Source organism: Rhineura floridana, chromosome 3 (assembly GCF_030035675.1).
Source record: "Rhineura floridana isolate rRhiFlo1 chromosome 3, rRhiFlo1.hap2, whole genome shotgun sequence".
Taxonomy (NCBI): Eukaryota; Metazoa; Chordata; class Lepidosauria; order Squamata; family Rhineuridae; genus Rhineura; species Rhineura floridana.
Genome location: NC_084482.1, coordinates 197,972,354 through 198,044,442, shown reverse-complemented (window position 1 = coordinate 198,044,442; position 72,089 = coordinate 197,972,354). Strand labels below are relative to the sequence as shown.

At 43.3% G+C, this 72,089-nt stretch overlaps 1 protein-coding gene across 1 annotated transcript; it reads left to right on the top strand.

Annotated features, from left to right (window-relative positions):
- The first annotated feature begins 22,479 nt into the window (after nt 1-22,479).
- On the top strand, nt 22,480-59,496 carry NCR3 (natural cytotoxicity triggering receptor 3). Its single transcript, XM_061622122.1, has 4 exons — nt 22,480-22,589; nt 55,412-55,765; nt 58,290-58,412; nt 59,310-59,496. The coding sequence occupies exons 1-4, from the start codon at nt 22,490-22,492 to the stop codon at nt 59,369-59,371; spliced, it is 639 nt and encodes a 212-aa protein (XP_061478106.1). The 5' UTR covers nt 22,480-22,489; the 3' UTR covers nt 59,372-59,496.
- Nucleotides 59,497-72,089: the final 12,593 nt, after the last annotated feature.

The window sequence follows — 72,089 nt, the reverse complement described above, 5'->3', positions numbered from 1 at the left end:
AGCTTTTTGCGACAGAAACAGAGATAAGCTGTTAATTTCGTGAATAACAGAGAAGAGCTATATCTCACCCAGAAGTTGTCCAAAGCCGATCAATCTGACAAATCTCCTTTTGCTGCAACAATTTAAACCAAGTAAAAAAAATAATAGAAAGAAGGGTGCTTGCCTGTTAGTCCGTTCTCTCTTTCAAGAAAAGATAAACGTATCGCTTAAGCAGATAGAGCTTGTTAGGAAGTCCGTCCGGCATTGTTGGCTGGACCTTATCTCATAAATTAATGAAATCCAGTCCTCCCAACAAAAACAGGCTTTGAGGTTGATCTCTACGTTTCTCCCTGCCCGGGAGAAATTTCATCAGTCAAAAAAAAAATGTTCTGACTGATTTATATCTGAATAAGCTTCTTTTGAGGCGGGAGCCCGTCCCAAAAGCAGGCACAAGCGAAGTCACCCTTCCCGGAAGTCCGGTAGCTGTAGTTTGTTAATGGCTCTGAGAGTTCTTAGGAGATCCCCTCCTATTCCCTTCACAGAATTACAATTCCCAGACTTCCCTAGGAAGGACTGAGTTGCAATCAGCTGACTCCTACTGAGAGTAGACCCATTGAAATTGATTAATCTATTATTTATTATTTATTTATTTATTTATTTATTTATTACATTTGTATCCCACCTTTCCTCCAAGGAGCTCAAGGTGGTGTACAAATATGGTTCTTCTCCCAATTTTATCCTCACAACAGCCCTGAGAGGTAGGTTAGGCTGAGAGTCAGTGACTGGCCCAAGGTCACCCAGTAAGCTTCATGGCCAAGCAGGGATTTGAATCCTGGTCTCCTAGGTCCCAGTCCAACCACTACACCACACAGGCTCTCATGACTAAGTTAGTCATGTCTATAAATTTCAATGGCTCTACTCCAAGTAGAGTGATCATTGAATACCATAGATTTTTAAACCACTCTGGGAATTGTAGCTCTTTTGGCTCCACCTGTCACTGGAGCCAAACCCAATGATAGGTCACAGGCAAAGCCAACTAATTCTAGTTTTGTTCCCATCCTCCTGCTGACTTCTATAAGGACAACACCAAGACTAAGGAGGAGGAAACTGACAGACAGGGCCATCCCCCTGGGTTGGTGTCAAGTTATGAAGACAGGCAGGGGGGTGAGTGCTGGCTGAGGGCACCTGAGGTTGGTGGGTTCTCCCAAAGGGGCCAGATTCCACTGCTCTTTGGGTCATGTTCCTGCAGAATCCAATCCAATGACATTAGCATGTTATTCTTCTTTACCTTTGGGACCATCCATACCTCCTTTTAATATGTGATCTAACCCCCTCGTGTGTCCATTAATTCACCTGCATGCATACGACGTTCCCTACCATTTCGGACTTTCTCCTAGTTAAATCCACACTTTCCCTACCCTGCTATAAACCAATTATTTTTTCTGTCTGCCTCTTGCTTCCCTAAAGGGAGGATAGAGAGGGGTGTGTTGAGTGTAGAAATAGGCCTACTGTAAATGAAAATGTAAATACTGTAAATAGCACAATGGGGAGGGGAGCCTGGCTGGGAGTCCAGAGCGTGTGAGTTCAAATCCCCGCTCGTGTCTCCTGGGTGTCAAGGGCCAGCTAAAGATAACCCCTACAAGGAGTGGCTCAGGGGTTACGTGCCCTGCCACCTGTGCAGCCGTGGGCAAGCTGCATAGTCCCAAGGAGCCCAGTTGCCCCCCCAGCTGGCAGTTGCAGACAAGGAAGGGGCTGGCTTGTGCAGCTGTGGCAAGCTGAGCAGGCCCTAGCCAGCTGGGGAGGACTAGCTTCAGAGGGAGGCAATGGTAAGCCCCCTCTGAATACCTCTTACCATGAAAACCCTATAGTAGCCTTAGGTTTTCCCACCCCAACAGTAGGATACAGGGACTAGGGCATGTGCAAAGATAACTAACAAATGTGCAATTGTTGCAGAAAGCTAATTGTGCCAAAAGGCCATAGATTTTATCTTATGCCTCTTCTCTTGTCATTCTTGCAGCTTCTTGGGCTCAAGAACCCCTCATAGTCTCCCAGCCCAGCTCTGCTAAAGGCATTGAAGGTGGTTCTGTCACTTTGCATTGCTCCTACCTCTCCAGCTTAGAGCCCAAGGTTGGCAGCTACTGGTGGGTGAAGGATCCAGGGCTAGAGGTTATACACACCACCCAGAAATTCAAGGGGAGGGTGAATTGTACCTCAGAGCAGGGCTTCCTCTTGGAAAGAAGAGCGGATATAGAGATACAGGATCTGAGGCCTTCTGACTCGGGAGTGTATCGGTGTGTGGTGAACATTCCTGGTCTCCAGGAGTCATCAGGGAAAGGAACCAAGCTTCAAGTGTTCAAAACAGGTGAGTTGATGAGAATTGTGGATACTTGGTTTGCAGGGATGGTATAGAGCAGCCTTTCCCAACCAGTGTGCCTCCAGATGTTGTTGGACCACAATTCCCATCTTTCCTGACCATTGGCAATGCTGGCTGAGGCTGATGGGAGTTGTGGTCCAACAACATCTGGAGGCACGCTGGTTGGGAAAGGCTGGTATAGAGAGTATATTAATGGAGATTATCTTGGCATCCCCAAGAGAAAAGTTACCTCCCTTTCCATAGGACAGAGGAGGGAAGCCTATGGCTTTCTATCCAGATCTTGTTGGACTCCATCAGCCCCAGCTAGTGTGGCCAGTGGTTAAGTATGATAGGAGCTGCAGCCCAACAACATCTGGAGGGCCACAGGTTCACCATCCCCTGCCCTAGGACACAACCCACATTCCTGTTGAACATCCTGCCCATTAGCTTCCGGGCCAAGTTCAAGGTTCTGGTTTTCATGTACAAAACTCTACACAGCTTGGGACCAGGACATCTGAAAGATCATCTGACCCCTTATATACCCAGTCGATCACTGCACTCTGCAGGTGAGGGCCTCCTGTAGATACCATCTTATCAGGAGATCCCCTCTGTACAACATAAGAAGCAGACCTTAAGTGTTGTGGCACCTACCCTTTGGAATTCCCCTCTCCTTGAATATTAGACAGGCGACATCTCTGTTATTTTTTCAGTGCCTATTGAGGACCTTCCTCTTTCAACAAGCCTTTTAAGTAAAGGCCTTATCCCAGTATGAGTCTGTGCTAGAATTGCTTTTTAAGATGTTTGTTAAAGTTTTTTTAAAAAATATATTTTAAGTTGTTTTGTTTTAATATGTTTTTAAAGATGTTTTGTTTTAAAGATATTTTAAAGTGCATTTAGATTTTTGTTGGGACTCTGGGAGGAAGGGCAGGATATAAATTTTATAAATAATATGAAATAATAATAAATGTTCCAATTCCTGCACTGCTCACACAGGGTTTTTTATGTATTTCTGGGGCAGGTGGCCAGTGAATGGAAAGACACATTCAGTAGATGGGGATGCTGGTGTTAAGAATGGACCTTGGACTTCCTCATGCGCTTAATTCACTAGAAATTCAAGTTTCCCTATTGTGAGGGTACCAAGACGTTTTGCTGGAGTGAACCCTCACATCACTCCCAAATGTGTATAGCTCTTCCCTTAACCCAATGACACACAGAGGAAGTAAAATAAAGAGTGGTTTTATTAAAAGAGGAAACAGGAAAAAGATTGCAGTTTACAATTACAATTAATAGCGAGCAGCGTTCTAACTATCATTCATTCATTCATCTTTCTGTGGTGCTAGATAAAGCAGTGGTTCTCAAACATTTTTCATTTGCGGCGCACTGTAAAATAAAAATTTTTTCTGGCGCACTTCGTGTACAAAATTAAAAATATATTAATATATTTTAAACTATGAATAAACTATTACTTACCCTATACAAATGGGTTTCTTCTCATTTTTAAAATATACTTTCATAATATTTGAGGCACACCTAGCCACCTCTTAGGGCACACCAGTGTGCCTGGGCGCACTGTTTGAGAATCACTGCCCTAAAGAAAGAGACTAACCTCTATACACACTTTCACGTCAAGCTCACCCACACAGAGAGCAAAGGAAAGAAAGGAGCCCAAAAGTGGTGTATACCATTCTTGGACAGTTGCTGCAAGTCTAAGGCAGAGAGAGACACTTTTGTATCTAGCCCAATGAGCCAAAAGCTCTGCCCTCGTGTAACCAGTGCTAGATTTGAACGATCTCACCCAAATCCTTAGCTCTGAAGCTCCACATTTGTCCCAATGATGCTGGGGTCTGTTGGTGTTAAGGCAGCTGTTGGAGCCCTCCAGAAAGAGGAACTGACGACCCCTTCAACCCCCTCATGTGTTATACCTTTTCTAACTGAACTGCCCTAATGTGAACCTGACCAGAAAGATGTGGATGTGACAGGTGCAGACAACAAAAGAATTTAGGATTACCAGTCAAGGAATCTGTTTTTTTCCAGAAACCATTCCCTGATAAATTCCCAGATAATATCTGCAATCTCCCTACTGTAAATTCTTGATGTTTCAGATAATCGCTATCCTGTCTCCTCCTAGAGGTTAAGATTATCATAAATGCTATGCAGACTATTTCTTTGTTCGAAATGAGCACCTGCGTCTTATTGGGCGTCATTCCCAAATCTCCATGAGAGTCAGGAAGTGTATATCCTCATTCTTTCAAGATATGTAGCTACTCAGAGTTCACAGAGAGGCTGTTTCCCAGGAGTCTTTGCTTATTGCAGGCTTTCCAAACTCTGGTTCACTGAGATGAATCAAAGATTTAAAATCCCCAATATTTTATTCCTCATTACACTGGACTGAGAAGTACATGTGATCAGGAACATGAATGAGGATTGGTTGTAATGTCTTTTCTCCTAAACCAAGGGTGGGGAACCTCAGACTAGGGGCCAAATGTGGCCCTCCAAGCCTCTTTGCCTGGCCCTCAGGACTCTTCCCTACACAACAGCCCCTCCCCAGCCTCACCCCCTTTTCCTAGCCCATGCAACTCACTAGCCCTGCTTCACCCTTGAGTGCTTTTCCCTGGCTGGAACTGATAATGCCTTTTGCTTCCTAGATGGAGGACAAAGAGGGCTGTATGAGTGTACGTACAAACCAGCCTACTGTACCTAGATAAAGTTCACATTTGTTGCTTTGCCCACTATTGGCTATGGCCCCGCCCATCAATGGCAAGTTGCCTCCAGACAAGTGTCCAGAAAAGAATGCAGCCCTCACATTGAAATAGGTTCCCCATCCCTGCTCTAAATCTTACCTCCTTTCTCTTCCATCCTTCCTCTCTTAGCTTTCCATCCCCAACGTCTTGTTGTCTACCAGCCCAGCTCTGCTGAAGGCATTGAAGGCAGTTCCGTCACCTTGCACTGTTCCTACAACTTCATTTACAAGACCAGGGTTGGGAGCTACCGGTGGGTGAAAGATCCAGGGGTGGTGGTCAAAAACTCCACCCAGGAATTCATGGGGCGAGTGGGTCTTACCTCGGATCAAGGCTTCCTCTTGGAGAGAAGAGCTGACATACAGATATGGGGTCTGAGCCGCAATGACTCAGGGATGTATCGATGTTTAGTGAACATTCCTGGACTGCAGGAGGCATCGGGAAATGGGACTGAGCTTCAGGTGTTGGAAGAAGCATTGGAAGAACGTAAGTGGTTATGCCTGGGGTGTCCTGAAGGGGATGATTTGGCCAGAGTAAATGGATGAGTTGAGTGGAAGGGGCTTAGCATTAGGTCAGCCTTTTCCAATCTTTGGGTCCCCAGATATTGTCAGACTACAACTCCCATCAGCCCCAGCCAGAATGGCCAGTAGTCAGGCATTATGGGAATTGTAGTCCAGCGACATCTGGGGACCCAAAAGTTGGAAAAGGCTGCATTAGGTCGTTGGGGTTTTCTGATAGCAAGTTGGATGATAATAAATTTATCATGGCATTTATACATTTTGAATAGGGACATATTTCTGTTAGTGCTGGAGCAAAAGAATAGTGAACAGACACTTTTGCAAATGATGGTGTTGATAGTCACGAACTCTGATGACTTAGACAGATAAATGGAGGAGAAGCCTATCAGTGGCTGCTAGTCATGATGGCGGTGCATTATCAGGACCAGAGGCGCTATGCCTCTGAATACCAGCTGAGGAACAATTGCAGGAAAGTGATATTGCCCTCATGTTCTGCTTGTAGGCTTCCCGCAGTCATCAGTTTGGCTACTGTGGGATGCTGGACTACATACACCTTTGGCCAGAAACAAGCGAGGGTCTTCTTATGCTCTTATCTATATGTATAACAACCTAAGTAGTGGCCATTGCCTGCATGTTCCCTCCTAGCTGTTGGCTAAGCACCTGTTATGCCAGACTGTTCATGGACGTTCTGATGACTGAGGAGGATAGGCCAGTTACAGAATGTTGAAATTAAGTGGTGCTAGTGTGAGGGAAAGGGAAGGCTGAGAGAAAAATCTCACAGAACAAGAAGGACTTTGTGGGCAGAAGGATGGACAGTGAAGAAAGGGAACCATGTTACATAGGAACACAGGACGTTGCCTTCTACTGAGTCAGACCATTGGTCTATCCAACTCAATATTGTTGTAAAAGGGTGGCAATGGCTCCCCAGGATTTCAGATATTCCCTCTTAGTCCCATCCGGAGATGCCGGGGATTAAACCTGCGGCCTCCTATGTGCAAAGCAGATGCTCTTCCACTGAGTTGTGGGCCTTCCCTTCTTGGGAAGCCCAGAAAGATGGGATGAAGACTGCAAAGGGAGGGAGGGAACCACAAGGCTTAACGTACTAAATATTTAGTTTTATTAATTTCTAAGTGTTATGTGGTATGGAAATTTTGTGTACAAGTTTGAAGGGAAATAAAAAAAGTCTTGAGAAACAAAAATAGCCAGCCAGATCTTGGGGCTACAGCTCTGAAGCATCACTGGGATTTTATACTGGGAGGAGCATTTGTTTTGAAGCTAGATACTAAAGGAAGAAAAATAGTTAGGTAAGCAGGAGAGATGAGAACAGTGGAGGCGGGCTCATCTGGGTGAATGGGGCAGTGCCCCACCAACCTCAGTCTGCTGCCAGCCAGTCTCCACCTTGCCTGCCCGTTTACTTACAACCAGTCCAGGAAATGGGCACTGCCTGTCAACTTCCTCCTCCTTAGTCTCAGTGTTGCCCTTGTAAGGCTTAGCAGGGAGGAGGATGGGGACAAAACTACAATGAGTTGGGTTTGCCTTAGAGTTACCAGGTCTCCGGTTTTCATCCAGAGTCTCCAGTTTTTGGGGGGCCCTCCGGCTCTCCGGCTAGCACCCCTTAATCTCCGGACTCTCAGCTTCAATTTTAAAAAAAATTAAGTTTCTAGGTGGTCTGGTTCCTGAGATATACACCAAAATGTCAGCCCCCCCGCAACTGTTTAATCTATTTAACTGATACGACGCTGAAGTTGTTCCTAGTTCCCAGTTCCTTATTTGCTTGAAAGTTCAAAACACTAAAAAAGAAGAAGAGTTGACAACTACAGCAACTTCAAACCAAACTTAACATGTCTCTGAACCCCAAAATATATGTTGGGGTACCCTGTATGATATATCACTGTGATCGGGGGACTCTCCCCGTCAAGAATAACATTTGTGCAATCAAAACCATCAGGCTTCTGATATTATCATAAATACATAATGATGTCATAAAATCATAAAAAATAAGTAACTGGGGGTGCCCACCGAAAATCTGCTCTGGGACAGGACAAATCATATACCCCAGGAAAGGGAAGGGTGTCCTCTATAAGACGCCAGTGCATCCCATCCGGCCCAGAGCTTCTGCTGGGCACCGGGCACACACAGGTGCATCAATGCAAAATCAAAATGGACAAAAACACATAGAAAAAAATAAGTAACTGGGGGTACCCACCCCGAAATCTGCTCTGCAACAGCACAAATCATATACCTCAGGAAAGGGGAGGGTGTCCTCTACGAGATGCCACTGCGTCCCGCCTGGCCCAGAGCTTCTGCTGGGTGCAGGGCACAGAAGAGGTCATCTATACAAAATCAAAGCAGAAAAAGACATACAGGAAAAATAAGTAATTGGAGGTGCCCACCCCAAACTCTGCTCTGGGACAGGACAAATCATACACCCCATGAAAGGGGAGGGTGTCCTCTACGAGATGCCACTGCGTCCCGCCTGGCCCAGAGCTTCTGCTGGGCGCAGGGGATGGATGAGGGCATCTATGCAGACAGAAAGGGTAGAGAATCTTCTTACTCTTACTCCTTTCTCAGACCTCTTTCTGAAGTGAAGAGTCAAATCTGTAAAGTTTGAAGCAGCCACATTAAAAGATAAGGGCAGGGCATTCCAGGCAGGGGGTTGCCAACCCTGCTTGGATATGGATGTCTTTGCAGAGGATCCCTAGTCAAGCTTTACCAACAGCACAATCCAAACTATATCTACTCAGAAGTAAGTCCTGTTGAGTTCTATGGGGGCTTAGTCCCTTAGTACGTGTGTTGAGAATTGCAGCCTTCAGGGGCATCCATCTTTACTCCCAAATGCTCCCATCTAACATCTCCACAACACTAGGCTCCTTTCTTCCTACAGTGGCCTTCTGGTGACTGGCCTGGCCTGAAGGCACTTAAACCCTTCTTGCCGAAAGCAAGTAGGCTAGATTAAATGTTCCCTACCCAGGCTCCATCTTTTAGCTAAGATGTCTAGCTTAATTTCCAGTCAGATTTTTTTTTATTGTACGCTCCAAGCAACTGTGATTGATGCTTAATGTATCATGCTTAATGACATCACTTGGGCCAGCCCCGTGACATCACTCGGGCCCGCCCCTAAAATCTCAAGTTTTGGGATGCTTCTTACCTGGCAACCCTAGTTTGCCTATCATTGGATCCAGCTCCACCCACTATTTGGGCACCCTGCCTTCTGCTCCACCAGTCCAACAGGTACCAGCCACTGCTGGATGCGAAAGCTCTCTGGTTTGGACTGTTGTTTTGTTCTAATTCAGCCCTGTGATAACACAGCCCATTCATTCTTTCTCTTATCTTAGCAGCTCCCAAGTCAGCTGGAAATGGGACACATACCCAACTGGGCTTATTGATACCATTTGCTGCAGGGCTAGGATCTGCCACAGCAGCTACCTGTCTGATATTTCTCTATTGTACAAAGAGGAAAGGTAAGAAGGGAGGTCAAAGCTCCAATGAGCAGATTTCACTTACATGGAAAAGAAAAGAGATATTTTCTGTATGTGTGTGAGAGTGGGATGGGTGGGCAGGGCTGGCACCAGGGGGCGGCCAGATCAGGCCCTGCCTGAGGGCCCCTGCTGCCCAGAGGGGCCTCTCTAGTGCTCCTGCAATCTGCAGCAGCATCAGTTTCCGATCCAGATACCTCCCCAATACAGTCAGTGTGGGCTCAATAAGCCCACACGGACGTCTCACTTACCTCTCCCATCCCTGTGAATTATGTGCGCACTGTGTGCGCATGCCTGCTATCAACCAAGATGGCGGCAGAGACTTTCTTAAAGGGCTGATGCCCCCGCCGCCATCTTGGTTGATGGCAGGCATGCACGCACAATGCACACATCGTTTACAGAGACAGGAGAGGTAGGTGGGATGCACAGGCAAGTTTATTAGCCCTGCGCCACCAGTATGGAGGGGTTGGGCTATGGCGCTGGGGGCCCAGGCAGGCTGGTGCCAGCCCTGGGGCGGGGAACAAAAGACAGAGAATGAAACTACAAGAATCAGTTTTAGCATAGTTATATATTAATTTATAGACTGCTTAATGCCACAAGAGGGTTCTAAGAAGTTTACAAGTATAAAAACCAAATTATACAAGCTTTTAAATATAAAACATTCAGAATTAAAATACACAATCAAAATCCACAATAAAACAATCTTGTTAAAGCAACACTAATTAAAACAGGAGACTCAGGTCAAGCAATCAGGGGAATGCCTGTGTAAACAGCAGCATTTTCAAAAGTCAGTGGAATGCCACTTAAAACTTATGGGTGGTATTGAGTGCTAGTCCTACTCAGATTAGACCCACTGACGTTAATAGACATGGCTAGTTTAGGTCTATTGATTTCAATGGATCTACTATGAGCAGGACTTACTTGAATACAACCCTGGATCTCTCATTTGAATTTTATATGTAGGGACAGTCTGAGGACCCCTCAGCAAATTGCCCCTCTGGTTTATCCAGTGGTGTTTCCCCAGAGGACCTATGTGCTTCTACCAATGGGCAGCAGTGTTGTGATCTACACCAAGTGACGGCTAGCCACTCACCATTTAAAATTTCCCACAATGCCCTACAGCTAACTATGTCTGTTTGTTTGTTAAATTTCTATTCTCCCTTCCTCCCAGAAGGTGCCCATGTTGGCACCACTGTGGGTAATTAAAACAGCAGACAGTTTGCAGACCCAACTGCTTGCCTGGAGGATCCAAGCCCAGCATCAGCAATGGGTCCTAACAGGACTAAGGGGCCCTGGCAGCTGCCCAAGGATACAAGGTGCAGACGCTGACTCTGTTTGTATTCAGTGCCCCAGGGCAGCCTTCTTCAGCCTTCGCTTCCCAGATATTGTTGGACTACAACTCCCATCATCGCTGACCATTGGCTAAGCTGGTTGGGGATGATGGGGCTTATAGTCCAACAACATCTGGGGACCCAAAGTTGGAGAAGGCTGCCCTAGGGATACCAACATGCCTGGTCTTCATGATGGTGAAGCTAGAGATGGAGGTGGCATCTGTTAAACTGAGATTCCAAACTGGACTCACCTCATCCAGTCCAGATGAATCATGACCCAGATTGGATCAGTGGTCCGCTTCAAATCTGTAGCCCATTATGAGGCACTCCAAGGGTTGCACGCTGCCTCTCCTCTTTTTCTCCTTTAAAACTTTTGCAGTAGCATATCCAGCTAGCACATGGGGGCTTCACGCTGCCAGACACTTTGATGCACATAATGCACTTCCCCCTAGGAATGACAGATCTTTATGACAATCTATTGCTCCCTGGGGGAATTGTTTGGGGGGCAGGGAAACTTCGCTGCCTTTAGTGTTTACATGTATGTTGCAAATGTGGGATTTGGGGTGCATTTTGACAGATTTTCCATTAAAATCCATCTGGAAATGGGATGGGATGGACTTAGTCTCATCCCTTCTGAGAACTGGGGAAGGACCGCACTTTAAAGGCTCCACCCACCCCTACGTGAAACCCTTGTGGCGGGGGGTGTCAGTTCATGTGCATTTGCGTGGCAATATGCCGGTGTTTTGTGCAGCCCACTTCCCTGAGTGTTGGAATGTTCCAGGAGGGGCATTGTGCCAGCGCTGCCTGAGTTTGGTTTCCTTTGCAGGAGAGAGACGTATGGCATTTTTGTAACATTTGCTTTATTTGACAGGCATCCAAGGAGGGCATCCCGGAAGGCAAACAGAAGGCCCTTCGATGAGGCAGCATATCCACTATCCGGCATCAGATCCCCAGAGGCAGGCCCCGATGCCCCAAAGAGGTGCCTTCAGCAGCTCTCCAGTTCCCTTCCGGTGCCTCTGTTTCTCTTATGACCTGCTCAGTCCCACACAGCAGAACCCTGGTCACTGGCTATTCGGGATGGGGGAGAAATTCAATTCCGTTTGCACTGAAAGCAAACTTACCTAATTTGCTCTTTCCAAAACAATACGCGAACAAAACCCCAGCCATCCCCCAAAATTCATACTTATCCAGATTTTGCAATGCAGTTCTCCAGCCACATAATGTGTACAGAAATGCATACACTAGGGTAAAATATGCATATGTTATTGAAACTAACATACAAAAAATGCAGTACATTAGGGACAATGGCTTTGCAAAAATATGTATATGAGGAGGAATCCGCACTGAAACTGCTGAAGAATTTTAATGAGGACTTTAAAAAGAAAATTGCAAATTGATGTGTTAATGTGGGGAGCTGATGATTGGAAAAATGAGAGAGTGAGAGAAACCAGAAATGGGCAGATTTGCCTTTCCCTGCTGGCTGTTGAAGGGCTAATCATGCAAAACCTGGGGAGTGGTGATGTGGTGCTGGCCCTGCCCCTGGACCGTGGTCTGCTTCTAGTCCCACCCTTTAGACCTGTGGTTCTCAAACTTTTTTGGTTTGCGGCGCACTGTAAAACATATAAAAACTTTCTGGCGCACTTCATGTACAAAATTAAAAATATATTAATATATTTTAAACTATGAATAAAAATAAACTATAGAAAACTATTGCTTACCCTATACAAATGGGTTTCTTCTCATTTTTAAAATATACTTTCATAATATTTGAGGCACACCTCACCACCTCTTAGGGCGCACCAGTGTGCCTGGGCGCACCGTTTGAGAATCACTGCTTTAGGCACCCATGATTGCGCTGAAGCCAAAGCAGGAGCAGCTGCTGCTCACATATACAGCCTCTGATAATGGAGGTAGTAGTACCAGAGCTTGGAAGAGTTGTTTTTTTGAACTACAACTCCCATCAGCCCAATCCAGTGGCCATGCTGGCTGGGGCTGATGGGAGTTGCAGTTTAAAAAAAGTAATGTTTCCAAGCTCTGAGTAGTACACCACGGTCATGTTTAGTTAGCCATTAATAGCCTGATACTCTATGCGGAGCAAGGGGGGAACATCAGGCCCAAATGCAGCCCTCAAGGCCTCAAGCCATGTGCTTTAAATGGATGCTGTTTTTTTTTCTTTTCAATAATTTTTATTCAGATTTTCATAAAACATACAAGACAAAATCATAAAACATTCAAAGACAAAAAACAAAATCAAAAATAGTTAAACAAAAAGAAAAAAAGAAAAGAAGAAAAAAAAAAACAAAAATAAAAAATAAAGAGTAAAATATTGACTTCCCATTTGTCAAAGATCAAATCAGTTATAAGTCTATAATATATAGCAATCCTGTCTCTTAAGTCATATTATAAAATCACTTTCCTCCAGTAGTTATCTTACTTAATCATCAAATCTCATAAACATTACTTTATTCTTTCCACAAAAAGTCAAAGAGAGGTTTCAATTCTTTAAGAAATATATCTATCAATTTTTTTTTTCCAGATAAGCATATCGATTAATCCATCTCATTACTAATTATGATAATCTTATTGTCATAACCATAGTCAAAATAAACATTTCAATTAATCCATCACATCAGAATCTGTTAGGTTCAGTAATTTCAGTAGCCATTGTTCTATTATCTCTATTAGTTCCATTTTCCATCTTCCATCTTCAGTAGTCTTGTTAAGTCCAGTAATTTCAATATCCAATCTTCCATTATCAGTATTCCATAATAATCTTGCTGTCAAAGCCATAGTCATATAATAAGAGTCTGATGGGAATTACCTCTATCCCAAATATTTTCTTGCCATCCATTCTGAATAAGTTGCTGAAATACTGCTGTAAAATCATATCTCTGTTCTTTTTTTCAAAATACACTGGGTCATCTCTTAAAAGTTTTTCCATTGTCACATGGCTGCAGTTAATTCCATAGATTTTCTCTATATTGGGCTCCATCACATCATTCCAGTCCAGAAGATAATCCATGCCATTGATAACTTTATCTCTAGAATCTTCATTAATTTCTTCAGAGATAACATTGAGTTCCAAACAATAGATTTTATTTCTAAAGTCCATAGACTCCAAATCTTGTTCCTGTTCCACGTTTGTTCCAATCTCCGGGATCTCCTCTCTCACAGGGACCCCTATTCCAGTCTCCAGGGTCTCCTCTCTCACAGGGACCCCTATTCCAATCTCCGGGGTCTCCTCTCTCACAGGGACCCCTTCCAGGGTCACCTCTCTCACAGGGACCCTTATATCTTTAATCTCCTGCTTCATTTTACTCAATTCAATTTTCGTTATCTCAATCTCATTCATTATTCTCTGAAACATAGTTATTTCCAGATTCTCAGCCACTTTCTTAATTGCCATTTTAAAAGAAAAATATAGGAAAACCACTTCTTATTTCAGCAACAATTGGGTTAATACTCCAAACTTGGTGACATCACAGTATAAACAGAGCAGACAGCCTTATCTCTCCAATAGTTAAGTAAACAAAATGCAGTTCCCAGGATCGAAGCAATTAATGGCAATCGTCAAGAAACAGATTCGTCAAAATAAAATAGACCAAAAAGAGAGTAGTCTCAAAACAGTATAATATTTTTCAAAATAAAAATCTGGAATAGAAATCCCTCTTCTGTGTGTATCTTTAGAATGCAAATCCAGGACAGCTTTTTGCAACAAAAACAGAGATAAGCTATTAATTAGTGCGTAGCAGAGAGAAGTTACGGCTCCCCAGTGAGATGTCAAAAACCGATCAATCTGGCAAATCTCTTTTAAACAGCAACAATTTAAGTCAAGTAAAAGAAAAATATAGAAAGAAGGGTGCTTGCCTGTTAGTGCGTTCTCTCTTAGAAGATAAGATGAACGTTCGCTTTAACAGATAGAGCTTGCTGTTGAAAATCCGTCCCACCTTCGTCGGCTGGACCTCGTCCCATAAATTAATGAGATCTGGTCGTCCCAACAAAAATAGGCTTTGAGGTTAATCTCTTCGTTTCTCCCTACCCGGGAGAAGTTTAATCAGTCAAAAAAAAAGAAAAAACTGACTGATATATCTGAATAAGCTTCTTTTGAGGCAGGAGCCCGTCTCAAAAGCAGGCACAGGCTAAGTCACCCTTCCCGGAAGTGCTTTAAATGGATGCTGTTTGTAAACGTGGCCTAAGAGGAGAGGGAAGCGACCAGTCAGGGGCTGTGTCTGCTGCTGTGAGTGGAGAGAGTGGCTTAGATCATTCTCCCCGTCTTTAGAAATAAACAGCTTGAGATTTTTCCTGCCCTTTGAAAACCCTTTTAGAAAGAACATGCTCTTAATACAGGGGTGAGGAATCTGTGGCCCTACCTGCGAGGCTGATTTGGGCAAGCAGCAGCCACCCATTCTATGCCTGATGTCACACAGGTAACGGTGGGGCTTGGCCAAAGCCCCCTTGAGCAGCTTGCATAGCACTTGACAAGCAGCAGGAAACTCCTGCATACCCAAACCCAGTGGGATTGCCCTCACTCACCCCCATCGGCTGATGCGGAGGGAGAGTGATTGTTTGGGTGCGGGGGCGAGCTTCTTGCAGGATACTCACGCATATACCTGAACCTACTCAGTTTGGCTGTGCTTTCAAAGTACGTAGCAGACACTGCTAAAAGCAAGTTTTTTTCCTTTGTTTCAGTACCTGTTTCAGTACCTGTTTCATGCAGTGAAACAGCTGCTAAAGCGAAGGGGGGGAAACTCTTGATTTTAGGAGCACCTTGCTGCCTGCTACGTGCTTTGTAGTCCCTCCCGACTTAAGGACTTCAAAGGCAAAATTCCCAGACATCATTTGTGACATCAGGTGATTGACAGGTAGGTGGCCTTGCCCACCTGTCAAATGTGGCCCATGAGGCAGATCATGATTGCACCCTGGGCTTCTTTCGGGAGGAAGGGTAAACTACAAAGGTAGTAAATAAATAAATAAAACATCAAAATGTTCCCCACCCCTGATTTAATATGTTCCTCCTTCTCTCCTCTACCCTTTGTTCCCTTTGCCCCATTGATCTGATAGGGTGAAAGTGGAGAAAGAAAGTGGTGCAGGCTTCCTCTGTGTGCGTGTATGTGTTTTAGGACCTGAATTACAGTTTCATTTCCCCTTCCCTCTCTTGGTGGTATATATTTCTCTCTCCTTTTAGAGGCCAGCTTCCAGTGTACAGGTCTGTAGAGCTTTTGTATATTCATTCCCCCTCTTCTCCCCTCCCCTCTCCCCACAGCACCATTGTCGCTGGGAAGTTCCTCTGTGTAGCTTTAATTTGGAAAGTTGCAGCGGCAGCTGATGGCTCCGTGTCGGTGGGGCAGCGAAATCCACTCTGGGTTTTAGTTCGAACTTTCAAGAAGCTACCCAAGGTGCTTTGGACTGAAACCTGAAGAGGATTCCAGAGCCCCACTGACATGGAGCCACCAGCCGCCACTGGAACGTTGTATATTGGTAATGCTAGGACTGGGGAGGGCAGCTGTGAGAGAACTAGAAAAGGTCCCCAAATGCAAAGGTATATCACTGAACACCAAAGTCAGGATCATTCAGACCATGGTATTCCCAATCTCTATGTATGGATGTGAGAGTTGGACAGTGAAAAAAGCAGATAAGAGAAAAATCAACTCATTTGAAATGTGGTGTTGGAGGAGAGCTTTGGACTGCGAAAAAGACAAATAATTGGGTGTTAGAACAAATTAAACCAGAACTGTCACTAGAAAGCTAAAATGATGAAACTGAGGTTATCATACTTTGGACACATCATGAGAAGACATGATTCACTAGAAAAGACAATAATGTTGGGAAAAACAGAAGGGAGTAGAAAAAGAGGAAGACCAAACAAGAGATGGATTGATTCCATAAAGGAAGCCACAGACCCGAACAAATGCTATTGGAGGTTGGCATTTCATAGGGTCACCATAAGTCGTAATCAACTTGAAGGCACATAACACACACACACACAAACAGCAAAGGTGATTCCTCTTTTTTTGAATTTTTTATGAGGGTTTTGAATGGGTGAAGGCATGTGGGAATGTTGTGCTACATCTGTGTTTATGGATCCTACAGTTTTATTTCCTCTGCATGTTTCTTGGTCACACTAGAATGTGACATAAAAGTATGACAGAGGGTCATAACCCTGTAAACTGATATATAATGGATTACTGTAGATTCGGATTGTGTTTTACTGGCCATCTGATTTATTATACCTAACCCACAGGTCACCGAGCAAAAGTGTCCAAGACAGAATGCCATGGTCAGGTAAGGCCTGAATGTAAGCTGTAGAAATCTAGTTACTAGTACTTTGTTTAGTGCTAAGAGCCTGGGAAAGCTGGTCATTAATTAATCTGCTGTTGGGGGCTTGGTTCTGAAAGTGCAAATGAGTTTTGGATTGTGCATTACATAAGTGCACTTTCAATTCTTTCCTTTCTTCCTTTGCAGGTGCGGCGTCAAACCACACTTGCAACGGAAGGTCACTTCCAAAAGCAGGGCTTGCTGTCGGTGCTGACTTTTCAGCGCTGACTCCAAGCCCTGCTTCTGGGAGGGACTAGCTGCCCTTGGGAGCTCCCAAGCACTTGGCTTTCCTGGGAAGTTTATAAGAAAGAAAACTTTCCTATAGTGGCTGTAATTTGGGGACATTGTTTACAACTGTGCAGATGACAATAAAGTAGAAGGACTACATTGTAGGCCTACTTCTGTGTAAACGGTGCAATGAAAAGTACACTCAGGGTGGATTTCAATGTTATTTTTTCATATGAAGGCAAACTAACCTAATTCATACTTCTCAGTCTAACACATGGATCTCTTGCCGGGAGGAAGGGTGGGATATAAATCTAATAAATAAATAAATAAATAATTAAATAATCTTTTGGATTGTGCACCTCTCTAGATTTTGTGATACAGTTCTCAGCTCAAAAAATGTATCAAAATGCATGTTTCCAGATAAAATACATTTAGAAATGCATACATTGAGATAAAATATATATTTAACTATGATTTTTGGTGATAAAATGCTTATTTCTATATGTGTGTTTTTCAAAATCACAGATTAGGAGCAGAGACTACCTCAGTGGTAGAGTAATTGCTAGGCATGCAGAAGGTTCCAGGTTCCATCCTTGGTATCTCCAAGTAGGGGGGAGACTCCCGTCTGAAACCCTGGAGAGCTGCTGCCAGCCAGTGTAGACAATGCTGAGATAGATGGACCAATGGTCTGACTCGGTATAAGGCAACTCCTTGTGTTCCTGTTAATGCAGGAACCGGATTGAACATATGGAGGCCCATCTGCACTATTCATTTTAAAGCAGTATCATATCACTTTCACTGTCATGGCTTCCCCCAAAGAATCTTGGGAACTGTAGTTTGTGAAGGGTGCCAATAGTTGTTAGGAGACCCAGCTACAGTTGCAAGAGTGGTTTAACAATCAATCTCTCTTGCCACGGAACTCTGGGAATTGTAGCTCTGTAAGGGGAATAGGGGTGTTCAACTCTCGGCACCCTTAACAAACTACAGTTCCCAAGTTTCTTTGGGGGAAGCCACGTCTATTTAAAGTAGTATGATACTGTTCTAAATGTGTAGTGCAGATGTGGCCCTATGAATGAACACATGTAAAATTGACCTCAGGCTGGAAATAGTCTGATACCTCTAACCTACTGTGGTATATCTCTTCCACAGGATTGTCAGGCAGAGGAAATTCTGAATTATGCCCAGCTCACCTCAAAGAAGAGACAAACTGCCAAGTCCCAGAAGGAAATTGTTATATATGCCATGATGAATCTGCATGATGAATAATCCTGAAGAAAAAATCCTGGATACATTTATACCACAAAGTCCTCCATATTTGTTTTATCTAGCCACATCTTGAGGAATATCAACCTGGGTCAGGCATAGGATTAAAGAATAGCCATGATGTGTTTCTAGGGCTTTAAAAATGCATGTTAAAAATGGAAATGGGGTGGGAGCATTTTTTAAAAAATGGTTGCTCAGCATGACTGGTGGAAAATTATAATATTTTAACCATATTGGATTATTTTCAGTGCTTTAAATCTTGAAGAGCCACATTAATATTCTTTAAATTGTTGGATTAATAAAATAAAACATCTATATTTCAGTTCAAATCAGCAGAGGGGGGGCTCTCTTCATTGTTCCACCACCCACAGAAATGCAGGGAATGGCAGCCCAGGAAAGGGCTTTCTCTGTGGCCGCCCCTCAGTTGTGGAACTTTGCATTTTAGTAGTAAAATACATTTAAATTAATTGAATTTTAATTGTATCTTTGTTGCTTCCACCATATGCGGAAGAAGCACCTCTTTGCCCTGGCTATACTGTTTGGTTTTGGTAGGAACGGCTTTACTTGTTTTTATAATTGCTTCTTATATTGTTGTAACCTGCTATTAACGTGTGTGTGTACGAGCGCGCATGTGTGTGTCCAGAGTAGGAATGAAAAGATCTGTTAATTTCAGTTCTCTCAGTTTCTCAATTTTCCAGGCTTAAATTTCGTTCTCTAGTGTTCTGCAGCAATTTTTTCTTTAAAAATCCTCATAAAAATTCTCTAGTGTTTTAGTGTAAATGTCTCCTAATAAACACATTTTTAGGCTGTTTTGACTAATATGCATATTTTTGCAAGCAATTTCTCATCGTATAATGAATTTTTATGTGTTTTTTCACTCATATATTCAGTTTTATGCACACTTTCCCCTAACATATGCATTCCTGTAAGCATTGGTTGGTTGGCTAACAGCAATGCAAAATTCAAATATGTGCGAATTTCAAAGGATGGCTGTGTTTTGGTTCTCATATTGTTTCAGAAAGTGCAAATTTGATACATTCAGCTTGAAATGCAAACTGAATAGAATTTTCCAACCATCCCTAATCCAGATTATAAATAAAATATAATCCGCTAGCACGTGTAGATTTCTGGATTCACTTGTATAAAAAGATCTGCCCTCATTACCCTGACAGGCAGAAAATTATCGCATGGACTACCAAGACTATCAGCAATTTTCAAGTGGTCTGTGTGTGTGTGTGTGTGGGAAAGGTTGGGGACCCATTAGTCTACACTGACTGGCAGCAGCTCTCCAAGCTTTCTGATGGGATGTTCCCAGTCCTACCTGGATATGCTGAGGATTGAACGTGGAACCTTCTGCATACAAAGCAGGTGTTCTATCATCTGGAGGGCACCAGGTTGGCAAAGGGCTGTAACAATGGGCGGCAATTCACCATCACCCCCTGCCTGTGAGCATCCTTGGCAGCATCATTACTGGGATGGACAGGCTGTCAGTCTTCCCCAGAGTGGAAACACTTATGCGCTTCTTGACATTGATGTGTTTTTCAGCAAATGTTTAGATACTTCTGTTTCATGAGCAACCTGTGAAAAACTGTTGACATTTCCTTCCCCTGCCTTTTGGGGCTTTTTTTGCTCAGGGCTCCAGACCTTGCACGCCATTTTCTTTCTCCCTCCCACACACATGAAGATTCACAGCCTGAGGGTCTTCTCCCTTCCCCTTGGCTGCTAAACAGTGCGGTCTCAGAAATGCACGGTGGCCTCGCATGCTGCAGAGTCATTCAAGATCAGAGATCAGATCAAGATAAGCCTTTTCGATGAAGAGTGCTGGGGTGGGATTTCTAATTTACTTTTTAAAAAAGTGACACCTGCCTCTCCTAGAAAAATTAGGTCAGGTCTGTTGACTTTACGAGACATAAAATGGACACAGCAACTGGAAGGGAATATTTCACTCTTATGCCAAGGGAGAAAATTAATGTACAAAGTGGCAATTTGCCATATTCAATTACTTGAAGGTTACATAGATGAGGAACAAAATTCAGGTATGAAGTTTGGGTGATGACAATCACTTGGCCACCCCATGTTTAGGAACATAAAAAGCTGCCTTACACAGAGCTAGACTACTGGTTAAACTGGCCCTATTTTCTACATTGACTGGAAGTGGTTCTCCAAAATTTCAGACAGGCCTCTTTTCCAGTCCGGCCTGGAGATGCCAGGGATTGAATGTGGGACCTTTTGCATACAAAGCTTGTGCTCTACCGCTGAGCTACAGACTTTCCAACAGGAGGATTTCCTTCAATTTATAGGACTAATTTATGCATTTGTTTTTAGTTAGCTGTGGTTCACATTTATTAATAGTTCCCAAGAATTCAAATTCCAAAAACAAATATTTGATTCCGTAGAATGAGAAGAAAAGAAACTTAAAATGCAAGAAAGCCCACTAGCAATGCTTTTGACATTATTAAAAAACCGAACAAGACTGGAACAAAATGAAAACAACCAGTATGCCTCACCAATTCTGTAGAAGATGCTTATCAATGTTGTAACAATTTAGTAAATTTTACGTTGCCTTCCAGCTTTTAAAAATGCCCCAAAGGTGGCTTTTAAAAATGCATCACCATAGCATAATAAAATCAAAAAGGGTTTTGCTACCCTCTTAAAATGCTGATAAGGAGAGGAACTGGTGGTTTTAAAAAGGGCTGCTTCAGGCAAGCTTTAATTTCCTTCCCTCCCTCCATTGCGCAGCTCTAAATGAATGCTGGGGGGAAAGCTGGAATTTGGTAACAGTTCAAACTTCAATGTTTAATCATTTTGATAAAATTTAGCTGCAGTTCTAGCCACTCTTCTAAGTTGAGATGGGCAAATCTGTTGATTTTGGTTACTCTCACTTTCTCATTTTTACCATCTTGAGTTCAGTTCGCCACATTTATCTGAATTTTGCAACGCAGTTCTCCAGCCATGTAATACGTACAAAAATGCATATGCTAGGGTAAAGTGTGCATAAAAATGCCGGCATCACTGAAAAAATGCATTGCATTAGAAGAAACTGCTTGAAAGATGTGTAATTAGTTAAAATTGCATACAAAATGTGTTTATTAGGAGAAATTCACACTAAAATGCTGGAGAATTTTCAAGAGATTTTTTAAAACAAATTCTGCAGAAATGTGCAGAACCCAATTTAAGACTGGAAAACTGAGAAAATGAGAGAAATGATATGGATAGTCCTTCCATCCCTAGCTCAATAAATAGCCAATGTTATCTAACATTAGACAGGCACCATCTCTGTTATCTTTTCAGCACCTATTGAAGACCTTCCTCTTTCAACAAGCCTTTTCAGTAGATACCTTATCCCAGTCTGTGTCTGTGTTGGAATTGCTTTTTACAGGAATACCCCACTATACAGACTTTCACTTTACAGACACTTGCGAGTATGGACATATTTACAGTAGCACCATTCCCCTGTTTACATACGCTTGCTTCGCAAGAACAGACACTTAACGGCATGACGCCACCGCCCCATCAGTTTCCAGCTACAAACTTGGAAGGCCTACTGTGTTTATTTTAGTTATAAATGCGTTATTTACATCAGTTATGCCCGTATATGACGATTGCAGTGCAGTATATGCATCGATAAGTGAAAAAAGGTAGTGCTTCACTTTAAGTACATTTTCGATTTACGTACTCGCTCTGGACCCATTGCATACGTTAATGTGGGGTATTCCTGTAATGTGTTTAAAGCCTTTTAAAAAAAATGTTTTTAAAGCTTTTAAAAAAATGTTTTTAAAGATGTTTTGTTTAAATATATTTTAAACTCTGTTTTTATGATGTTTTAAAGTGTTTTTTAGTACTTTTGTTTGCCGCCCTGGGCTGCTACTGGGAGAAAGGGCGGGATATAAATCTAATAAATAATAATATAAAATAAAATAATCTCCCTGCAAACAAATCATGATGAATGCTCCATAAACAGGTCATATGGAAGTACCCAGAAGCTCTTGGAGTATAGCCTCCAATCCAGAACTTAATGATTGCACACTTTCACCACACTTACTGAGAGTATGACAGGACAGTTGAAGACTGTGGAAAGATAACTAATGCGTGTGCCACTTTTTTCTGTCTCTGCTCTAACCCACCAGACTCCATCCCTGCTATCTTCGCCCCATCACAACAGCCTACACAAGCTACCCCACAAACAGGAAGCCTCATTTTCACCCGGGGCTGGGTGACTAGTAGTAAGCATCATTCAGAGACAAGAGAAAGGCTGCTGTACTTCCCATCTCTGATCACCTTCCCAAAAATGTATTTCATTTTTATCCACTACCATTATCCTACTGGTTCTGCTCAGACAGGCCTCATGGATCTGAAAACTCTTCACTTGATGTTCATTCTGATCTCAGGTAACTAAGGGGGGGATCCAGTATGCTTCACCTTCACAAGGGAAGGTTTCTAGGGGAGGGGCTGGAGAGCTGAAGAAGGGCAGTTCTGATTCTCCACTTGGGTGATGTATCATTATCCCAGATTTCTAGGGTTGCCCACTTTTCTTTCTTTTTTAACTGACTCCATTCCTGCATCTTAGCAGGCCTGACAAATGGAAATTAGGGAAGTAAAATGTTTCCTAACAATGGGCATACAATGATAAGGAAAGCTTCACCCATATGCCTTCCGTATGTCCTGCAACTCTTAAAGACACAAGAGCAAAGGGTTCATTATAAAAATAAGGGGAAGAAGCTTGCAGCTCATTCTTGGATAGATCTGGTGGATGGAATTTACTTGTGTTCCTGATCACTGCTTATTTGGCAGTAGGAATGGAATTTATGCTCAGTTCACTGGGAAGTAACTGCTTTTATTTTATTTTGCTTTTATCTTATGGTTTGGCTTGACTGCTTGAGCTTTTTTGTTCTGCTGCTGGTGCCTGCTCTCTAGCTGTGGCCGGCTGCAGTCTGGATTGTGTGGTGCGGTGTGGGTTGATCTGTGGGGGGGGGGGCTGGTAAGTGGACACTGGTGTATTGCCAGGAGGGGTCAGAAGTGAAAGGCTTTGGAATCAAAAGAATGTTAGGGGGAAGGTCGCCTGTTCAGGTGGCTCAGGGTGTTTCAGGCTCTTGCTATTTGTGGGTGGAATTCAATCACATACTGGCAAATTCAGGTTGCACGGTTATAGTTGATTTGGAGCTTTTGTACTTCCCCCCCAAATCAGATTTTTTTGCAGTAGGGAAAGTGATAGGAAAATGCACTGGACAGTGCATGATATTTATTATTTTATTATTTTATTTATATCCCGCCCTTCCTCCCAGCAGGAGCCCAGGGCGGCAAACAGAAACGCTAAAAACACTTTAAAACATCATAAAAGACCTTAAAATACATTAAAACAAGTTAAAAACATTAAAAAAATACATGTTGCTTGATGTAGCATCGTCTAACCTCCCTTCAAGCAAATCAGGATGAATGCTCAATATACAGGACATCTGGAAGTGCCCTTGTGTAGACACACTGGATTACAAGGAGCGGAGTTCAGGATAGGGATGGAAAGATCCGTCCACTTTTGTGCTTTCAGTTTCCCATTTTTCCAATCTTAAATTCAGTTCTCCAGGTTCTGCAGCAATTCACTTTTTTTAAAAAAAATCCTCATGAAAATATGTCAGCATTTTAGTGCGAATTTCTCCTAGTAATCACTCTTTTGTATGCAGTTTTGACTAAAGGACACATGTTTGCAAGCAATTGTTTTCCAAATATAACATATTTTTGTATGTTAGTTTCACTAATACATTCATTTATATACACATTTCCCCAATATATGCATTTTTAAAACATTATTTGGCTGAAGAACTACTTTTGAAGGATGGGTTTGTTTCAGTTCTCATATTGTTTTGGGAAATGCACATTTGATAAATTCAGCTTTAAATGCAAACTGTATCAAATTTCTCTCCCATCCCTAGCTCAGGCGTAGAGCATGTGCTTTACATGCAGAAGAACCCACACTAAATCCCTGGTGAAGACTGGGAGGAGACCTGTGGCCCTCCAGATGTTGCAGGACTACAGTTCCCATCAGCCCTGAACATTGGTCATACTGGCTAGGGATGGTGGAAGTTGTAGTCCGACATCTGGAGGGCTAGAGGTTTCCTATCTCAAGCAATGTTTCCCAGGATAAAATGTTTTTATCTGGCCCAGGAAGATAGCTGTACTACATGCAGACTTCTCCATGACTATATTTGTAAACAGTGGGGTGGGAGAGTGGGGGAAAGTATCAATACCCCATCATACACTAGCACTGCTGTCTCCCCCTACCAGAGCAAGCCCACACATATTTCATCCTGTGGATCCTGTGGGAATCAGTGGATCAGTGAATACTGTGGATCAGGAACTGCTTAAGGAACAGAGAATAAGGATAAACGGACAGTTCTCTCAATGGAGGAAAGTAGAAAGTGGAGCCCTCCAAAGATTGATAGTAGAAAATGGAGACCCTCCAAAGATGGGTATTGGACCTGTACTTTTTAGCTTGTTCATAAATGATCTAGAACAGTGGATCCCAAACTTTTTCCTCATGGGCCACTTGAAAATTGCTGAGGGTCTTGGCAGACTACAATGATTTTTCTGCCTGTTGTAGCAGCTGTAATGTGCTATATGATTTTTAATTGTATTTGTATGGGTTCTTTTATTTCTTATATTGCTTTTGATGGCATTACAATTTGCATTCTATGCAATTCAAATTGTAATACCACAAAATACAAAAGAAATAAAAGAAGCAATAAAAATACAATTAAAAATCAATTATGAACATGCCGCAGATCACCAGAATGAAGGTTGTGGACCACAGGTGGTCCATGGAGCACAGTTTGGCAACCATTGATCTTGAATTAGGGCTGAGCAGTAGCCAAGGTTTCTGATGATACCAAATTGTTCAGGGAGATTTAAACGAAGAGGGATTGTGAAGAGTTTCAGAAGGATCTCCCCAAACTGGGTGAATGTAAGCAAGGGTCAACTGAAGTGATGCACACTGGGGCAAAACATGTAAATTTCACATATATACTCATGGGATTTGAATTGGAGGTGACTGACCAGGAAAGAGACCTTGGGGTCATAGTGGATAGCTTGATGATGGTGTTGACCGGCAGCTGTGAAAAAGTGAATTCCATGCTAGTAGGGTCATTAGAAAGAGAACTGCCAATATCATGATGCCATTATACAAATCTATGGTGCAACCTATTTGAAATATTGCGTACAGTTCTGGTCACCTCATTGCAAAAAGGAAGATCCATAAAAGGCAACCGAAATGATCAAGGGGAGGTAGCAACTCCCCTGTGGGGAAAGGTTACATTATTTGGGGCTTTTTAGTTTAGAGAAAAGATGTGTAAGAGGTGACATGATAGCGGTATATAAAATTATACATGTTGTGGAGAAAGCGGATAGAGAAAAATTTTTCTCCCTCTCTCATAATACTAGAACTTGGGACCATCCAGTGAAGCTGGATGTCGGACAATTCAGTACAGATGTAAGAAAGTACTTCTTCAGATAGCACTTTCCAAAATGCAGCCATACTTCAAATTTTACACTTGTTCAAATTTTGCAGTGCTGTTTGCCAACCAAACAATGTCTACAAAAATGATCTATTAGGGGAAAGTGTGCATTAGAGTTATATGAGTGAAAATAACATGCAAAAATGCATTATATGATGAGAATTTCAGTGCTCTTTGTTTGACATTTTTCCAATCTTAAATTCAGTTTTCCACATTTCTATAGATATTTGTGATTTTTTTAAAAAAATCCTCATGAAAATTCTCCAACATTTTAGTGTGAATTTCTTGTAATAAACACATTTTTTTGTATGCAGTTTTGACTAAGATACACATTTTTACAAGCAGTTTCCGGCAGCATCTAGAATAATGGCTGGGGTTGCTTTTAGAACTCAGTTAACCCCTGTTCTAAAACAGTTGCATTGGTTGCCAATTTATTTCTGGGCCTAGCTGAAGGTGCTCACATTAGTGTTTAAAGCCTTAAACAACTCAGGCACCAAATATCTGAGATATTGTCTGCTTTCCTACACCTCTCAGGACCAGAAGGGTCCTTCTTGGTAGCTCTGCCACCCTCAGAAATTTGGGGATGGTGGCCCGGGACAGGGCTTTCTCTGTGGCAGCCCCTAAGTTGTGGAATTCCCTCCCTACAGAGGTGCATCTGGCATGTTTGCTGGGCAGCTTCTGGCGAATGCTAAAGATGCACCTCGTTCCCCTGGCCTTCAGCACCTGAGATGCTTTCTGGACCCATCCCACTCCAGTGAATGTAATGTGTTCTAATGGTACTCAATACTGTATTTTAAATTTCTGTAACCCACCCTGGGATCAAATAGTGAAGGATGGGCAATAAATGTTTCTGCTGCTGTTGTTGTTGCTGTATGTTATCTTCACTCATCTATTCATTTTTATGCACACTTTCCGCTAACATTCATTTTTGTAAACATTGTTTGATTGGGGAGCAGCATATCGAAGTTCGAATTTATTTATTTTAGAAATATATTTGTATACTGCTATTTCATTTTTTAAAAACATCCGAGTGGTTTACAAGAAATAAAATACCCCACAGTATAACTGCGAATTTCAAAGGGTGGCTGGGTTTTGGTTCTCATATTGTTTCGGAAAGTGAGCATTTGATAGATTTGGCTTGAAGTGCAAACTGAAGATTGAACTCAAGATTCTCACCCATCCCTGCTCCAGATGTAGTTGGACTCCACCTCCCATCAGCCCCAGCCAGCATAACAATTTACTATTGTCTCCATTTTGGTTAATGACTGTGCCGAGGTATTGATAATCCTTGACAAGTTCAATGTCCTCATTGTCAACTTTAAAGTTACATAAATCTTCTGTTGTCATTACTTTAGTCTTCTTGACGTTCAGCTATAGTCCTGCTTTTGTGCTTTCCTCTTTAACTTTCATCAGCATTCGTTTCAGATCATTACTGGTTTCTGCTAGTAGTATGGTATTGTCTGCATATCTTAAATTATTGATACTTCTCCCTCCAGTTTTCACACCTCCTTCATCTTGGTTCAATCCCACTTTCCATATGATATGTTCTGCTTATACATTAAAAAAATTGGGTGATAAAATACACCCCTGTCTCACACCCTTTCTAATTGGGAACCAATCAGTTTCTCCATATTCTGTCCTTACAGCAGTCTCTTGTCCAGAGTATAGGTTGTGCATCAGGACAATCAGATACTGTGGCACCCCCATTTCTTTTAAAACATTCCATAGTTTTTCATGATCTACACAGTCAAAGGCTTTGCTGTAATCTATAAAGCACAGGGTGATTTTCTTCTGAAATTCCTTGGTCCATTCCATTATCCAACGTACGTTTGCTATATGATTTCTGGTACCGCTTCCCATTCTAAATCCAGCTTCGATATCTGGCATTTCTTGCTCCATATGTTGTAAGAGCCTTTGTTTTAGAATCTTGAGCATTACTTTACTTGCATGGAATATTAAGGCAATAGTTTGATAATTATTGCATTCCCTGGGATCCCCTTTCTTTGGAATTGGGATGTATATTGCACGCTTCCAGTGTGTGTGCCATTGTTTGGTTTTCCATATTTCTTGACAAATTCTTGTCAAAATGTGGACAGATTCAGTCTCAGTAACTTGTAGCAACTCTATTGGTATGCCATCTGTTCCTGGTGATTTGTTTCTTCCAAGTATTTTAAGAGCAGCTTTCACCTCACATTCTTAAATTTCTGGTTCTTCATCATACGGTTCCTCAGTGAATGAATCTGTCATCCTTGCATCTCTTTTATATAGTTCTTCAAGTATTGCTTCCATCTTCCTTTTATTTTATCTTGGTCAGTCAGTGTGTTCACCTGTTGATTATTCAACATCGCTACTTGTGGTTTAAATTTTCCTTTAATTTCTCTAATCTTTTGGAATAGGGCTCTTCTACCTTTTTTTGGTGTCCTCTTCTGTTTCTCTAGAATAACTATTGTAACAGTTATCTTTGTCCCTACATACTAGTTGCTGTATTATTGCATTTAGGGTTTTGACCGTGTTCCTGTCTTCTTTTGCTTTTGCTTTCCTTCAATCTTTAACCATTTTAAGCATTTCGTCAGTCATCCATTGAGGTCTTTCTCTCTTTTTAACTCTAGGTATTGTCTTTTTGCATTCTTCCCTGATAATGTCTCTGGGTTCAAGCCATAGTTCTTCTGGTTCTCTATCAACTAAGTTTAAAGCCTCAGATCTGTTCCTTATTTCATCTTTATATTCTTCTGGGATGTTATATAAATTGTATTTTGGCATTATGATTGCTTTGTTCTTCTTTAGCTTTACTCTGATTTTTGAAATTACCAGTTAATGATCTGTAGTGCAGTCTGCTCTTCTCCATCTTCTGCTACCAATTATATAATCAATTTGATTCCTGTATTGACCATTTGGTGATGTCCATGTGTACAGTCATCTTTTCGGTTGCTCAAAAAATGTGTTTGCAAGAAACAAATCATTGGCTTCACAGAATTCAATACTTTTTTCTCCTGCTTCATTTCTATCTCCTAACCCCCATTTCCCCACAATTTGTAGTTCTTCTCTGTTCCCTGCTTTTGCATTCTAGTCCCCCATGATTATCAGCACATCTTGTTTTTGTGTGTGATCTATTTCTTCCTGTACTTCTGCAATAATCTCTCCAATTTCTTTTCTTCTGTGTTTGCCGTTGGAGCATACACTTGGATGATGGTTATGTTAATAGGTTTCCCGTTAAATCTCATTGATATCACTCACTCAGACCTTGTGTTATAGCTCCTAATTGCTTTTGCTACATCACTATTAAAGCAACCCCGTTTCTTCTTAATTTCTCATTTCCTGATTGAAAGTGTCCTATTCCCATCCATTTTAATTCGCTGATGCCCAGTATTGTAATGTTGATGAGTTCCATTTCTTGCTTGACAATTTCTAACTTTCCCTGGTTCATGCTTCTCACATTCCATGTTCCTATTGTGTACATCATACAACTCTGGACTCTCCTTTCACATCTGTGCACATCAGCCTCTGGGTTTCCATTCAGCTTTGACCCAGTGGTGTTATTAGTCACAGTGGTACTCGTACTTGTCTGTTGTTCTTCCCAAGTAGCTCACTGAGTGCAATCTGCATCTGCAGTCTGCGTCTGTGCTAGAATTGCTTTTAATATGTTTTCCTTAATAATATGTTTTAACCCTTTTTTTAAAAAAAGATGTTTTTAAAGCCTTTTAAAAATGTTTTTAACGTTGTTTTGTTTTAATGTATTTTAAAGTCTTTTTATGATGTTTTAAAGTGTTTTTGGCGTTTCTGTTTGCCACCCTGAGCTCCTGCTGGGAGGAAGGGTGGGATATAAATCAAATAATAGACAGACAGACAGACAGACAGACAGATAGACAGATAGACCTGACTTGGGGATCTCATCTTCCAGTACTATCTCGTGTTGCATTTTGGATACTCTGTTCATAGGGTTTTCATGGTAAGAGGTATTCAGAGGTGGTTTACCATTGCCTTCCTCTGAGTTTGGATGCATCTTAGTCTGGTATCTCAGCTTTGACCATTCCGCCTTGGGTGCCCCTGCTAGGAGTCTAGCCTCTTGGTCTAGACTCCTGACGGCGTTGCTCTCAGCTTCTTCAACACTCTCAAACCCCTCACCATGTTAAAGTGTGCATCCTAGAGGAGGGTGATTAAAAAAAATACATTTCATAAATAAAATAAATATATAATAGCATAACTTTGGGGAGGAGCAGATAGTTCTTAGGGAAGGCAGAAGTGCACCTCCTTGATGTTTTGTTTGTAAACAACTAATCGATTGTCACATCCAGGCATCATATTTATTGAGCATTCTTTCTGATTTATTTGTGGAAAGGTTTTATATGACACTGCAAAGGTTATCCTACCCTTTCCTGTGAATTTAAATGGTTTTAAATAAATAAAATGTGTAAAAACAATTTGAAATAAATTCAGATCCTGACTGGGATAAAAATCTCCACTTAAGAAGGCTTGTTGTAAGAGGGAAGTCTTCAATCAAGACACTGCATGTCTAATATGTAATGGGAGGGTGTTCCAAAGGGTAGATGCTACCACACTAAAGGCCCAGTTCTGACATTGTTATAAATGCCACATAATACTCATTCCACACTTGTAAGAAATTGTTCTTTTATTGTAGCAGTACCTACATGTTGTAAGTCTCTGCCTGTTGATGTGAGGCAGGCAGCTTCCCTGCTTAAAACATTTTTGTCTAGGCAACTCTATCCAGATTGGACATTAGAAGGAACTTCTTGACATCAGATTGAACATTAGAAGGAACTTCTTGACAGTAAGGGCAGTTCAGCAATGGAACCGACTGCCTAGGGAGGTGGTGGGTGTTAGCGGTGGACCTTCAGAACCAGGTAGAACGTAATAGGCAGACGTACACAGGAGCGTAGTTTAAACAGAACTTTATTTGCTGCTCACAAACAAGTCCTATAAACAGGTATAGCCAATAGCACTTACGCGGCACAAGCACTTTCTGCAATACACGTCTCATCGACTTTCTCCTCACACCCCCACACAAGCTGGAATCTAAAGCACCATTTTATTGCCCTCTACCAATTAGCAACAAAATTCCTACAGCTGTGTGATAGCTGTATCCTGAGCCTTGTTACAGCTCTCTCATGTCCATTTAACTCTTTGTTCCCCTGCATCCTTGGGGATCAAAACCTATGCTCCTTACTGCCTGTCAGCAAATGGTAACAGTGGGATCCCCTTCGCTGGATGTCTTCAAGCAGAGGCTGGACAGCTATCTGCGGGAGATGCTCTAGCTGTGGATTTCCTGCTGTGAGCAGGGGGTTGGACTCGATGGCCTACAAGGCCCCTTCCAACTCTATGGTTCTATGATTCTATACATAGGTGTTAATGTGCTTTAATCTCTTTAATTCCTGTCATTGCCTTTTAAATGTTATGTTCTTATGTTCTTAAATATTTTAATTACTTGTTTTTAACAGCTTTTCTTGATAATTTTAATATTTCATTTAAAGCCTCTTAGAGGTTTTGTTACTATCTAGCAGTATATAAATTCTGTTAAATAAAAACAAAAATTGTGCCGAATGAACCTCCTGATAAGATGGCACGTGTAGGTTGCTGTCTCCTGCAGAGTCCCTGTATCAGAATAGGCAAAAAGAAAATAAGAATACAGATAGATTAAGAAACATCTCAACATCTGTTTACAGTGTCTGAACTTATACCTGTAGTGAAAGCAGGGAGTTCCACTCCTCCTACTTTTACTGTCCCAGGAATCAATCCCCAGCCTCGGGCAATTGATCCTAGCAAACCTGGTCTGCTAAGGTTGTGTATGCTTACACCAACCCTGCACGGTAGTACTGCCACCACCCTTCTATTGGTTAACTACTCTGGGGCAAAGGGAACCCCAGAGCCCACTGAACACCTGAGCCTCTCAGGACCAGAGGCTAGATACCCTCCTGGCCCCTTCAGAAGTCTTAGGCGAAAACGTTCCTCTAGTACACGGTAGTTTGGTCAAGTAGCCAGGACTGAAATTAGGAACTGAGCCCCTTCTCTGGAATAAACACACGTTGCTTTAAAATAAGTAAAGTTTATTAAAAGAAAAAAATAAGAAAAGGGATAAAAGGGTACAAAAAATAAAAAGGTACATACAAATGGTTTTTGAGCAGCAAATCAAATCCTAGGACCATACACACAAAGGGGCAAGGTATGTAACAAAACAGTCTACAAAAGGTTCTGGGCACAAAATAAAAATAACAAAGCTAACTGCCTCAGCTATACTTACAACGCTTCAGATCTTTCTGAAGTTAGCGTTCTTCCCCTCAGGGTCTGCCAGTCAGGTTGGATAATGGAGCCACCACAGAGCATCACCCTAAGCAAGGTGGTGCCCACAAGTGGAACACAGCCCAGAGTCCGAGGCCTCCTCTTATGGAGAAAATTCCTGCCTCAGCTGAAGTCAATCACCTAATTAACATTTTCATCAAAGAAATGATGAAAGGATGTTCCCACAGCACCTGGCGCCGTTCCTCTTGGTTTCTCAAAATAAGCCGAAGGAGTTTTACGGCCTTGGCGGAACCAGGCCCCTCTTACTGATAGAGAGGTGCCAAATTGCTGCAAGCTGATACAGCTGGGCTGTAAAATCACCAGGTCACCGAGATGGGAAAATATACAAAAAGTTTAACTATTTGCTACAAGTGACCCAGGAAAATAATTAAGGGGATCAAGCTGGCATGACACGCCCCTTTTCGAAGAAGATGACATCAAAGGTTGAACACCTTTGATATCATCGCTTCTAGAAGACATCAAGAAAGAAAACTTACCACAATATAATCATAAAACCAAGTTACACAATTATTATAAAATTTCAGGCATGAACATATCAAAATCAGTTACAAGTCAACAGGACCATCATTAGTCATCTAAATGGTACATGCGGGATAGAGCATCAGCTGCTTTGTTATTTTTCCCAGCTACATAATCTATGGAATAATCAAAATCTTGTAATAACAAAGCCCACCTCAATAGTTTTTGGTTTGAATTCTTCATTCTGGACAACCAACACAGGGGAGAGTGATCCGTTTGTAAATGGAAGTGACGTCCCCAAAGGTACGGCCTTAATTTCTCCAGGGCCCAAACTATGGCAAGACACTCCTTCTCAATCGTCGCTAGATGGCGCTCTCGCTCTATTAGCTTTTTACTCAGATAGGCTACAGGGTGGAGTTCTCCATCCATATCCTTCTGTAAGAGTACAGCACCCAGACCAAAATTGCTTAAGGGTGTTAATATGGTAAACCCGTGGTTTCTTATTTGAATTAGGATATGCCAATAAGTAATTGGCATCACTTAATTGTGCCTTAACAAGCATAGGCCCAGTCCAGGCCACTGACAATTTAGACCCTGGTTGAGGTTTTAACACCAGAACCTCAGAGCCAACTGCAAAACGACGTGCCTTAGTATGAGAATCATAATAAGCCTTTTGCTGTTGCTGGGCTTCTGCTAAATTCTCATGAGCAGTCTCTAATGCATTCTTTAGGGTCTCACGCAGGTTTTGCAAATACGTGGTTACTGATACAGAAGAAAATTCCATCTTCCCCTCCCAATCTGCCTTTAATAAAGACAGGGGACCTGCAATATCTCTCCCAAATACCAACTGATTTGGAGAGTATTTTAAACTGGCTTGGGGAGTATCTCTATAGGCAAACATGAGAAACGGCAATGCCACATCCCAGTTGCCTGAATGTTTTAAAGCATGAGCCTTTAGCATTTTCCCCAAGCATAAATTCAGACGTTCACAAAGTCCATTGGATTCATGATGTCCAGGCACAGACGTCACATGTTCTATCCCAGCAATCTCCCATAACTTTTTAGTTAGTTTAGCTACAAAACCTGGGCCTTGATCCGACAAAATAACTTTCGGGCATCCCCACCGAGAAAAAATATCTAATAGAGCCTTTGAAATAGCCGTGGCAGTAATGCTACTTAAAGCTACTGCTTCAGCAAATCGTGTTGCATAATCTATATAAGTCAAAATAAATTTCTTCCCACTGGAAGTCACATTCAGTGGACCAAGAATATCCACTGCGACTCTGGCAAATGGTTCTGCTATGATCTCAGAAACTTGCATAGGCATTTTGGGGTGATCACGAGCATGTCCTACTAACTGACATGTCAAACAGCTTTTACAAAAATCTTGCACCCCTTTTGCAATCTGGGGCCAATAAAAGCAACGAGTTACTCGTGCTAAAGTCCTTTTTATTCCTAAATGGCCCCCACTAATAGCATCATGAGCCAATTGCAACACTTCCAGCCTATGCGCTGATGGTACTACCAGTTGTTTAACAGGCTTCCAATCCACAGAAGCACCCTGCGGCACATGCTCTCTGTATAACAACCCATTTTTCCAATAGAATCTTACTGTCACAAATTTAGACAGTTCCAAGGGAGCATTTACTGCGGCCTCCCTACATTTTTGCAAACTCTCATCTTGTAAGAGAGCTTCCCTGAACGCCTTAGAACGAACAGAATCTAATTTCAACTCTTCCAGACTTTCCTCAGGAGATGCAATATCAGCCCTATTCCCAGCTCCGTTTGGCAGCGGCTGGTTTAAATCACAGACTTCTTGTGTCACAGCACCATCTAGTGGCAAAATTTTAATATCAGGTTCTTGTCCTAATTTCTTAACTGCACTTCGAGTTAAAACATTCACATTCACATCCCCAGTCTTCTGATTATGTAAGTAATGTGCATAGGCAATATCATTTCCCAACAGGAAATCAAAAAATTGGTCAGAATAATCATGAATTAACACTCTATGTTTTCCCGACCAGTTTTTGTATGAAATCCAGACATCAGCCACATCACAAAGTTTATTAGACATCCCATAGACATGTACTGAGGCTTTAACCCCTGGTAAAATTAACTCAGGCGGAATTAAATGGTGAGATAGGCTAGAAGCCTCACTTCCCGAATCTTGGAATGCAGTTAACTTAACATAATTCACAAAAATAGTCTCTTTAAACATTTTGTTGGACCAAGCAACTTGGCCAGGCAAACAGGAATAGTTAGCGTTGTCTGCAGGGAGTCGTCCATTCTCTCCCTTCCCATTCTGGAGTAGTTCCTGGGTTGGCTTCCTCTTTCCACCCCCCTTCTTTTCTCCCGGTTGAATAACACTCACCGCAGGAGTCCTTTTGCCTCCTCTCCTTTGGGGGACGGGGCTATTCTCAGCGCTAGGAGCCGAACATTCCCAGTCATTTTCTGAATTAGAAGCAGAAGACGACCAACAGGAAATTTCTGGAGACGACCGCCCTCCTGGTTCTTCACAATCACGGGCTCTCTGCACCACAGCTACTTTAGTTCCTTTGTTGTTGCCCATATTCTGCTTTTTAATCAATTGGGAACACTGGTCCTTTCTGTGCCCCGGTTGCTTACATAAAAAGCATAAATTCTCCAAAACTGCTTTACTCTGTTGGTAAATGGGCGGACGCACAGGAACAGCAGCAGGAACAGAACCCTCCCCCCTGTCCTCAGGCTTGGCTTTAGGTGGCCACGTTTTTTTCTTCCATTCACTTCCTCCTCCCGCTTGTTGGTCTCCTTTGAAATTCCCCGGCTTTTTAACATATACCTTAGGCAATTCCTCTTTGTCCTGAAAGGAATCCAGTTCATCAGCATAATGACCTGCTTCCTGCAAGCTTTTTGGCTTTTTGCCTCGCACAGCCGCGGCAAGCTCTTTTGGCAGCATTTTGTAAAATTTCTCCAGAGTATACACTGTCCTTAACTGCTCAAAAGTATTAGCTTTTGCAGCTGCAATCCACAAGTCCATAGCTTGAGCAGTACGAGCGCTTAATGCTGAAAATGTCTCTTTTGATTTTTTTGTCAAAGTCTCAAACTTTTGGTAACACGCCCTAGTGGATAGCACAAACTGTGCTGTTGCCAATTTTACAAAATTTTCATAATCATCAGCTAGCTCTCTCGGGAGTTTACACATTAGACTTCTTAACTCTCCCTTTCCTTGAGTGCGTAGAATTTTCATCCAGTATTTTTTATCTAATGACTGGTCCACACACGCTTGCTCAAAGATTAAGAAAAACTCAGAAATATCCTCTCCCGCTTGATAAAACGGAAAATCTGCTGGATCTGCTCCTCCCAAACACACTCTGCCAGACCTCAGTCCTTGGCTTGGTGGGGCAAAAGCTTGTTGTTGTTGTACAAGAGTAGTCATAAGAGCCATCTGTTTCGAGAAGAAGTTGTGCATTTCTGCCCACATATCCATGGGTGGCACACCCCCACTCTGGCTGGCTTGACTATCCATACTCCGTTGACCCTGTACAGGCGACGGTGCTTGTTCTCCCTCCGGAGTAAAGCTTTGAACTGGCGGCCCCTCTGCGCTGCCTCCTGCTGCTTCAAAATTGCCTTGAGGTAACATATCTGTTCCTCATCACTACTTTCAGCAGCAACCTGATCTAATGCCTTCTTTTGTTTAGATCTTGTAGCCATCCTGACTTTCCAAAACAACAAACCTTTGTGCCAGAACCTTAAACAATTTTAATTCTTCCGAATTGTACCTTTTTCAAAAATATGTTTAACCAGAGATAGGTTCAGTCCTTATTCAATCCCAAACGCTGCCAACATGTAGTGAAAGCAGGGAGTTCCACTCCTCCTACTTTTACTGTCCCAGGAATCAATCCCCAGCCTCGGGCAATTGATCCTAGCAATCCTGGTATGCTAAGGTTGTGTATGCTTACACCAACCCTGCACGGTAGTACTGCCACCACCCTTCTATTGGTTAACTACTCTGGGGCAAAGGGAACCCCAGAGCCCACTGAACACCTGAGCCTCTCAGGACCAGAGGCTAGATACCCTCCTGGCCCTTCAGAAGTCTTAGGCGAAAACATTCCTCTAGTACACGGTAGTTTGGTCAAGTAGCCAGGACTGAAATTAGGAACTGAGCCCCTTCTCTGGAATAAACACACGTTGCTTTAAAATAAGTAAAGTTTATTAAAAGAAAAAAATAAGAAAAGGGATAAAAGGGTACAAAAAATAAAAAGGTACATACAAATGGTTTTTGAGCAGCAAATCAAATCCTAGGACCATACACCCAAAGGGGCAAGGTATGTAACAAAACAGTCTACAAAAGGTTCTGGGCACAAAATAAAAATAACAAAGCTAACTGCCTCAGCTATACTTACAACGCTTCAGATCTTTCTGAAGTTAGCGTTCTTCCCCTCAGAGTCTACCAGTCAGGTTGGATAATGGAGCCACCACAGAGCATCACCCTAAGCAAGGTGGTGCCCACAAGTGGAACACAGCCCAGAGTCCGAGGCCTCCTCTTATGGAGAAAATTCTTGCCTCAGCTGAAGTCAATCACCTAATTAACATTTTCATCAAAGAAATGATGAAAGGATGTTCCCACAGCACCTGGCGCCGTTCCTCCTGGTTTCTCATAACAAGCCGAAGGAATTTTACGGCCTTGGCGGAACCAGGCCCCTCTTACTGATAGAGAGGTGCCAAATTGCTGCAAGCTGATACAGCTGGGCTGTAAAATCACCAGGTCACCGAGATGGGAAAATATACAAAAAGTTTAACTATTTGCTACAAGTGACCCAGGAAAATAATTAAGGGGATCAATCAGGCATGACAATACCTAGGTCACTTTCAGAAGAGCTGCTTATTGGGCATTCATCCTGATTTGCTTGCAGGGAGATTAGATGACATTGCTTCAAGCAAAAGTTACCCCAGACTTTCCACTGCATTTTCCAGCCGCTTTCTGTATCGCTCGAAGTTCTTGTGGGGGGGAGCATGTTTGTTGCATATGTGATTAAATCCCATCTCAAAATAGTGACAATCTGAACAAGCACTTAGTATTGATATGATACAGGAATTATTGCTAAGAAGACATCTGCTTATTGTTCTGTTCACTTCTTTAATAATTCTGAAGTACTTATATATCCACTGCCTGTTCTGCTTCCTCCGTATGAAGTGAAATGTCTACCTGAACCTCTCTCTTGCCCATTCTCTCTCGCACTTGACAGAGCAGGCTCTGGTCCATGAAAGCTTAATGCCACAATAAATGTTAGACTTGAAGGTACCATAAGACTCTTTGTTGCTTATGCAGCATTTATGACTCCTTAAAAGGCATATACACGAACAGAAGAAAGGCTCAATATTAATAGACTGCAGCGATATGTAAACTGATGTCAGTAATAATTCTTTTATTTACTCACCGTAGGAAAAAAAGAAATTAGGATGTGCCAGACTTTTGCTTTAAACACAGAATCAAGTATGACAAGATTCAGCAATGTATTTGGGTTGTATCAAACTAAGTCATATTCAGAGCAGACCTACTGAAATGAATGAACCTAAATTAGTCATGTCCATTAACTTAAATAGGTCTACTTTGGGACCAACACTGAATATTTTATTTCCCCCTCCACCTGTATCGGTACATTTAAAAAACCTCACACTATGAGAAGTTACTTTGATGATTTTACACAGCCCTTCTTATGAAACATTTTTACGGTTCTAGCATTTTTTAAAGCTATCTGTTCACTTTGGAGGGATGTCACTTCAAGCTGCCAATGAATCATTGCCCGTGTAGGAAATGAAGAATATTGTGTGAATTGTTTGCAGGGCACTTTGAGGGTAAAGTGGCTTGCCTCCATAGCAATCTTGATGCCCCATCTACATCTACTGTAGCCCCCAGTGAGGTGTACAGTGCAATGTGTGCCACAACTTATTGGGATTGGTTTCAGTTGATGCAGCCTGATGACGTGGATAAGGTGCTTGTGATGATGCGGCCAGCAATGTGTCCTCTCGACCCTTGCCCTTCTTGGCTTATTTAAGCTTGCTGAGGGGGTATGGCTGAGTGGATCCAGGATGTGATCAATGCTTCTTTCTGAGAGGGAGTGGTCCTAGCTGCCCTGAAAGAGGTGGTGATCTGACCGCTCCTGAAAAAGCCCACCCTGGACCCATTGGTTTGTTTTAGGGAAGGTGATTGAGAGGGTTGTGGTGCAGCAACTGCATGTTCTCTTGGATGAAACAGATTGTCTTGACAAATTCCAATCTGGGTTCAGGCGTGGTTATGGGACTGAATTGGCCTTGGATGCCCTGATGGATGACCTTTATTGGAGAAAGGACAGGGGGAGTGCGACCCTGTTATTCTTACTTGATCTCTCAGGGGCTTTTGATACCATTGACCATGGTATTCTTCTGAGCCAATTTTGTGAGCTGGGTATCGGCGGCACTGTTTTACAGTGGTTCCAATCCTATCTCTAGGTTCGTTTTCAGGTAATAGCATTGGGTCTTTCAGTCCCCTGGCAGTTGTGCTGTGGGGTGCTGTAGGGTACCATCTTGTCCCCCATGCTGTTTAACATCTATATGAAGCCCTTGGGAGCAGTCATCAGGAGATTTGGGATGAGGTGTCAGCAGTATGCTGATGATACCCAGCTCTATTTCTCCATAACATCTGAATCGGGAGAGGCCGTGCAAGCCCTGGACCAGTGCCTGGACTCAGTGGTGGGCTGGATGAGGGCCAATAAACTGAGTCTGAATCCTAGCAAGATGGAGGTGCTGTGGGTTGGTGGTTCCTGAGTTCGGATAATTGGTCAGTTGCCTGCTTTGGATGGGGTCGTACTTCCTCTCAAAGAGCAGGTCTGTAGTCTGGGGGTGCTCCTGGATCCATCTTTGTCACTAGAGGTCCAGGTGACCACAGTGGCTAGGAGTGCCTCTTACCAGCTTCTGCTGGTAAGACAGCTGCAGCTGTTTCTGGACCAGGATAGCCTGACCACTGTTGTCCAAGTACTGGTAACCTCCAGGCTGGATTACTATAATGCACTCTATGTGGAGCTGCCGTTGAGGTTGGTCCTGAAACAGCAGCTGGTGCAAAATGTGGTGGCACAACTGCTCACTGGGGCAGGGTATGGCCAACATGTTACCCCACCACTGAAAGAATTGCACTGGCTGCCCATTAGCTACTGGGCCAAGTTCAAGGTTCTGGTTTTGGTGTACAAAGCCCTATGCAGCTTGGGACCAGGATAACTAAAACACCATCTTGCCCCTTATATACCCAGTCGATCATTGCGCTCTGCAGGTGAGGACCTTCTGCAGATACCATCTTATCAGGAAGTCTGCTCCACACAACATAGGAAGTGGACCTTTAGTGCTGTGTCACCAACACTTTGGAATTCCCTCCTCTTAAATATTAGACAAGTGCCATCTCTGTTATCTTTTCAGTGCCCATTGAAGACCTTCCTCTTTCAACAAGCCTTTTAACTATAGGCCTTATCCCAGATTGCATCTGTGTTGGAATTGCTTTTGAAGATATTTTTAAAGATGTTTTTTTAAAGATGTTTTAAAGTTTTTTCTTTTTAAGATGTGTTTTGCTTTTAAGATGTTTTGAAGTACCTTTAGTGTTTTTGTTTGCCGCCCTGGGCTTCTTCTGGGAAGAAGGGTGGGATATAAATTAAATAAATAAATACATGCTACTTTTGTGTGTGTGTGTGGGGTTCTATTTATATGCTCATAACAGCTACATTTCCCCCCCAATCTGAGTTTATAGATTCTCATGTCCCTGGTATTATTATAACCTGAAGACCGTTCAGGTTATTTACTTTGAGATCAAAACAAGTCTGTCTCTGACCAAGTTACTTTGTTTACTCTGGCAGCCCAGAAATATAGGAAGAATTTCCTTGAGATTAACAGGGCACATCTGAACCTGATAGTTTGGTTTATGCATTCCTGCAATTGAGACATTGTTTTGCACGCTTTCAGAATTGTGTAACGATCTCTGTAGTGACCTATGGTTAACCAAATAAACAGCCATTTCCTTGCTGTTAAAACAAACCACAGGACTGGATAACAGAGACGAGATTCTCTAAGGCATAGTGAAGCAGCTCCCTCAGAGCCATAAGAAATGGTACCGTGAAGTGGGGATGTCAAAGGATACCAGTCCAGGGCTGTAAGCTAGGGTTGTGGGGGGGGGGTTATAGACCCTTTACTTTTTTGGGAGCAGGGTCTCAGCCAGGTCCCTATGTAAGAGCCAATGAGCATGAAATTGGAGTGTTTTAGCCACTGAGAAGAGTCCTTGTCCTTTCGTGCTGATAGGAGCTAATCAGAGTGAAAGGAGGCGAGTCAGCCACTGAGAAGACTCTTCTCAGCAGCCGACACACAGCCTCCCCTTTCATGCTGGTTGGGTCCTAGGGATGTCTGTTGTAGTGGAGTGTGGACTCTGAGATGGCATGGAAAGAAAGGAAAACAAAGGAAAATGGAAAATGGGGCATGCCTGAGAGGGGGTGTGGTGTGACTGCCATGAAGAGACCCTGCACTTCTGAATTTGCCACTACACTACTGGATACCACACTGAGCAGACACAGAAGAAGAAATTGCTGCAGTTCACATGTGGGTCTGTGTTCAAGAACAGAAATCAGTCCAGTGAATATGATCAGTATTTGTTCACATTGTTGTTGGTTTTAAGTCTGTAAATGATACATAATTGATGACTTTATTTTATTTATTACATTTCTATCCCACCTTTCCTCCAAGGAGCTCAAGGTGGCATTCCTGGTTCTCCCTCCTCTTCATTTTATCCTCACAACAGCCCTCTCATATATTTTCACTCTCATATATTTATTTATATGCACATTTCCCCTTAATATATGCATTTTTGTAAACACTGATTGGCAAACTGCACTGCAAAATTCAAATAAGTGCAAAGTTTGAAGGATGGCTGGGTTTCGATTCTCATATTGCTTGGGAAATTGCAGATTTGATATATTTGGCTTGAAATGTGAACTGAATTGCAATTCTTACCCATCCTTACTGTCTATTGAGGTGAGACATATTCGCAGCCTCTCAGGGAAGATCCTTCTGAGTACAGCCTGGTTCGGCCTGCCCTGATTGGCCACTGGATCTTCCTGGGCAGGAAGGAACATAAGGGGGCATCCTAACTCAGTGGTGCGTTGACTGAATGATAAGAGTAACCCTGTTGAGGTCTATCCCTGGAAATCAAAGTATTCCAGATAGGTTTGCCAGGTCAGAAGCATCCCAAACCCTGAGATTTCAGGGGCGGATCTGAGTAATGTCACAGGGGCGGGCCTGAGTAATGTCATTAAGCATGATGCATTAAGCATCAACCACAGCTGCTTGGAGCATATAATTCAAATAAAAATATTTATCTGATTGGAAATTTATATAGAAATCTTAGCTAAAAGATGGAGCCTGGGTAGGGAACATTTAATCTAGCCTGCTTGCCTCTGGCAAGAAGGGTTTAAGTGCTCTCAGGCCAGGCAAGTCACCAGAAGGCCATTGTAGGAAGAAAGGAGCCTAGTGTTGTGGAGATGTTAGATGGGAGCACTCAGGGATAAAGATGGATCCCCTGAAGGCTGCAATTCTAAACACACTTACTAATGGACTAAGCCCCATAGACTTCAATAGGACTTACTTCTAAATAGATATGGTTTGGATTGTACTGTGGGTAAAGCTTGATCAGGGATCCTCCGCAAAAATATCCATATCCAAGCAGGGTTGGCAACCCCCTGCCTGGAAGGACCTGCCCTTACCATTTAACTGCTCCAAACTTCTTTACAGATTTGACCCTTCACTTCAGAAAGAGGTCTGAGAAATGAGTAAGAGTAAGAAGATTCTCTACCCTTGTCTGTCTACTTTGTGGGCTGCTACAAACTCACTTTGACAGCCAACCCAATTCCAGTGAATAATAATTGTCAGAGAGAAAACACACTTGGTTTTGTCTACCTCCACAGGCAGCAGCTTGGGAACAACAATTGCAGTCACACTTCCAAATATATGAATTCTCTTTTACCACGATTGGGCAAGAAACAAACATTCATGCAACAAAGAAGGCGCATCATCAGTGGGTTTAAGGGGGTTGAGCTGAGCGCATGGAACCACTGTTGTTGCATCTATGGATGTAAGGGAGTGAGGTTAAAGGTAAATGAAATGCAAATAGAAGAGAAAAACAAAAGACAGTGATGATTTCCTAAATGCAATATCATACCAACCGCAACAAGATTCCAATGGGTAAGGCAGAAAGCTCAGCATCCCACAACCAGTCAGGATTCCTAACCAAAAACCAAAACTAAACAAATCCTGGCAGCCAGTCAGCCAAGATCACAGAAATCCCTGTGCAGTACAACTTGACTTGGGAGCTGCTGTTAGTGCAGAATGCTGTGGCACGATTGCTGACGTGAGTGAGACTCTATCAGCACATAATACGTCTGCTCTGAAATCGCACTGGTTGTGGATTTGCTACCAGGCCAAGTTCAAGATGTGCTTTCCATGTTACAGGTGCCACATAGTACTTGCTTTGCTCTTGCAAGAAATCAGTCCTTTAGTTATTGACATAAGACGGATGCCTTCATTGTACTCTTTTCAGCACCTGCTAAAAACATTTTTGTTAAGGCAAGCCTACCCAGGCATGTAGAATCTATTGTGTTTTTTATCTGTTTCTAACTCATTGTTGGTTTTATTATTTTGAATATTTATAAATAACTGTCTTTAGTTGTTTTTGTCAAATAATTTTGTTTTTTATTCCTTTTGTAAACCGCTTTGAGTTTTTTTACAATACAGCATTATATAAATGTTGTAAATAAAATACATAAATAAATTTTGAAATCACTGTGGCCCTTGGGTCTCTTTCTGCTTTTAGGAACAAAGGAATCTACCTTATACCAATTCAGGCCATTTGGTACCATCTAGTTCAGTACTAATGACATGGACTAACATTGGCTGTCCAGGATTCCAGGCAATAATCTTTTTCAGAAATTGAATTTTGGACCTTCGCATGCAAAGCATGTGCCCTACCACTGAGCTATAGCCCTTCCCCTGTTTAAAGTCTGATAGTGTGAAATCAGACACTTATTGGGACATAGTATGAAGAAATATTTATATAAGCATGACTGTCAAAGATGCTTATTTACACAACCTGTAAAGACATTTATAGTATAATCCTATGTTTGTTTACTCAGAAGCAAGTCCCAATGTATTCAATGGGGCTTACTCAAGCAGGGAAGTGTGCACAGAACTGCAACCTCAAGTGATAAGGAACTTCACTCACCCAACCCAAAATTCAGAATCATGCCACTTTATACTTGTTTTTATGCCACTGTTTATACTTTTTTATGGTTATTGGATTTTAAAGGGATTTATTTCTTATTGTGAGCTGCCTTGGTTTCCAGTTGGCAACCCTACCTCACAGGGATGTTGGAAAGACTCCAGATACACACATACACACACACTGGAGATGTATTTATTTATTTATTTATTTTATTAATTATATTTCTATACCGCCCAATAGCCGTAGTTCTCTGGGCGGTGCACAACATAAAAACATCCAATATACAGGTAAAACATATATAAACAACTTAAAAACAGTATACCAAAAGTAGTAGAACATAATTAAACATATAAACAACTACTACACAAGCCTAAAAATATTAAAAGCGTATTAAATCAGTTAAAAGTATTAAGATGTTAAGATGTTAAGTAATTAAGGTTACTAAAATATTAAGAGCGTAAGTGCAAATGTAGGTGGTAAAATAGATGTTATAAATGTTGTTAAAATGCCTGGGAGAACAAAAAGGTTTTTACCTGGCGCCAAAAGGACAGCAATGTTGGCGCCAGGCGTACCTCATCAAGGAGAGAGTTCCATAGTTCGGGGGCCACCACAGAGAAAGCCTGTTTTCTTGTTGTCACCTTCTGGGCTTCTCTCTGGGTGGGCCCCCGAAGGAGGCCCTTCGATGTTGAACGCAGAGTACGGGTAGGTTCAGATCAGGAGAGGCGTTCCACCAGGTATTGTGGTCCCAAGCTGTGTAAGGGTTTATAAGTCAAAACCAGCACTTTGAATTGAGCCCGGAAGCATATAGGCAGCCAGTGCAAGCGAGCCAGAATCGGAGTTATATGTTCGTACCTCCGAGTCCCTGGTAACAATCTGGCCGCTGCATTTTGCACGAGCTGCAGCTTCCTAACTGTCTTCAAAGGCAGCCCCACATAGAGTGCATTGCAGTAGTCCAATTTTGAGGTTACCAGTGCATGGACAACTGAAGCAAGGTTTTCCCTATCCAGATAGGGGTGTAGTTGGGCCACCAACCGAAGTTGATAGAAAGCATTCCGTGCCACCGAGGCTACTTGTGCCTCTAGTGACAGGGATGGTTCTAAAAGAACTCCCAAACTACGGACCTGCTCCTTCAGGGGGAGTGCAACCCCGTCCAGAGCAGGTTGAGCCTCTCCCATCTGGTCAGGGGAACCACCCACTAACAGCATCTCAGTCTTATCTGGATTGAGCTTCAATTTATTCACTCTCATCCAGTCCATTACCGCAGCCAGGCATCGGTTCAGCACCTTGACAACCTCACCTGAAAAAGATGAACAGGAGAAGTAGAGCTGCGTGTCATCAGCATACTGGTGACAACGCACTCCAAAACTCCTGATGACCGCACCCAGCGGCTTCATGTAGATGTTAAAAAGCATGGGGGATAGTACTGACCCCTGTGGAACTCCATATTGGAGGACCCAGGGTGCCGAGCAAAACTCCCCCAGCACTACCTTCTGGAGACGACCCGCTAAATAGGAGCAGAACCACTGCCATACAGTACCTCCAACTCCTAAATCAGCAAGTCTCCCCAGAAGGATACCATGGTCGATGGTATCAAAAGCCGCTGAGAGATCAAGGAGAATCAACAGGGTTACACTCCCCCTGTCTTTCTCCCGACAGAGGTCATCATACAGGGCGACCAAGGCCATCTCAGTGCCAAAACCGGGCCTGAACCCCGATTGAAATGGATCTAGATAATCGGTCTCATCCAAGAGTGCCTGGAGCTGGTCTGCGACCACTCTTTCTAGAACCTTGCCCAGGAATGGAACGTTCGCTACCGGCCTGTAATTGTTAAAAGTTTCTGGGTCCAAGGAAGATTTTTTCAGAAATGGTCTCACCACCGCCTCCTTCAGGCAACCAGGGACCACTCCCTCTCGCAATGAGCCATTAATCACCTCCATGGCCCAGCCAGCGGTTCCAACCCTGCTAGCTTTTATCAGCCAAGAGGGGCAAGGATCCAGTATAGAAGTGGTCGCATGCACCTGTCCAAGCACCTTGTCAACGTCCTCGAGCTGTGCCAATTGAAACTCATCCAACAAAACATGACCAGACTGTGCTCCGGATGCCTCATTTAAATCCACTGCTATAACATTGGAGTCCAAGTCCTGACGGATGCAAGAAATTTTGTCCTGTTATTATTATTATTATTATCTTTATTTATACCCGACCCTTTTTCCAAAACTGGAACTCAGGGTGGCTTACAACTAAAAATGGGTACATATAATTTAGACATATAAAAATCTACATTTAAAATAGAATTAAACTCATTACAGCATTAAACAATTAAAACAATTAAACATCACCTAAAAATACCTCTAGAAGTCCTGTCTTAAACAATTTCTGCTCCAAAAGCCTGCTGGAATAAATAAGTCTTCACCTGTCGACAAAAGGACAGTAAAGAGGGGGCCATTTTTGCTTCCCTCGGAAGGGAGTTCCAAACCCTAGGGGCAGCTGCCAAAAAGGCCCTATCTCACGTCCCCACCAATCACACTTGTGACGGTGGTGGGACTGAGAAGAGGGTCTCTTCTGAAGATCTCAGGGCCTGGGTAGGCTCATATAGGGAGATACGGTCTGACAAATAGCCTGGGCCTAAGCCATGTAGGGCTTTGTAGGTCAAAACCAGCATTTTGAACTGTGCCCGGAAACAAACTGGCAGCCAGTGGAGCTTTTGCAACAAGGGAGTTGTATGATCCCTGTAGCCAGCCCCAGTTAGTATCCTAGCTGCCGCTGGTTGTACTAATTGAAGTTTCCAAACAGTCTTCAAAGGCAGCCCCACGTAGAGCACGTTACAGTAATCTAAACGGGATTAAAGGCATGTATCACCGTAGCCAGATCAGGCGTCTCCAGGAACGGGTGCAGTTGGTGAACTAGTCTTAACTGAGCAACACCCCATATAATAATTTATTGTCAAAATGAGTTGGTCATTGCAGAACATTTAAAAAATAAAATAAAATCAGTATTAATTTCCTACATAATAAAAGCAGTGATACCTAAGTAAGCCCTGCCTTATTGCTTTAAAAATAGGATTGGAGAGCAAGAGAAAGATTTACAACACAAACACAATTCTTTGCTATGTTCACTCAAAAGTCCCATTAATTTACAGCACAATCCTAACTATGTCTAGTCAAAAGTAAGTCCTACTGAATTTAATGAGGTTTACTTTGGGTATGTGGGATTATCATAGCACCTTTACTCCCAAAAAAGTGACCATTGGATTAAAGCTAAGAAGGTTTTCAAAACACTGCCCTCTTCAACAGCCCAGGAAAATTTAAACTTGTTTGACTCCTGCACACAAGAGAGAAAAAGACTGAAAGCTATATACTTACTCAGTTTATGAGATTTTCAGATAAGTAGGAAAAAACAACATTTTTCTGTCCTTGCAATTGGGTCTAGCTATTGCCTTGTGAATCACAACCATGACTTCACTTATTGACTACAAACCTGAAAGGGTGGGGTTAGAGCAGCCAGTTATACACTCATTTAACAGAAGTTGGGGGGGCAGCTGACGTTTTGGTGTATATCTCTTGAACCAGACCACCTAGAATCTGTTCTTTTAAAATGAAAACTGAGATTCCGGAGATTAAGGTGTCTCAGCCAGAGACCCAGAGAGGACCCCAAAAATCCAGAGTCTCCAGGCAAAAACCGGAGACTTGACAACTCTAGTTCCAGATCAGTACTGGAGTGGTGATGAGGGGTGGCTCCATCTGCTCCCCAGGGTCTCCTGACTTTTCTGGGGTCAGGTCAGGGCCTGGCATGACACATTGGAAGGGGGGGAGGCCAGGCCTGTTACTTTTGTAAACCATATTCATATCATATTAAATAATATTAAAAACTAGATCCGCAGCTGCCCCCAGAGTTCATGGATGGTGAAACTGGGGAGGCCAATGTGCAGAATATTCTGCAGGGGAGGATTGAAATTCTCTTAACAATTCAGGAGGAGCTCAGAAGAGAAAGTGATCAAATGTTTGTCAGAGAATGCATTTGGCTCAGAATTCCCTAAGGGGTTCAAAACAGCCCAGGAAGAAATTGTAATTGGCTCATGGCCCTTGTGTTCTGCAGCCCTTCTCTACAGTTCTGAGAGTGAGTGAGTGTGTGTGTGAGTGTGTGTGTGTGTGAGTGAGTGAGTGAGTGAGTGAGTGAGAGTGAGAGAGAGAGAGAGAGAGAGAGAGAGAGAGATTTGCCTTGAAATTTGTAGCAAAGTCCTAGAGCTGTAATTCCAGAAACTCCATAGGAGGGAGGCAGATGTAGGCAGTTAACAGAGAGAACCAAAGCAAGGTTACAGGTCACCCAGCGCATCCCAAACTATATTTCTTAACTATAAGGCTGTGCATTCATTTCAGAATGTATGAGAAACTGGAACCCAATGGACTCCATTTAACTCAATTTTCATTCATTCCAAAACAAAAGTACAGAATAACAAATGGGTATATTTTTCGCCACTCACATATGTGCCTACTCATATTTTTCTTCTGTGGCTGCAGCAGCAATGGAGCTGATCTCTGTGGCCATTCTTTGTGGCTGCCATTTTTCTCCCAGAATGCCTGAGAATAATGTAGCATCCAGGGCATTCCTGGGGGAGCAGAGCAAATGGCATCTACCAGAAAGGTCTACCAAAGTGAGCTGTGCTGATGGGGCTGCCAATGGCAGTGAGAATAAAAAAGTGAAATGCAATGTGAAATTGCTGCAATTCAGCCATGTGATTTAACAAAACAAATTAGGGTTTAATCACAGAAGCAACTGGGATAACCAAATGGGGGGAGCAGAATTCTCCACACTCCTACACTTATACAATAATGCATTTTTTAAAATTTTGTGAAAATTCATCATAGTGTTCATTTCCCCCAATATATGCATTTGTGTACCACATTATTTTGTTGGAGAACTGCATCACAAAATTTGAAAAAGTGCAAATTTTGAAGGATGGCTGAGTTTTGATCCACATATTGCACCCTTCACTCAGCCTGGTGCCCTCTGGATGACAACTTGCATCGGCTCTAGCCAGCATGGCATAGTGTGCGTAGTATGCATAAACTGTTTATCTAAAGGAGCGCCTCCAGCATCATCAAATATGCCGCCTGATGAGATCAGCCACACAAGACCTTCTCTCGGTCCCGCCAGTTAAAACAGCTAGGCTGGTGCGGACCAGAGAGAGGGCATTTTCGATTGTGGCCCCCACCCTCTGGAATTCTCTGCCATGTGACCTTCGCCATGCCCCCTCCCTGGTAGGTTTCCGCCAAGTACTGAAGACCTGGCTGTTTAGGCGGGCCTACGGGACTTTTGGGTAATTTAGTTTTATTTGGTAAGATGTGGATGGGTTTAGATTAAGTAGAATCTGATGTTGTATTTGTATTTATATGTTATATTTTAATTTTCTGTACGTCGCCTAGAGTGGCCGTTAACTCGGCCAGATAGGCGACTTAGAAATAAAATTTTATTATTATTATTATTATACCAGCCAAGAATCTGGGAGCCTTGTTCTTTAACAGTTTCCATGTAGTCTTCATGGGCAGCGCCATGGAAAACACAATGAAATAATCCAACCAAGCAGTTAACACAGAGCAAGATATCCATATTTCTAAAATATTAAAGGCGCCATGGGCTCTCCCTCTCTAGAGGTCTCTAGAGTAAGCCCCATTGCATTAAATAGATCTTACCTCTGAGTAGATGAAGCTGTGAAGATTGAGGCTTAACTAGATTTCCTGCATTAAACAGCAGGTTGGACTGGGTGGCCTATTTGGATACTATGAAATGAATAAGCACATGAGGTCAGCTATTGTGGCAGCATTCTGTATTACTAACAGTCCCTCAAACTCCTCTTTTCTTTTTTTTTAGTACTGCAAGGGAACTTCCATTACATGCAGAATAGAGAAGTCTACAACAAAACATGCTCGTGCATGACCAGGCTTGTGAAACTGCTAAGCAGGGGATAAATGTGGAATGAAAGAAAAGCAAAGTTGAACATTTGAAACCCAGGCATTTGTAACATTAGGGTTCAATCAGAAAAAAAATTATTCATAGAGACAACAGAGAAGGAGGAGGGAAGTGAGGATGTCTAAGATGAAAGCTGATGTGTGACTATTAGAGGTGACCAGTAAGGCTGTGTTCTACCTCCACTGTTGGAGGCAGTATGCAAGTTCTGAACGCCAGTTTCTGGAAACCGCAGGAGGGGAGTGCTGTTGCATTCAGCTTCTGCTTGCAAGCTTTCCAGAGGCATCTGGTTAGCGACTGTGAGAACAGGTTGCTAGACTAGATGGGCCACTGGCCTAATCAAGCAGGGCTCTTCTCACATTCTTACTGTACCTCTTTTGGGACCTCATGATTAGAAGTCAGGATACAGTGCTCAAATCAGGAGAGGAGATGGTACTTAGGGTGCCCACTTCTCTCTCTCTCTCTCTCTCTCTCTCTCTCTCTCTCTCTCTTTCTCTTTCTCTTGGGTTGCCTCTAAATTGTCAGTATTTTTCAGGAGGGATTCAGTTGCTTACTGTAAATGTAGGTTTGCATAAATAAATTGGATTAAAGAGCTCTGGTGCAACAAATCCACTTTTTAAAAGAGTGGACTTTTTATGGTTAGGAAAATGATGGAGAAATGCAATAAAAAGTGTGAGATAAATGACTGATCACCCGGAAGGCATGCAACTACCATGCAAGAAAATCAGGATGAATGCTCATTATCATGTAACTTCCCTACAAACAAATGCTCAGTGAAGACCAGATATAATCTAACCTCTGCATAAGCTTTGTGCAAGCACTTCAAGATGAATGCTGAATAAACTGCTCATCGAGAGGTGCCCTAACCCTTTTCCTGATTCTCATGAGCCTCCCTACCACCACCAAGCAGGTGGATGGTAGGTGGTGGCTAGTAGCCACCAGCCATTCAGACATTTTTAATTATTAGCAGTGGAGGCTGTTCCATTAGGGTGAATGGAACACAGCCTCACCAACTTCAATCTGTCCTCAACCACTTGCCTGCCTTCTTACTTACAGCCAGTCCAGGAGTTGGCCCTGCCTGTCAGCTTCCTCTTCTGTACTCTCCATTTTGTCCTTATAGAACTCAGCAGGAGGAGGATGGGGACAAATCTAAATTAGTTGCCTCTGGCTCCACCCACTGTTGGTCTCCTTGCCTTCCGCCGCCCCTACCAGTCCCAATTAGAGTTACCAGGTCCCTGGTTTTCAGCCGGAGTCTCCTGTTTTTGGGGGGCCCTCTGGCTCTCCGGCTACCATCCCTTAATCTCCGGACTCTCAGCTTCAATTAAAAAAAATAATTAAGTTTCTAGATGGTCTGGTTCCCGAGATATACGCCAAAACGTCAGCCCCCCCGCAATTGTTTAATCTATTTAACTGATATGACACTGAAGTTGGTTGCTAGTTCCCAGTTCCTTATTTGCTTGAAAGTTCAAAACACTAAAAAAGAAGAAGAGTTGACAGCAACTTCAAACCAAACTTAACATGTCTCTGAACCCCAAAATATATGTTGGGGTACCCTGTATGATATATCACTGTGATGGGGGACTCTCCCCCTCAAGAATAACAATACATTTATGCAATCAAAATAATCAGGCTTCTGATATTATCATAAATACATACTAATATCATAAAATCATAAAAAATAAGTAACTGGTCTGCTCTGGGACAGGACAAATAATATACCCCAGGAAAGGGGAGGGTGTCCTCTACGAGATCCCACTGCATCCCGCCTGGCCCAGAGCTTCTGCTGGGTGCAGGGCACAGAGGAGGGCATCTGTGCAAAATCAAAGCAGACCAAAACATACAGGAAAAAATAAGTAACTGGGGGTGCCCACCCTAAAATCTGCTCTGGGCCAGGACAAATCATATACGCCAGGAAAGGGGAGGGTGTCCTCCACAAGATGCCACTGTGTCCTGTCTGGCCCAGAGCTTCTGCTGGGCGCAGGGCATGGAGGAGGGCATCTATGCAAAATCAAAATGGACAAAAACACATAGAAAAAAATAAGTAACTGGGGGTGTCCACCCCAAAATCTGCTCTGGGCCAGTACAAATCATATACCCCAGGAAAGGGGAGGGTGTCCTCTATAAGACGCCAGTGCATCCCGTCCGGTCCAGAGCTTCTGCTGGGCACCGGGCACACATGGGTGCATCAATGCAAAATCAAAATGGACAAAAACACATAGAAAAAAATTAATAACTGGGGGTACCCACTCCGAAATCTGCTCTGGGACAGCACAAATCATACACCCCATGAAAGGGGAGGGTGTCCTCTACGAGATGCCACTGCGTCCCGCCTGGCCCAGAGCTTCTGCTGGGCGCAGGGGATGGATGAGGGCATCTATGCAGACAGAAAGGGTAGAGAATCTTCTTACTCTTACTCCTTTCTCAGACCTCTTTCTGAAGTGAAGGGTCAAATCTGTAAAGAAGTTTGGAGCAGCACATTAAAAGATAAGGGCAGGGCATTCCAGGCAGGGGGTTGCCAACCCTGCTTGGATATGGATGTCTTTGCAGAGGATCCCTAGTCAAGCTTTACCGACAGCACAATCCAAACTATATCTACTCAGAAGTAAGTCCTGTTGAGTTCTATGGGGGCTTAGTCCCTTAGTACGTGTGTTGAGAATTGCAGCCTTCAGGGGATCCATCTTTATCCCTGAGTGCTCCCATCTAACGTCTCCACAACACTAGGCTCCTTTCTTCCTACAGTGGCCTTCTGGTGACTGGCCTGGCCTGAAGGCACTTAAACCCTTCTTGCCGAAAGCAAGTAGGCTAGATTAAATGTTCCCTACCCAGGCTCCATCTTTTAGCTAAGATGTCTAGCTTAATTTCCAGTCAGATTTTTTTTTAACTGTGCGCTCCAAGCAACTGTGGTTGATGCCTAATGTATCATGCTTAATGATACCACTTGGGCCTGCCCCGTGACATCACTTGCGCCCGCCCCTAAAATCTCAGGTTTTGGGATGCTTCTGACCTGGCAACCCTAGTCCCAATAGGCACCAGGCCAGCCACTGGTTATTAGATATGCAAATAGGGGTGAAATCCATTAGCCAGTTCCAGTTCTAAAGTATTCCATTGTCCTAACAGGCTGGCATCAATCTGAGTTCGTTCTTTATCCGCTAGTCACTGCTTATACCAATCTGTTTTTTTATCCTTGCAAAAAATACTGATATTAATATCAATACTTGTAAAGGAAATATCAATATTTTTAAAGGAAATATAAATAAATGAAACAAATGACATTATCGTTCTTAATATCAATATTTTAGAGGCTTTTGTAAAAATCCATTTTCAAACATGTGTTTGTTGTTATGTGCCTTCAAATCGATTATGACTTATGGTGACCCTATGAATCAGTGACCTCCAATAGCATCTGTCATGGACCACCCTGTTCAGATCTTGTAGGTTCAAGTCTGTAGCTTCCTTTATGGAATCAATCCATCTTTTCTTTGGTCTTTCTCTTTTTCCACTCCCTTCTGTTTTCCCCAGCATTATTGTCTTTTCTAGTGAATCATGTCTTCTCATGATGTATCCAAAGTATAACCTCAGTTTCATCATTTTAGTTTCTAGTGATAGTTCTGGTTTAATTTGTTCTAACATCCAATTATTTGTCTTTTTCATAGTCCATGGTATCTGCAAAGCTCTTCTCCAACACCACATTTCAAATGAGTTGCCTTTTCTCTTATCCACTTTTCTCACTGTCCAACTTTCATATCCATACATAGAGTTCGGGAATACCAGAAAATCGCTACATAAAAAATAAATCCGCAATGGTAGAGAATGAGCAAATTAATGAAAAATTTGGTACCGAATTGGGTGGAATTCTAGCACATCCCTATATACAAAAGCACAGCATTGGTTATCACTTCAGTTGACAGTCACACAATATGTTCCCACTGCTTCACTTCATTGTGACAAGCAATTGTGCTCCCACCCTTCAAATAAGCCCTCAGTTAGTTTCCATAGTGCACCCCTTCTATAGGCTAAAATGATCAGAGAGCCAAAGATGGACCCACAGAGGGGGAAAAAAAAGGAGGAATGAGTTTTATGTAGTTGCTTTCTTTATACGCCATGTATAAAATACTTTCTGTCAACTATTGGCTACTTCATCACATAGTGTCTGGCTAACAGCCTTTCCACATGAAGCATGCTCCATCACCATTATGAAATACTTCCACAAACTCAAATTGCAACAATAGTGTATAACAGGATGGGGGTGGGGCTTTGGGGCTTTGTCATTCATCCTTTTTTACTGACCCTCCCCGACATGTTTGGATATGTGATGCAGTGGAAAAGAATGAGAGTGCACAGATTCCAAAGAGTAATATTAGTAATTATTATTTTATTTATTAATCCCTTCCTATGAAGCCCCTCAAAGCAATTTCACCCATATAAAACATATATAAAACAATTGCATGTATAGAAACAGTTAAACAGTGGCATATATTTTATTCATTCATTTAACAAATGTATAGACCTCTTCCAACCATAAAGCCATCAAAGCAGTGTCCAAGGTAAAAACAGAAGAAAACACGAAAGCACACGCTCTAAAAACAATTAAAAAGCATTTCAGCAAACTCCAAAAGCAACAAAACAAATTAATCAGATATACAATATATAAAACAATTAAAAACATCACATATATAAAAAAAAACAGTTAAAACAATTACATATATGAGAACAATTTCAAATTCAATACAGATGTATATTGACTGGTATAAAAATTCTTCACTTAGAATACCTGTGGACAGAATGTGATAATAATTCTCAACGTTTATATGGCACGTTTCAAATGGTCAAAGTGCTTTCTGGATGTGATCTTAGTGAAGGCTAAACTGGACCTGAGAGCTGGATGATCCAGCCTTGTAAATAAGCCCACAAAACTTACTAGCCTGCAGAAATGTTTTCTGGCCTCCTAAGAGACTAGTAGCCTACCTTTCCCTGCTGGCCACAGAAGAAGATAAACCCCCTTTGTATGGAAACAAAGGCTAATAGTTAAAAAATAAGTGTCTTCTTCAAGTTGGGTGAGGAGAGGAGGGAAGGATTGGTTCCTCTTTGACCAGCCCACTCACCTGTCTGGAATTCCTGGCCACCTATAGCAGGTAAGGGCTGTGGCTCAGCGGCAGAGGGTCGGCTTTGCATGCAAGAGGTCCCCAGTTCAATCCCTGGCATCTCCAGGTAGGAAAGAGACCCCAGTCTGAAATCCCGGACAGCGACTGCCAGTCAGTGTAGACATTACTGAGGTAGATGGACCAATGGTCTGACTTGATGAAAGGCAGCTTCTTAAGTTCCTATAGCGATCAGGTGAGTTGTTCAATACAAGGCTGTTACAATGTAAAATTCGGCAGTGGGAGACAACTGGGGGGATGGGGGAAGGATAGGAAACCTTTGACCCTCCAAATGTTGTTGGGCTACATCTCCCTTCTTTCCTGACCATTGGTTGTGCTGGCTGGGGATTATGGAGGGCCACAGGTTCTCCACCTCTGTAGTGGGAGGCTGTATCAAGATGATTCACAAATATGTATTCATTGCACAAAACTGTACAGATAGACCTTAAGTCAGGCCAACATGGCCAATCATCAGGGATGATGGAAGTGGTAGTCCAGCAAAACTTTGGGGGGAGGGCACAAGGTCCCCACCTCTACTCTACCTCATGATTCTTCCATCCTTGTTCTCCTAGTTTCCCATGCTCAACAACGCATTGTGGTCTCCCAGCCCAGCTCTGCTGAAGGCACTGAAGGTGGTTCCATCACCTTGCACTGTTCCTACAACTCTACCTCAAAGATCACAGTTGGCAGTTACCGGTGGGTGAAGGATCCCAGTGTGACAGTCAGAAACACCACCCAGGAATTCCTGGGGCGAGTGAATCTTACCTCGGATCAGGGTTTCCTCTTGGAGAGAAGAGCTGATATAGAGATACAGGATCTGAGGCATTACGACTCGGGGATGTATAGGTGTGTGGTGAATATCCCAGGACTCGGGGTTACAACAGGGAATGGGACTGAGCTTTGCGTAGTTAAAGAAGGCCTAAAAGGTAAGTTGATGGGAAATCCAGGACACCTGGTTTTTGTGGGTGGTGGTGGTGGGTGTTACTTGTGAGGGGAGAAGAATCAGAGGTTTTGTGGGTTTTTGAAACAGGAATGGGGCATAAAGTGAGCGGGGCTCCAGGCCAGAATGTCTACATTCTTACAGAGTTAAACTCAGCAGGTTTAATTTGCAGTAGTGGTGTGTAATTTTGGCCCATGGTTAAAAAAGGACCCCAGGGTATGAATAAGCTTCACCACACCCAGCGTATTAATGGTTCCCAAAGACACCACTAAGCCAACAAAAGGGTAAGAATGCTTGTGCCTTTAACCGCAGCTTAATTTGCAGGAACAGGAACATGGGAAGCTGCCTTCTACTGAGTATCTAGCTTCAGTATTGCCTATGCTGAACTGCAATGGCACTCCAAAGTTGCAGACGGGAGATATTCCCAGCTCTACCTAGCGATACTGGGGACTGAACCTGGGAGCTTCTGCATTCAAAGCAGATGCTCTACCACTGAGGTACAGTCCTTTACCCCTAAGCTATGGTCCTCTGCTACTGACCTATGGCCCTTAGCAGCTGTTTGTTATGGATGTGATTCACTGTGGTATTTTGTGCCACATGGAGACCGTCAGATATTATTATGTCCCAGGCCATAGCATTTCATATTTTGTTAAATTAGGTTTCTGTCATCCCGATCTACTGTTTTGCCTCCTGTAAAGATCTCTGATGTCATTACAGTACTCTTGATGTTATCTCCATATGTTTCCCGATTGTCTTAATTCACAAGTTAACAGACCAGGTAACTGCCCATCAAGTGGCCATCTGTCCTCAGCGTTATTTTCGTTCTTGGATATGAATGATAAAAGGCAGGGCACTTCCCCACACACACACTGCAAGTCAATGAGGCTTGAACAGAATTTTATTTTATTGTTTTGCTATGATATAATAATGGATGAATACTATGATGAATGAATGATAAAAGGACAGGACAGATTCCCCCCACACACAAACAAATAAAGCAGGTATTTCTTCTTTTAAAAAGGAATGAACCAAAAAGTGATAATGCTGGATACATTTATTTTACTTTTTTTGCTTTCATTCCCCCCCTTCCTTTCACACCTCACTTCAGTGTTCTCAGACTTTTTGCTTCAGGCAACAGACTTCTAAACTGTTTTGATTGTTAAGCAAATGTGCAAGCCAGTTCATTGATTGGTCAAATTAATGTTAGTGGAACAAAGCTATCATTAAGAGTTGCCTCAGTTTGTTAAAGACATCCTAAGGTTCAGCAACATTTTTTTAAAAGAAAAAAATGGTATCAACAAAAGCACTAGCGGTCACTATAGTGACATCCAATCCTCACACCATGCAAACGATCAAATTATATCTGAATCCACACCCACATCTGAAAATAGCAGAATTCTTCACCATTCTTCATCTTTGTCTCCATGCCATGAAAACTGTCTCCTTTTTACTGCAGATCAAAGCTGCCCTGCTGAAGGCACAAGAACAGGCAAGGCCAGTTTTTGTCCAGTCGGTTGGCAACCCATAGGTGGGATAGTGGAGGCCACTTATCATCATCTCTGATTCTGTTAACTTAACATTTTAATCCAAATTTGCATCTATCCATATAAATTTGCATATGTGAATGTAAGACAAATCTGTGTCCTCTTTTGGGGTGTCCTCTTTTTTGGAGATATGTCAGTGGCCATCCTAGTAGTTACAGAATGGGAATAGGGAGGGTTTTTGGTCTGGTGGGCCAGATATTTTTCTCTCCCCAGCCCATGGGCCAACTTGGACAGATGGGTGAGGGCCACCCACCTGTCAATCACCTGACATCATGATGATGTCAAGAGACTGACAGGTGAGCAGTTGCACCCCTTGTCAAAGTCGACTTGCAGGGTTGGGGAAGCAGTCTAGTTTCCCAGCACATTCCTCTCAAGGAATGCACTGGTGAAGCAGCACCCAACATGATGGAACCGTGCAGGTGGGTCACCTGACATCACTGTGACACCAGGTCACTGGCAGGTGGGTGTCCCCACCCACCTGTAAACTTGGCCTGCAGGGGTTGAGGGAAAAGGTAATGATCTGCCCCACTGATCAGATCCAGTTCTCTACCCCTGCTCTATTTGAAAGTGCCCTCTATTTGGAAGACTGTCTAGTCCAAGTCCAGTTTAAAGATAATTAGCCGAGGCCTGGAAGTTGTCCATTAACACTTAGCAACTGTTCAGTAGACTGAGCAGGCTAACCTGGGGTCACCGTCTTCCCCACGATGGTGAGATGTAGTGTATTTCTATTTAAAGAGTATTTATTTTATAGATTTCTACAGCTGCAGCTATACATATAAATTAGCAGATGCAAATCTGTGTCCTCTTTCATCTTTTTTGGGGAGGAGATGCAGGTCCCCCTTTTGGGGGGGAGGGGGCAATGTATAAATGGCCACCCTTATCCTTTGTTCTGAGGACTGGCACCAAAAGCGAATGTCTTTGTGTTCCCCTCTACTAATTTGTTCTCTTGTGTTTGGAACGATCCAGGAACCAAAGTTGTGCTGCAAGGGGACATCATGGTGCTCATCTGGCTCCTCCTGCGTGCCGTCCTGTGCACCTTTGGGATTACCACGACTGCTCTGGTGACGCGTCTTTATTACGAGAAGACAAGTGAGTGTCCTCTGAGCCCCTTCCCTCTGCAGAACGGCAGAGGACGGCATTTCCCAGCCCATGTATATTTGTTGTTGTTATATGCCTTCAAGTCGATTTCGACCTCCAAGAGCATCTGTTATAAACCACCCTGTTCAGATCTTGTAAGTTCAGGTCTATGGCTTCCTTTATGGAATCAATCCATCTCTTGGTTTGGCCTTCCCAGCCAGCACTTTTTTTTGGATTGGAAACAGCCTCCACCCCCAACCTGACTGAGGTCCCCAAACTGGGTCCCTGGATCAAGCCAACCTGGGACACACCCACCCACCACCCTCTCCTGTCCTGGATTCAGCCCCAAATTCAGGGGCAAGGCTAATGTTCGGGGGCAAGACTTATGTTTAATTAAGCGTTTTAAAACCCTAATTAAACATATGATCAGGAGGGTGACAAGAGAAGGAGATGCACTGCATCTCCTCCCCCTAAACAAGAGAAGGGGGGTCAACCTGGAGAGTGCTGCTTAGCAACCATTTCCCTGCGGCGAAGGCACCCCATAGGTACCACCTGCCCCACCTCAGATCCAGCCCTGAATCAATTTGGGGTGGAAAGTTAATGTTTAATTAGGGTTTTTTTAAAAACCTGGAAACCCCGTTTTCGCTGAGCTAGGTTTTGACTTCTACATCAGGTGTGGGGCAGGTGGGCATGACTTGGCGGAAATGGCCTTACTGTTCAAATGTGATTTGTGGGCTGGAGGCTCTGCACCCTGATTTTGGGTTTTCCTGAACCTGCTGGTACTTCCCTCCTCCATGTGGCTCGGGTGTTGTTGTTATGGCTACATAAGGAGCCACACACTGAAAATGAGTTTGCTATTAGTACGTAAAATGATGACCTTCCTATTTACTCTTTTCTTCCTTATCCTAGTTCCACAGAACAGGCCATCACACAGCAGAGAGAATGAACATAAAGCAGGAAGCAGGAAGTGATAGCCACAGCAGCAAATGCACCAAGAACGGCCACAAATCATTCTCTTTTCCCTTTCCCCTCTTCGCTTGTCTAATCCAGTAGATCTCTTCTCTTCACAAACTGAGAAGCCTCACCACAAGAAAGAATGAACCCATCGGTGAATTCCTCCACTGCAGAGTGAACCCAAACCTGTTGAATTTGATGTTACAGTTGCAGTAATGCCATTGATTAGCCTACCCTGTAATAGTCTTGTGGCTATTTCAGCGGCAGCCCCCATTAACAGTGCTGGGCAACACCTTCCTGAACCTTCAGTTAGATCAGTTTCCTCAATTTATCCCCCCCCTCAAAACCTGGAAAATCCTGAGACAATCTGAGGATAGCCTTGCAGGGCTCACCCAACTCTACTGGTAACATATTTGAGGACAATTACCTTGTATGTATGTGTGTGATATTTGAAGGATGGGATATAAGCACAATAAATAAATAAATTTATAATAAGTAATATGACACAATTGTTCTAATCGATTATGTTATTGATAGAAATGGGCGAGTCCTGCAGGGCTTTCCTCGGAATGGACTGGAAGCTTTGGAACATATCTTTCTTGTTCTTCAAAACTCTCCTTAATATCTGGCTACTTTATAAAGCCTTTGGAGTAACTAGGCCTCAGGCTTGTCCCTGACTAAAATGAAACCTGCCTATAGCCCTCTCCAGCTAGGGATGGGGGAGGAATTTGATTCAGTTCCATTTAAAGCCAACTCTATCAAATTTGCACTTTCCAAAACAATATGAGAACTACAATACTGTCATTCTTCACAATTTACAGTCATCTGAATTTTGCAATGCAGTTCTTCAACCAATATTTACAAAATGCCTATATTAGGGGAATCTGTGCATAAAAATGCAAAATTGCATTATATTAGCAAAAATTGGTTGCAATAATGGGTACATTACTCAAAACCTCCTACAAAAATGAGTCTGAGAAATTCGCACTAAAATGATGATGAATTTTCATGAGGATTTTCTTTTTTTTAAAAAATGTCAGTTGCAGAAATGTGGAGAACTGAATTTAAGATTGGAAAAATGAGAAACTGGGAGAATTAAAACGGACAGATCCTTTCATCCCTGCTTCAGGCAAAGCAGCCATGAGATAATGTGGGGCTGGCTACCTCTGTCCACTTCATATTGCCACATGTGCCAGCAATTTTCCTGATCTGGTGCCACATGATCAGCTGAGTCTGAAGGTGGCCACTTTCATTGCAGAAAGGATTTCCAGCACAAACTTAGAACCCCTGATTGGCCAGGGATCCTGCCCCCCTGTTGGAAACCCTTTGTGCAATGAAGGCAGACCTATTCAGACTTAGCTGACCATGTGTGCTTCAGCTCAGGAGTGGTGGTGTTGGTATGCATGGAATCATCAAGGGAACAAAGCCTGCCCTCTGCATTTCTGCAGGCCTCTTTGTGTGTTTGCCTGCAAATGCCTGCAAAAAGTCTTAAGTGTGATTGTATTTGCTAGCATTTTATTCCTTGCTACCTCTGCCTTTCCAATTCCTTTCTCCATCACCCATGCATCACATACCCTAGGCTCTCCACTTTGCTTAGTTATCTCCTTCTCCCTATCCCTGCTGTACATTAATATACAAGTTGTGTTACATCCAAGTTGTATGGAGGGAAAGGTATGGAAAGCAGGTGGCCCTGAGAGCGGGGGGGGGGGAGGCAGAGCAATTAATCCTCTGTGCCAGTTCCCCATCCCTCAGAGTAGTTAGCCTTGAATGAAATAGCACTCTCCCACCTGCCATCCCTAGTAACTAGTCCTGCCTCTGTTACTGGATTTAATAGGCATCTGGTTGGCCACCGTGAGAATAGGGTGCTGGACGTGATGAGTCATTTGCTTGATCCAGCAGGCTCTTCTCATGTCTTATGACAAATTCATGGAGGACAGGGCTATCAATGGCTACTAGCCATGATGGCTGTGCTCTGCCACCCTAGTCAGAGGCAGCATGCTTCTGAAAACCAGTTGCCGGAAGCCTCAGGAAGGGAGAGTGTTCTTGCACTCGGGTCCTGCTTGCGGGCTTCCCCCAGGCACCTGGTTGGCCACTGTGAGAACAGGATGCTGGACTAGATGGGCCACTGGCCTGATCCAGCAGGCTCTTCTTATGTTCTTATGTTCTTAGGTGCCGCAGGATAAAAAACCTTCCAAATTGCAGACAACAGGTCCAGGGGCTTTTGTGCTACACCCTTTTAATATTGATTGGGGGAGAACTAAAAGGGATTCTCTTTTCGGGTAAAACTATTCCCTCCGATTGAAATATTGACTTGTCAGTTACATTTCCCTCTCCTCATCCTTTGCTCTCCCTTCTCTTATCATCCCACATTATTATGGGGCATTATTAATTACACTGTAAGCTAAGAGGCATTACTTTTACTTTTAGCAGTTGCTTCTCTGAAGCTTTTTTTTATGGTTGAATTGGCAAGGTGCCACAGACTGCTTCAGTGATCTCTGATTTGACTTATGCCACCTTGCATGCATCCTGCTTCCAATCTGACAAGCCCCAAATCCCTCAAGCCTTACACTTTAGCTCAGTACTCATCTGAATCCAATGAAAGCAATATTTGCTTTACTCTGGGCTAACAGGTGAAGCTCCTAATTTGGGGAACTCTTTGTTATGCTGAACCCTGTTTCTTAAGCCCTGCTTCCCCACTGAACCCATCTCATCACCAGCAAAAGGATATTACCAGCAGAGTAATAATATTGAAGAAGGTCAATTTTTTTCTTCACTCAGGAAACAAATTTGCCAGAACAGTACTGAGAAATATTGCAGAAAGGAAAACATACAGGCACAGTACAGATACCTGTAGGTTTTCTCTTTATAGAATCAGAAATTGATTTGCATCAAGGGATCAGCACAGGGGCAAGGGTCACCTGAGTGTCCCCCCCCCTCCCTGTACCATGGGCCTGTTCCACATCAGGCCTCTCTGTGGCTGGTTTTAGAAGAATCTTCTGAATGGTAAGACAGTAGAACAACTGCCTCAGATGGTGATGGACTTCACTGGAAGAATAAGTAGAGGTTTGGCAATCATTTGACAGGGATGCTGTAGCCGCATCCTGCATTGCAGGTCCCTCATCGATCAAGGATGACCTCCAAGGCCCTTTGCAAGTTTATAATTCTATATCAGGAGATTCAGTCATGGGTCCCCTATGTCTCTTCTAAGTACCCTTTGAAGAGGCACTCCCCATTTGCATTTAAAATCACATCCAGACTTTTAGCAGTTGCTTGTCTGAAGCTTTTTTTTATGATTGAATTGGCAAGGTGCCACAGGGTGCTTCAGTGATCCCAGTCTTAAAGCACTCTTATACCACTTTAATAGTCATGGCTCTCCACTCCCCACCCACCACCAAAAAAGAATCCTGAGAATTGTATTTGTTAACAGTGCTGAGAATTGTTAGGAAACAAACTACAGTTCCCAGGATTCTTGTGGGAAGCTACTTCCCTTGTCTATCTCCACTGTGCTACCTCCAGAGGCAGCATGCCTCTGAATGCCAGTTGCTGGGAATTGCATGTGGGGAGAGAGCACTGTTGTGCTTAGATTCTACTTTTGGGCTTCCCAGAGGCATCTAGCTGGTCACTATCCAGAGGCATCTAGTTGGTCACTGTGGGAATAGGATGCTGGACTAGATGGGCCACTGATCTTATGTTCTTGAGACTGACAAAGTAGCATAAAAGTGCTTAAAATGTATAGCATGAATGTGACTTAAGAGGATTTGCCATATGTATTAAAGGTAATTTAAAAAATTATATCTGGCACTTGTTTAATTGGAATACTTTTCTAATTGATAAAAATATTTTTAATAGATTCATCTAACCAGTTGACCAAACATAGTACCTCAAGTGGCATGGCTTTTATAAGTTTTCTTATCAGAAGGTGTGCATTCAAGTGAATCTGGTACCTCCATCTAGTTTCTCAATCTAGTGTCTCAACCTGGTTGCTCATTCTGGTGTTCTCAATCACTTTTCAGATATCTAAACGGATTCTGAATCCGCTATCCTGAATGCACAATCCTGAATCCCTTGAAAATCACAACAATCCACTGCCTTTTAAGGAATTCCGTCCACTCAGACAGAAATGTTATCTTCCCAGAAATGTTATCTTCCCAGAAATGTTATCTTCCCAGAAATGTTATCTCTATGTACTCAGTCAACTGAATCTAAGAAAGGATTCACTACAAATTGCATGGGGGGTGGGGGTAGCAGCACTGAGAGAGATTGTTCTTTGCTCTATGAAACAAAAGACTATAACAAAAATGACAGGTTCTTATGTGAGCAATAACAGCAACATGAACCTGACTAAGGGGACTAGACATGGAGAAGGAGAAGTCTCCTGTGCCTTTAACAGTAATGCAAAAGCAGAAATTTTCTCTGGTGTAGCTTTTCTTCTGCCTGCCAAGCTACACCTGCTGAAACTCCCACTTCCTGTACAACCGTCCTGTTCCACTTCACCCACTCAAGTCCTCCAAAGATTGCACCTCCTTGGAAGTAAGCCTCATTGAACTGAGAGGGGCTTACTTCCAAAGAAATATATATTGGACCAAGCTGCGCAGCTGATAGCAAAGCTCTCCACACATCCTCTCTTGGGTGGCATCATACAAACACATATGTGGCTTCTTGAACTCAGGTTGCAAAACCTTTTCAGTTCTGTTTCCTGAAAGAAAGATAAAAGGCAGAGGAGGCTGTGATGAGACTTCCTCCTAAGAGAGTGGAGAGAAGAACCCTGCTGCCTAGACAACCAGTTGCATACCAAGGACCCGCAAGCAATGGTCCACTGGCAAGAGGACCACAGGAAACTGCTTTATACTGAGTCAGACCCTTGGTCCATCCCGCTCAGTGTTGTCTGCACTGACTGGCAGAGGATCTCCAGGGTTCCAGACAGGGGACATTCCCAGTCCTACTTGCAGATACCAGGGACTGAAACTGGGACCTTCTGCATACAAAGCAGATGCTCCAACACTGAATAATGCCCTGGATCTCCTCCTCTTCGTCATCATTGCAACCTCCTTGTTCACCTGTGTCTTCTCCCGCTGGTCCAGATAACAATGGTGGAGCTGTGGATGCCACCAATGCCGGATTTATACACAAGCAAAACAAACGACAGCGTAGGCAGTGGGAGCTGGTCTATTGGGGCAAATGGGGCGCTGCTGCACTAACCTCAGTCTGCTCTCAGCCAGCCCCGCACCAGCTTGCCTCCTTACTTGCAACCAATCAGGGGGTGGCGCTGCATTTTTATTTATTTTTTAAGTATATTTGTATGCCGCTTTTCATCACCAGGTGACCTCAAAGCGGCTTCCATAGCAAGAACAAAAAAAAATGATAAAAACAATTCAGAACATAATAATAATAATAAAACTACAGCAGTATCAATAAATAAATACCACAAAATATCATCAAACAGGCTGAAATCTCAAATCAATCTAATCTGCAAAATCTAGAGAAAACATATATATGGAGGGAGGGAGGGGGAGAGAGAGAGAGAACAAATGTACAGTATGGTCCCATCATTGTTTAACAGTTCATATCCTTCAAAGAAGGCTGTAACAGGTTCCTTGGCAGCAGTGTCTTCCCCCAGTGTCCAGATAGGCTTGCTTCCATCTCCACGACCTCGGGCTCACTCAGCTGCTACTCCCCGGCCTTCTGCTGCTGTTGCTGGTGGTGGTTCATGTCGGGTGGCGGCTGCGGCAGCTTGGGCTCAGGGGCCTGGGCCGTGCTTAGAGGTGGATGTGGTGGCGGCTGTTGTTGTTGAGCAGGAGGCTCCATGCCAGGTGGCGGTGGCAGTGGCAAGGAGCACTGGAGGAGGAGCAGGAGATGATGATGATGATGATGATGATGATGCTGATGATGCTGATGATGGTGGGGAGGCTCCGTGGCTTGGGCTTTAGGCGGTGGGGAGGCTTCGGGCTGGGCTCCGGTGGCGTCAGCAGCGGGCAAGGCAAATCCAATATGTCCAGATAGGCTTGTTTCCATCTCATTGGCTCTGGCTCCACCTGCTATTGGCCTCTCTGCCTTCGGCCCCATCAATCCCAATGGGAATCAGCCACCACTGAGCTGAGGGCCTCAGATTATGAGGGGCCTCTAAACACACACACACAATTGTTGTATGTTTTAATTAGATTGTTAGTTTTTGGTTGCATCCTTTCACCTATGTAGATATGCAAATATAAAAAACTTTATTTCTATTTTCATTGTCCTTTCTGTCAAAAAATACATGTTGTGGGGGAGAGGGTCATGCTGTAGGGCCTTTTAAACCTGACATGGTTTAGGGCCTCAGCATGTCTCCATCTGGCCTGGATGCCACTTTCTGCTTGCTAAGTGGTTTTCACCCTAGCTAGGAATCAGGTGGTACCAATGATGAGGAAGAAAAGGAGCAGCAGCAGGTGGTGATAATGGTGGCAGGGAGGCAGGCCCCATCTGCCCTATACATTTCAAGCAGTATCATACCACTTTAAACAGTTATGGCTTTCCTCAAAGAATCCTGAGAACTGTTGTTTGTTAAGAGTGCTAAGACTTGTTAGGAGACCCTCTATTACACTTACAGGGCTACAGTTCCCAGAGTGATTTAACAATCAATCCCTCTTCCCAGGGAACTCTGGGAATTCTAGCTCTGCGAGGAAAAATGAAACAGCGGCCAACCACTGGAGGCCACCATTTTAATTTCTCCCAGTGCCTTGCAATAAGGCTACATTGGGGGATCGTGGGAATTTCAAATGGCTGCCAACCTCTGGAGACCACCATTTTAGTTTCTCCCATTGTCTTACAATATGGCCACATTGGATGCATTGTGGGTAACTGAAACATCAGCTCCAAGTTACCTAGCTGATAGCAGCACTGCTGCCACATCAGGAGAGCCTGCTGAGTCCCACAAATGTAGGAGGGGATCCACTGCGGGAACCTTAACCTGAGGCCTCATCAAATCTGAAACCAGCCCTGAAAAAGTCTGTGACTGAAGAATTAGACTCTGTCATTTAGACCCCCATTGAAAATAACATTGGGGGTCATTCCAACTCATATTTATGGCTTTAAATTCTTGTATTCTGAGCAGGAGGATCAAATCACCCACATTCTTGATTTCTTACTTCCACTGACCAGGAGGATGCAATTCTCACTGGGGCATTAAAATTGGGAAACCTCCAACCTCAGACGTCTCCACTCACCCCACCCCAGGGAATTCTGACCTAAGGGATTCTGGGCCTTCTCTGCACCTGAAGTATTCTCAGAGGAGTAGCCATTTTGTCCCACCCCAGCTATTGTGGGCGATGTGGCTTTCTCATTCCCAGTGAAGTAGAACGCTCATCCTGTCAGGTGTCTCAGCTTACACACGCTCTGTGTGTGTGCTGTTGTGGCAGTGGGCACCGCCTTATTTGATATCCATTCTGCAAAATCCCACCTTGTATTAGAAGAAAAAGTCAAGCAGCGGTGTTGTGGTACATTTTGAAGTTCAGGAGATATCCGTGATGGTCCCCAAAGCCACACTCCCATGGAGAGTACAAAAAATGTAAGCAGCTCACTTAATCACTGTGGGCATTTTTTAATTAATTGATATACCTTTTAAATGCCACAATGGCTCCTAAGCAGTATATACATTCAATATACACCAGGGGTGGGGAACCTTGGGCCCAGGAGCCAAACACTGAGAAGCCACACTTTTCTGTCTGGCTCTTGGGGCTCTCTACATCCCACACCCCCTTCTCAGCCATAGTAGAAGACTATACCGCACAGCTGCACTGGCACAGCACTTTGCAATTGCTACAACAAGCGAAAAAAGTGGTCCACCAATATCATCAGCAATATTCAAGTTAGGGTTGCCAGGTTCATGGCCTGAGGCTGATCCTGTACCTTTAGGAGAAGAGAATGTCAGCCAAGTGCAGGTGTTCTTGCAACTCTGTAATAGGAAAAACCACAAGGTGGAATTCTCTCTTCCCCCTCCACATTTTTTAAAGATACAGAAGACCTTTTGGTTGCCAGGCCCAGCCTCCAAGAGGTCTTCTGTATCTTTAAAAGTTGTGCAGGGGGAAGGGGGAATTCCACCTTGTGGTTTTTCCCATTACAGGGTTGCAAGAACACCTGCACTCGGCTGACTTTCTCTTCTCCTAAAGATACAGGATCAGTCTCAGGCCAAGAACCTGGCAACCCTAATTCAAGTGGTCCAAACCACAGCTATCCTACAAAATATGCATTACTTGGAATATTATTGTGCAGTGCTCTAGTTTTAAAAATGTATACATGTTAGGGGAAAGTGTGCATTTAAATGCACATATTAGTGAAAACTAGGGCAGTGTGCCGGCCGATTTGGGGCCTGATCTGGCATTTTGGAACAGCCCTGATCCAGTCTGGGATGATCTGGAGTTGACCCAGCCAGGATCCAGGCACCAAACTGATTTGGGAGCCTTGCACACTCATGGAGTCAGAGGTGGAGGGAGAAGGAAATGTGCCTCTCTCTCTTCCACCCTTTCTGACAGTAGGTCTCCTTCACCCTCCTCTCCCAGTCACATGTTCCATCAGGGTTTAAAACACACAGTAAGAAGGAGATGCGCGCAGGCTGCCTGTGTGCCCCCCTCTTTCTCCCACTCCTTCTTGCCAGACGCCCCCCCTTTGAAAAGCCCCAAATCACTCTGGGTGGACCTGATCCAACCTAGGGTGATTGGGGGCTTCTTCAACCCAATCTGTCTGAATCCCAGGTTGATCAGAATTGGGATTTGGATGGATCTGGTGCACAGCCCCATTGGAAACAATATGCAAAAATATTAGGGGAAACTACAAATTAATATACTAGGAAAAATGCATACAAAATGTGTGTATTAAGAGTAATGTGTACTTAAAATGCTGACAAATATTTATGACTTTTCAGTTAATAATTTCAAGATTGCCAGGAATAGGATCTTTCAGCCACCAAATGTCTGGCTGAACCGGAATGATTTTTTCTGAAGTTCCTCCTGAAAGTAAATAATGAGGGAGACAGATGCACCTCACCTGTCGTGTGTGCATACTTGTGTGAAACAGCATACATTACGTTGGAGTTAAGTTGCTCAAGAAACTGCTCAGATGCATTAGATCAGGCTAAGAGTCTTTTATTAAGACATTATGGCTTAAGGCTTTAAGATCCCCCCCTCAGGAGAGAAGTTCTCAGTTCAAAGACATTACACAGAAGACAACCTCTCAGTTCAGAGGCATGATACAGAAGACTCAGCTCAACACAGATAGCTGCTAGAACTCTCCCAGTCTATCTTGATGCTGCCATGACAACGGCCTTGGCTATCCGTTCCCAGACTGGGCAAAGACATAACTTCTCTTAGCTACAGATTTCCACACTTTCAGACTTGATGGAAAAACACTCAATGACAGTGCAGTTCAATGGTCAACAGGGAGGCCATTCCATCAATGGGGAGCCACCATTGAGAAGGCCCTGGGACTGATCAAAACCAACTGGGCAGCTCCCAGTGGCTGCATACAACCAAGGGCTCTTCGCACATTACCTTTTAAAGCAGGCAGCGAAAAAGAATGACTGAATGTGACAAATATGTATAATGGTACAGATTCAATTCTCAGGGAGCTGAGATTGGCTGTGGCTCCACATCATGTGCACAGTTGCCCAGATTTGTTGTAGCGTAATGTGTCAAACAGCCCTAAGAGTAATGAACAGAGGATAAAACACCTGACATATATGCATGTGTGAACTGACTTTGTGTCTCAATATGTGTGTATGTGCTTGCAGATATAATGGAAGGGTCTCTCAGATTTCTCAAAGAAGTTGCTAGGAACAGGTGTTTGTGTGTGCATGCGTGCCTGTGGATTTTAATTTATCTGATTTTTCCAGGAAAGGGTAAGTCTTGATTAAATGGGGTGGGGGTGGGAACGTGGGCTGGCCTTTTTGGTACTTGTTCTTAGCCAGGCATTTGATGTGGCTGCTGTGAAAAACCTGCATGCATGAGGAGCACACATCCCATAATAAACACCTGCCTGGAAGCACTCTGTGGGAGCTGAGGGGAAAGGCATAGTTTCGCCTTGATCATTTGAGCTAATCATGGTTCTAGCAACGGTCAGTCCAGTTAAATGGGGCTGCTAACCCAATTTTTGCCCTGGATTGGCCAATCTCAGCTTCAGAATGAAAGTGGTGATTAAGGGCTGACACACCACTCTGATTACATCTCTCTTGCGAATGAACTCCCCTTCCCCCAGGCCCCTCCTTAGCCGACACCTTCTGAGGCTCTAGATTTTCTACCACTGTGGTCAAATGGAAACATCTGCTATTTCTGGTTTATGTACTGAGTCTAGGTTTCCTGGTGTAAGCAGAAGTTGCACAACCAGCTGCTTCGTGACGTCTGTCAGTTGAAAGTCTCAGATCGAAAGGGAAGACAGACAGTCAAGCACGGATGCCTGAGCATCTGGGATGGTGAAGACGCCCCTAAGCCACCTCCTTTGGGACCCAACTGGATAAGTGGAAGGAGGTAGGGGGCAAAGGGAGGATTACATGGAGCCTAAAAGTTGCCTGGAATCTGGATGAGTGAGAGGGTCATGGGAAGGGTGGAGGATTTGGGGATCTGGAAAGGAATGGGCTGAATGAATGCAGAGAGATGCTGATTTATTTATGTACTTTTGAGGTCTCAATGGTGCTTCCTCTAAGATGTCTGAGGCTTCAGTGACCTGCATAGTTCAGAAGGGTTGTGAAGCACCATGGAGGAGAGACTGAGCTATGAGTTGGGACAGTTCTTTTCTTTTCTTTTCTTTTCTTTTCTTTTGGTACTTCTGCAAATCTTGGGGTTCCCCTGAGCATGCTTAATGCCTCACTCGTGTTTCTCAGTCACCCCATTTTGTCTGCAGCCGTCCACTCACCACCTGAATTTGCTGTCAGAAGGAATGATAACCCCTGAGATATCAGAGCATGCATGAACAGTGCAAATTGGTGTGATGTCATCACAATAATCTTAGAGGGCTTTTTTTTAGAAATAAACTATATTTATATATTTAAGTGGAGCAGTACGGTGGTTAAAATAGGCAAACTGAGTTTCTGAGTAAAATGTTTATCTCAGCCACATTCTCAGCCTCAGCCACCCCCCTTTCTCTGCAATCTGCAATACAGAGACAATAATATTGCTGACCTACCTTACAATGCTGTCGTAAGGATGTACTGAGATATTGTACATGAAGCACTTTAAACATCTGGAATGCTCTTCATGTGCCCTTTTTGTCAGCCTGTGCCCCAGGCAACCTTTGTTGGCCCTCAGTTATAGATTAATAAGGGCATTTTGAAAGGCAGTCTGCCCACTATGGTCGTTAATCTCCCTGTGCCTTATGGGCTCCTGCTGGGAGGAAAGGCGGGATATAAATCAAATATAAATAAATAAATGATAAAGATGCCTTGGCCTTGTTCTCCTTTATTTTGTTTCATTCTAGAAGACCTCATCTCTTCCTCTGGCAATGAATGATAGTTACTGTAATGCCCACGGTAGGTGTATTTCAACCCTTGCTATCAATTGCTCTCATATGAACAGATGGGACCAGGGCCAGCCCTGCCATTGGGGAGAGCAGGTGTGGGGAACCTTTGGCCCTCCAAATGTTGCCAACCTCCAGCTCCCAGCACTCCTGGCCATTGACCATGCTTGCTGGGGCTGATAGGAGTTGCGTTCAGCAATATCTATAGGGTCGAAGGTACCCCGCTCCTGGGGTAGAGCGAGGCAGTTTCCTGAGGTGGCAGATGTTGGGGTGGACCACAATGGCTGCTGTCCCCTCAGAGTTGCCCGGGCATTCCTCTCTGTTTGATGACAAAGTCGTGTGTATATGTCATGCTGCCAGACCTGCGCCTCCTCAACAAGCCTGTTGCCCTCAGATGTGATGGAGGATGCTATAAGACTCATCTGCCAAGCTGCATATACACCATTTAAGCACATTTGTTCACCGCCCAGAGAGCTATTCGCTATGGGCGGTTTAAAAATGAAATAAATAAATAAAAAAATTTAAAGCACATCTCCTCCACTCCACCCAAAGAATCCTGGGAATGGTGGTTTATGCCTAACAGAGCTACAGTTCTCAGCAGCCTTAACAAACTACACTTTCTGGGATTCCTGGAGGGGGGCGTGATTTAAATGTGCTTTCAATATATGGTGTTTACATAGCCCCAGGCTGGTTGGCATCTGTTTGCGGAATGGGGAGGCGCCACCCTGTCCTTCACCTCAGGGAGCAAAATGTTTTGGGCCAACCCTGGGTGGGACTGTTGCTCCAGAATTGCCAGGGAGCCAGAGTGCTTTCAAGAAATTACGAGGTTGCATGGGAAGGGCAGTTGTTACTCAAATCAGGAAAAACCTCCTAACTGTTAGAACCATACGACAATGGAACCAATTACCTAGAGAGGTAGTGGGCTCTCCGACACTGGAGGCATTCAAGAGGCAGCTGGACAGCCATCTGTCGGGAGTGCTTTGATTTGCGCAGGGGGTTAGACTTGATGGCCTTATAGGCCCCTTCCAACTCTACTATTCTATGATTCTATGAAATGGGGGAGAGATTGTTGCATTCCGTGCCTTTGAAATGCAATGAAACCCCCTCCTTTTCTTTAGCTGTAAGAAGTGACAAGGGATAGGATGAACCTGTGCATTTCCTTTTCTCACAGTTTCTCAGTCTTAAATTCAGTTCTCCACATTTCTGCAGCAATTTGCCATTATTTAAAATCCTCATGAAAATTCATCGGCATTTTTGTCC

What these genes read in the sequence shown, in the direction of transcription:
- NCR3 (XM_061622122.1), top strand. Translation starts at nt 22,490, where the DNA reads ATGTATTTCATTTTTATCCACTACCATTATCCTACTGGTTCTGCTCAG. An exon ending in GATGTTCATTCTGATCTCAG is followed by an intron (nt 22,590 to 55,411) that starts GTAACTAAGGGG and finishes TTGTTCTCCTAG; the next exon opens with TTTCCCATGCTCAACAACGC. An exon ending in TCTTTATTACGAGAAGACAA is followed by an intron (nt 58,413 to 59,309) that starts GTGAGTGTCCTC and finishes TCCTTATCCTAG; the next exon opens with TTCCACAGAACAGGCCATCA.